This window comes from Camelina sativa, chromosome 20 (genome assembly GCF_030686135.1).
Source record: "Camelina sativa cultivar CO46 ecotype springtype chromosome 20, ASM3068613v1".
In the NCBI taxonomy this organism is placed as follows: domain Eukaryota; kingdom Viridiplantae; phylum Streptophyta; class Magnoliopsida; order Brassicales; family Brassicaceae; genus Camelina; species Camelina sativa.
Window position 1 is genome coordinate 20484410 of NC_141899.1, and position 70361 is coordinate 20554770.

The window sequence follows — 70361 nt, forward strand, 5'->3', positions numbered from 1 at the left end:
CAACTACCGCTTGACGCTGTTTCTAGGTAAGCTATGTTCCTCTTAATCCGGTCCTTTTGCCATTCAAGAGGTTAGACCATATGGAGCCATTGTGTTGCCGAACTCCAAAGGAGAGAAATTTATCGTTAATGGTCAGAGGGTGAAATATTATTGGGCGAAAGCCGAGATACCAGACGTACACATTGTGCATTTGGACGATCCACCCTCAGCCTAATCTGTTGCCAAGTCAAGCTAATGACTTAAAAGAAGCGTTTGGTGGGAGGCAACCCACCGGTAGGAACTAATTATTTTCTATTTTCTTATTTTTGTTAATATATTAACTTTTAGTTTTGAGTTTTATTTGTTTCAGAAAAATAATATAAAAAACAATAAAAACGTTCGGACAGCATTGATTAGAGCATAGCATCGACCGACACCACTTGGGAGTCGTTCGACACCGGTGTTGGACCGCATAACAGATAAAAGGCTATCCGGCTACATACTTTTGGATTTGTTTAATGGGCTTTGAATTTTTAGTGGGCTGGGTTTAACTGATGAGCATCGACCGACACCACTAATTGGGTGTCGGTCGACATCGAGAACAGACGCGAAAAACCTTTATAACCCTAGCCGTCTTCTTCATTATTCACCTTCCTCCAAAACCCGACCAAACACTTCAAAACTTCATAACTTCTTCAATTTTGTTCCGTCTTGAGTGATTTTTGGTGCTAACCCACTCAATTTTCCCTCTTTTTTTTCAGATCCAGTGTCAATTTCCTGGTTTGGAGCGATGTCACTCCTGAAAAAACAGAAAATGACTGGCGGCAAAGCTTCTTCTTCTCGCCAGTCCGGCCACCGTCAGCCACCGCGAGCTCCGGCGAGACCCTCCACCACCTTGCCTGACCTCTCTCTTCCTTCTCCCATTCCATCTCTCCCTCCATGGCCAAAGGAGGAACATGCCAAGATTAGCACTGAAAAGAAATGGGATGATGAACCTCTTGTTGAGCTTGGGAAGCCTGTATTCATCAACAGGCCATTGCTGAATCAGTGGGGGGAGAGTATGAGACAATGGTGTACAATGCTTGGTTAGAAGTTACTATCAAACCCACCAGGTTTGTTGATCCTGCTATTATTCATAGGATGGTAATTTATGCTGAGGTTTTAGGTTTGTTAGAGAAGATGCGCTTGGGAACTGTATGCACTAAGCAATATGATTGTTATCCGGATTTAGCGCGTAAGTTTATGGCTTTTATTAGTATTACTTATGAGGATAAGCAGGATCCGCAGTCTTATGGCATAAGATTTTATGAGATTTGTGATATCTACGAGTGGCCCCGTTTCTTTCAGCACACTTCTCTGCCAAAGCAGCATTTGGGTGTTTCTACTCTTTGGTATTTCATAGGCATTGGAGAGTATAACTCCAAGGAGTCTCTTCAGTCAGATGTCAGACATCCAGCGCTCAGGTATGTTCATCGTGCCATTGGCAACACTTTCTTTTGTAAGATGGAACCAGGAAAGATGAGAGCTTGAGAGCTTCAGAGCTGTACTTGTTAGGCCTCAGAGTTGGTGACTTGATTCACCCTTTTACTGAGCGTACTGATCCTGGAGCTATTAACTTTGGGAGTGTTTTTGCACATCGCATGGTCTCTCTGCAGGCCAAGCCGTTTATGGGTATTGGTATTAAGACTGAGTCTGTGGGGAGCCTTCTTACCACGATTTTTCAGTTCAAGAACATATCTGCCAATGGTTTCAGTGTCATCACCAAGAGGAATCTCATGGATGAAGGTTACTTGAAGAGTGCTACTTGGCTGAAACAGGATTTGATGTGGAGGTTTTCTGATGACACTGGAGAGCATTTGATTCGGCCGCCGCGACCTGATCTTACCACCATTGGTGATGAGGCAGAGCAGTTACGTTTTACTCCTACTGCTGATGACTTTGTTGCTTGTCCTCCTACTCGTCTCCATCGAGTACCGCGGACTACTCCTGCTGTTGCACCTGCGGTTGACCCTGATGGGGGTTTTGAGGTTGGTTCTTCTTCTGGGACCGCGGCATTTGAGTTTCCAGAGCCTCCACAACCTTTTGCTACCATGGAATAGGGAGCTTATCAGGAGTACCAGACCTCCACTATGCGTGCCATCTGAAACGCTATTGCTGAATTTTCTAGGTGTCGCTGCATTTTTCCTACTAGGCGCAGATCACCATCCCCTCCTGCCAGTCGAGGTGCTGATAATGCCTAGCTTCTAATCATGGTTTTCTTTATCTTTTTCCTTTTTAGGTTGAGTCATTTTTCTTCTTGCATTGAGTCAGTTTGAGTTTGGATTTGTATGAAACTAATGAAATATCTATCTATCATGTTGCTTTTAACTTGTGTTTGAATGCTTCTTAACAGAGTAATCATCCAAGGATTACTTACCAACACAATCTAACTGCAACTAACAAAGGATTTTCGATCATGTTTTGTCCGCAGAGGGTGTCAATCAACACCTTCATGGTGTCGGTCGACACTGTGAACTTCACAGAATAACATTGGTTGACCCATGGGTAACCTTTAACCAGTTCATCTTTTCATTACAATTTTCAATACATTTTTGTTTAACTTTGCTTCTCTCTTTCTTGATAACACTGGAGACAATGTTGTTTAAGTCTGGGGGAGGTGTCTACTAACTACTAACTATGTTTTTGTTTCTATTGTGTCAGTCAAAACCGTATTTTGTTTTTATTGAGTCAAATTTTTCAAATTTTTCTTCTGGGTATGATCTTTAACTAACAGTTTCTATTCTTTTGCTAACACTCTAATGACTCTTGATTAAGTTTGACCTCAGAACCGAAGTGTGGAAAAGACTATGAGTTGTATGAACAATCCCGAAAGCCTTATTCAATGGATATCTGGTTAAATTAAAGTTTTCTCAATTTTTATCAAGATTTTAACTGGACTTAATCTCTTACTTTGGGAGTTGGAAATCAATGGACTAGACTTCTTCTTTGAGCCATACAAGACAGTGCAAGTTTTCAAAATATGTCTCCCCTCTCTCTTCCCTTCAGTACTCTAAAAAAAAAAGAGAAAGATCAGAAAAAAATGGAGAAACAAAAAAAGAAGAAGGATATAAGTGAGCTGAGGGATGTCGCGTAAACCTGTGCATACTTCTATAAAAAATTGTTTGATAAAAAATGTAAAATGATACTCTAGAAAATTAGAGAAAAATCAACCCCTTGTAAGTGAGAAAAGAGAGAGGAAAAGAGATGTATGAAGAATGTCTTGGCAAGAAGATAGATCATATGCCACTGATCGATATTCCCAAGGTAAGAACTCGCTTTTATTTGCTTTAATTTATTTAATGAGATTACAATGGCGAAACTAGAGACTCCAGAGGATTGTGGGATTTGAGTAAGGAATGTTGATGCTTTTTATTGACAAGTTGTATGAAGTAAATTCTTGAGAGTCAAGGCGATGAAGTGCGAAGATCAATTGCTTGCAGTTGAGTGAGTTCATATGTTTTCAAACGTCTTTAACAGGTCTAAGTTTCTGTTTTGCTTGAAGGCAGGCAAAAGCTAAGCCTGGGGGAGTTGATATATCATGGTTTTTACGGTTTTTAACCATGATATAAGTGTGCCCATAGAGCATCATCCAACTTCTTTGTCCAATCCTTCCTTGTGATACCTACTGTTTTCAAAAGAATTGCCTTGATTTCCCTGTTGGAAACTTCAAATCGACCACTAGTTTGAGGATGGTAAGGAGTAGCAACCTTATGCTTCACTCCATGCTTCTTGAGAAGAATCTCAAAGACCTTGTTGATCAAGTGTCTTCCTCCATCACTTATGACCACTCTTGGAATACCAAACCTTGGAAAGATGATTGTCTTAAACAACTTCAACACCACCTTTGCATCATTAGTAGGACTAGCTATGGCTTCTACCTATTTAGAGACATAATCAACAGCCACAAGTATGTAGTTATTACCATATGAAGAAGGGAATGGTCCCATGATGTCTATATCCCATACATCAAACACTTCAACTTAGTTTGAGGCATTTCATCGCTCATGCTGATGTTTCCCTTTCTTTGACATAAATCACACTTGGAGATAATCTCTTTAGTGTCCTTGAACATTTTTGGCCACCACAAACCAGCTTGAAGGATTTTTGTAACTGTCTTGAATGTGGTGAAGTGACCCCCATAGGCTGCTCCATGACAAAGTTCTACTACCCTTCTATCTCTTCTTTAGAAACACATCTTCTATAAATTTTGTCCTACAAAAAGCGAAGAGATAAGGTGCATCCTAGTAGTAGTTATTGATGTCCTTAAATAACTTTTTTCTAGCATATCCCACCAAGTTTGGTGGCTAAAGACCACAAGCTAGGTAGTTAACATAATCTGCATACGAAGGACTATTCTCTTCTAAACTTATGACCTCTACAAGCTTTTTCCAAGTCTCATGGCTCTTATCTAGAAGTTGAATTGCCATTAGCCGCTATTCCAGAAGTGAATCATTGATTGGAATCTCATTGTCAATCCTCAATCTAGATAGATGAAAAGCTACTCAATTCTCAATGCCTTTCTTATCTTTAATCTCCAAATCAAACTCTTGAAGCAACAATATCCAACTCTTGAGCTTGAACTCCAATCTAGAGCTTGAACTATTGGAGCACTAACCAACTCCAGATTTGGAGATTTGGAGATTAAAGACAAGAAAGGCATTGATATTCAAATGGTAAACTAGATTTGGAGAGTGTTCCATATAAAGAAAGAGTTGGTTAGTGCTCCAATAGTTCAATATCAATTTGGAGCTTGAACTATTAGAGCACTAACCAACTCTTCATTTATCTTCTTGAAAGCTTGTAGACACTCCTCATCAAACTCAAATGCAACATATTTACACAACAACCTTGTAAGAGGCCTAGCAATCTTTGAGAAGTCTTTTATAAACCTTCTATAAAACCCAGCATGGTCCAAGAAGCTTCTCATTTCCTTGCTGAATTTGGTGGTGCTAGATTGGTCATCACATCAATCTTAGCTCTATCAACCTCAATGCCCTTCTCTGAAATCTTGTGTCCCAACAAAATCCCTTCTTTCACCATGAAGTGACACTTCTCCCAATTCGAAACCAAATTGGTTTCTTCACATCTCTTTAAAACCCTGCAAAGATTAGAAAGGCAAGAAAAAAAGAATCTTCATATACAAAGAAGTCATCCATGAATACTTCAACAACATTTTCAATGAGATCCGAGAAAATGGACATCATACACCGTTGGAAAGTAGCGGGTGCATTACATAGTCCAAACAGCATTCTATATATATATGAAGGTACCGAGACATGTAAATATTGATATACGAAATAATCCTGAGTAACCGTCTAAAAAGCAATAATGACTATGGTTTGCTAACCGTTCTAACATTTGATCGATAAACAGTAAAGGGAAGTGATATTCTAGAGGCGGCATTAACTTTTCTGTAATCAATACACATGCAATGTCCAATTATAATCCTTGAAGGAATTAACTCATCTTTATCATTCTTAACAACAGTGACTCCTCCTTTATAGGGTACCACATGTACCGGTGAAACCCATGTACTATCCGATATAGGATATATGATACCCGTATCATGGAGCTTTAGAATCTCTTTCCTCACTAGATCTCTTAGGTTAGGATTTGACAATCTTTGTGGTTCAATGGAAGTCATTGATTCATCATCTAAATGTATCCTATGCATGCAAAGAGATTCAAAGATTCCTTTAATATCATCTAGTGAAAAACCAATAGCTCTCCTTTAGTTCTTTAATTTACCTAGGAGAGTAACAGTTTATAGTTCACTAAGTTCTTCATTGATAATAACAGGATAAGTAGAGTTTTGTTCCAAGAAAATCATACCTTAGCCCTTTAGGAAATGGTTTAAAATCAATCTTGGGTGCTTTAAGCTCACTCAAATCATCATTTGAGTCCCATTCAACTGAGTTCACCACCTGCTCTTTCAACTCAAGGAAGCTTCCATTATCACTAGAAGGCTTGCGAGAGTCAAGAATCTTCTCATACCCTTCACTATCTTCCTTTAGTAACCCAAACTCTCCTTGTTTAACAGTCAAAGTGTTTTGGGGCTCATCTTCTATGGCTAACTCTTCCAAAAGCTTATCAGCCAAAACATCCATTTCTTCAATGTAGAAAGCTTGTCTTTTAATTTTAGGCTTCCTCATCACCTTGTTGATGTCAAAACACAAGGCTTCCTTTCCTAAATTCAAATGAATCTTTCCTCTTTTCACATCAATCATAGCTCCTGCGGTTCTTAGAAATGGGCGTCCCAAGATGAGTGGGTCCTTTGGTTCGTCATACATTTCTAATTCAACAAAGTTAGTTGGAATCTCAAAATTCCCTACCATGACGGGTAAGTCTTCAAGCAGTCCTACCGGGGTTCTAACTGACCTATCCGACCTATCCGCAAGAACAAGGGAGATTCTACACTCTTTGTAGCGAGTGAAACCTAATCTTTTGGCAACCGAGAGAGGCATCAAGCTCACACTATCCCCAAGATCACATAAACAATGGCTAAAAGATAAAGGTCCCAATGAACAAGAGTGAAACTACCAGGATCATCAAGCTTCTTTGCTACTATCTTGTTTTGAATGATAGCACTACACTCATGGGTTAATATTATCATTCCTTGAGGAACTTGTCGTATGATGGGTTCAGCAAGTATGCATCAATGAGTGGCATTGTAATAGCAACATCTGTTATTTGTGCATCAAACATAGCTCTATACTTGTCCACTTGTTGTTTCTTAAACCGACCAGGAAATGACAATCTTGGCTCATAAGGTGGAGGCACAAATAGAGTCTCTTTGGCAGCCACTTGACTCTTCTTGGAAACTCCATCAATGATCTTGTCCTGCTTAGGATCCTCCACCACTTTACTCTTCCCTTTGTCAACCACAACCTCTTCAGATTCTATGTCTTTACCATAATCTTGCTCTATCAACTCATCTTCAACTTCAATCTCAACCACTACCTCCCCTTCTTTAGGCTCAATGTCCCTATTGAGCTATTGAGTAGACAACTTCTTATCACTTCTCAGTGTTATTGAAACGACCTAACCCTTTTTTCTAATATTAATAACTAATAATCTAGTGATCTCATAGTCACTAACATCCTAACCCCAATCAAACAACAGCGGATAACATAAACGATACCATTAAACCAATGAATTAACCAATAACCAAATATCCAACATTAATTCCATAACAAATAAACCAACAAACCAATCCAACATAAAACAAAGAACCAACAATCTTAGACAACATTCTAAGGATTCAACTCTAGCAACCTACATAAGCCAAACAACAACCAATCGAGCCACTAGAACACCCTCCTCTTTATTGCCTTGATTCCAGGATCACACTTTGCCTTTACCTGCACCACAAACACAAATTGAGATGCCAGAGTATTGTCATAAACACTCAGTGATGCAATCCTCCCATCAATTGGGCTACACACACAAGCAACTGAGATTCCAATGTCAAACAATTATCAAACAAACATAACTAAAAAGGGAAACAAGTATCATCTGCTCGCTGAAAAGGGAGGTGTCGACCGACACCAGCCAAGTGTCGATTGACACAGGCTATTGGTGTCGACCGACACTACCCCTCAGTGTCGATCAATACTGCTCCATGGTGTCGATCGACACTAACTCCGCAGATGCGATCTGATCAAAGCCAAGAGTCGAATCTCGCTCCTCTTCACCTCCTATCTGTCCATAACTTGACCAAAAGTCATATGAAACCGTAAGAACCCTATAGCAATCATAACAAGCAAGAAAAACACCACAACATCACATAAAAAGCAAGACAAAGGTAATCTCAGGCTTAGATCAGCCATGGTCATGCACTCACCTTTTTTGTAGAAAGTTTCTGACCCAAACTGACGAATCCAACACCCAAGCAACCTCGTATTACGTCTCAACCCCTGGATCTTCACTCCCATAGAAAGATCTCCAAGGAAAAGCACCAAAACTCCAAAATCTCCCAAGAACGCTCTCTTTCTCTCTGTTTCTCTCTGAAAAACGGAAACAACACTGAAACCACGACCTAGGTCGACTTTCCACTTAAATAACCCCATTTTAAGGTTTCACTTAAATCAAACCAAACAAAATAAACAATTTAAATCAATATGGTCGAACCAAAAATTGATGGTGTCGATCGACACTTCCTTTGGTGTCGATCGACACCCATCCCCAAAACCAACAAATAGATAAGATTTTAAAATTAAACAGAATTATTCTACTGAACAAAACCAGGGCCGACCCATAAATTACCTCTTAATCGATGAATCCCAAAAAAAATTTCAAAAAATCCGAAACTTTGCTGTCCACCAACAAACTTCGCAGTCGACCCAGGAAATTTCAAGTGGACTCTTCCTTTTCTTCCCCACTTCCGTTGTTTATTACATCCTTTTACTCTTCGCCAACATCTTTTAGAATTCGCCTCGCTCCATTGTTATTGTCGATTTGATACCTATCAACAAGTTCGTTCTTTAGTTCCCAAATCATACCACAACATAATCGTCATAATTTATTGAACATAACATCTTCTTAAATTAATTCTACCAGAATTGTTGACAAAAGCCACTTGAATCACTACTCCGGTTCAAACGACACAAACGACTCCTTGGTTTCTATTGTTGTTTAGGGTTTAATGTTTCATTGTGTTTTTATTATTCATTTTTTCCATTTTATAAATGAAAATGACACTTTTGTAGTTACGAAATTAATACATGGTTTAAAGTCTTTTTACAACAAATTAGTACTATTCTAGTAAGTAACACTTTATATGTGTTAGTCTAGTAATAAACCAAAATATATGCGCTACTTTAGTAATTCTTTCAAAATGAAATATTTTCAAACCTGCTATATTACTTCTAATAATTAGCTAATAAAAAGTATTTTTAAATAAAAATAGCTGGTCATAACGCCCCTAAAGGTATTATATCTAATATATTTTTTTCTATATTTCAAATTTTATTCACAAAAGTATTCTTATATTACTAACCGCACGTTCTAGATATGTTCTTCCTTTTTTTTTTGGACAAAATTCTTCCAAATTTAACAATCTATGAACAAATTAAGCTAGATAAAATTAGTTTTAATAATAAAAATAACTTATATATATATATATATATATATATATTATATTATATTAAGTAATAAGCTAATGATAATGCACCAACTACACACAGAAATATAAGGATCTATATATAGATAAACACAGTAAATTGATAAAAGATTTATTGCCTCTAATTTGGACTTAGTGATAAGAAACCTAATGAATAGGGAAACCCTTTGTGGTGTCCAAGCTTGTGGGGTCATATACAGTCCGTATATGTCGGTACCAGAGGTTTGGCCGTCAAAGGAAGGTGCACAAGAGGTGGCAATGAAGTTTATGGAGATGCCGATGGCAACAAACAACAAAAAGATGATGGATCAAGAAACATATTTGCGGGAGCAGATTACCAAAATCAAAGAGCAAGTATACAAGCTGGCTGTTGAGAATCGGGAGTTACAAGTTAAACGATTTATGTTTGATTGTCTTGAAGGAAAGATATCGGAGTATCATTATGGTGCAAATGACCTTCATGATTTGCATCGCTATATTGATCAATATATCAATCAGCTTACTCAAAGGATGCAAATTCATTTAGAAAATGGTGAGTCTTCTTCTTTCTCTCCTCTTCCTATTGGAGTTGCGGATATAGATCCTCCTGCTCTTGCAGATTTTGCTGTTGGTGTGAATACAGCCGCGGTAAGTGCTACTAGAGAGTTTTGTGCTCATATTCCATACCAAAATATGAATATGAATCAAAATCTGCAAGAACCGGTTCAATATCATACTTTGCATGATTTTTATGGTCATATTCAAGGAGTCTACAATAACATGACTTGGAATCATGATTTGAATTTTGATTTAAATCATAACATGAATTTGAATGTAGATGTGAATTCCAATCAGTAATTGAATCAAGAAAACTCATTTAATGATATGATGCTGGCACAAAATGTGGGTTATGCTGGAGGACATGCTAGAATTCCTTTGATAGATGGAAACCACTACAACTATCACCAACAACCAACTGTTGATCTTGCCATCACCAATCACATGCCTTCCATCACCTCCTCTACCACCTCTACTACTAGTGTTTATGCTTCATACAGTAACAATAATCTTTAATTAAAAGAAGCATATTTTTACTGTAGTTTTCAGTTGTCTGAATTTATGAGTTTTATTTTCTTCATTTCAGAAAAAAATATTTAATGTTGTCTTTATTTTTATTCTTTTTTCAATTAATTGTTGTTGGTTCTACCTGAATGCATTTATCTCGTTTTGATTATTAAGAAATGTATTTGTGCATCATAGCGTATCAATTTTAGTTTTATTGAAGAAGTTTAGTTTTTCGAAATAAAATAATTAGGTTTTTTGAAATATAATAAAACAATTAAGCAGGTACAACCAAAGATGTGGGCAAATTAACTAGAGTTTGTTGTTTCACAAAATATCTTATTCTTATCATCATATTTGCCACCCAAAAATGTGGGCAAGTTTTTTTTTTTTTTTTTTTTTTTTTTTGTGAAGTAGTATGTTTAATCACCATCAATATTAGTTTGACTTTTCAGAAAACGATGATATTTAGTGCTAAAATTCGAAAAATAAAGAGCATGTTAAGTACCCACATTCGTAGACACATTTCAGTGACCAAAATATTTATTACATTTTTGTGGTTTATTCATTATAATTCCTTTAAGTCTGGTACTAAATTCAGGACAATGATTCAATGAAACTACCGGACGTGTTTTTAAAAATAATAGAATTAAATACTCTATTATATTTAATTACACCCAAAAATAAACCAACAACAAACCAATATGCATAGCGGAAGAAATATATACCAAACCAATTCTAATTTATTATGAATATAATATCCATTATAACCAATAAAAATCAGTAAACTAAGACCATCTCCACTAAATAACTTGTATTCACTTGCTTATAATTAAAATAATCATATAATTAATATTACACTAATCAAACCAATCCACTTACAAGTTTAAAAATCCAATCCACTAGAGAACTCCTATCAAAATTTCCTAATCATTAAAATAATAATTTTTAAAAAATTTGTTTATTATTTATCAAATTTTCATAAATTATTAAATAATCCAAGATAACAAAACAATTATTTCAATTACTTAATTACATTAAAAAGAAAACAATTATTTTTACATAATTGGGAAGTATTAGCATCCTCTAGGACCGGAGAGACGACCAACAAAATTGTACTGCAAATTATCAAATTATATAGTTTATACTTTGGCAAGATAGTTTAGGCTCTCAGCATGGAAAGTAAAGATTCATACGTTTGGGTATGTGTCGACTGGAATATCCACCCTGATTGGCTGCTTGACGATGAGACCGGACGAGCTACCGGGAGAGTTTAGCCAATTTGGTGCTGGAGGGTGATGAAACAGATCTCTGCAAAGTAAAAGATAAACCAACAACCTGTTAAAAGTCATTTAAACCTTAACGCATAAGAACCTGTCAAAGATATATATGATTGCAGCATCAAAACCAAGAAGAAAATGAAATACATTTTATCAAATACTTCTTCCACGGAATAAGGGGCAATGTATTACATTGTCGCAACTTAGCAACCAGTAATTTCTTATCCTAATTCATAATATTCATGGAATAATGATAGTGGAATGGAGAGATATCATAGTCTCAACTAAGTTAGTGAATAATAAAAACGTTCACACTAGTTAAAATAGATTGTAACAGACTGCAAACAAAGACTATGCACTAACCTTTGCTATGATCTCTACGAAGGTCACACTTGTGATCTGTATGATATCAAAAAGGTTTTGTATGCATGGATTCCTGTGAGACAACTCAGAATAAGAATTCCAAGAAATTAGTTCTTCATAATAAGATCAACATCTTTTTTTTTTTGCTAACATCTAACTAAACATTTGTTTTTTGTATAAAAGTCCTAGTTCTGACGCAAGAAACAAAGTAGATCTTACGAAGAAGAAAAGAAACTCTAACTATAACAGTATGGCGTAAGCTTGTGACGTTCTGCAAGTATCTCAGAAAGATACTTGCCAACGGAAAAATTGCAAATGATCCAAATCAGTATGACCTTGAGCATACAAGAATACATGAAGTTCCACTCCTTTTCACTTAGCAATCACGTTGATAAGCGTATGTAAGAAAATGTCAGATCTTAAGCAGAGTGGAGTATTTATAGCTTCACGAAGTCAACCATCACAAAACGAAGAAAAAAGCTGATTCTATAAGATATTGAGGCACTAACAATCCATTACCCAATCGAGGCTAGACAAACAGGGTTCCTAGATTTAGATAAATGTTTTAAAATTATAAGCATAAGAATTTTTATAGAATCCAGTACACAATTGCAGTAGTTTGAGCTAAAATAAAGAGCTTAATTTGCAGTGGTGGGTAGATAGCAACTCATATTTGAAGATCCAAATCAGTAGAACAGAGATAGAACAAAAAAAAGAAAACAAGTCAACAACAACACGAAGAAGAATAAGAAAAAAAAAAATATTTAGGTGACTGAGAAGGGTGCAGAGTGAGATGGTGATTGATTTAAATTACTTATCTTGCTCAACGGGGAAAGAAGGCTGTGATCGGAGACCACCACCATAGAAGTTAGGTGACTGAGAAGCCGACGGAGACACAGTAAAAGGCGTCGATACGTAACGAATCTCCCTCCACCAGTAACACCAACACCTCTGCCTCCACCACCACCACCACCAAGTGAAGTCATCATCATCAGCACCACCACGACGGTTGTTACCAGGAGAATTAAACAACTGAATAGAGATAGAAAAGAACAGAGCTGGGCGTAGATTGAGGAAGTGCAGTGGCGGCGGAAAGCCGGAAAAATCAATCATTCAAGGTGAACTAATTGATTTTTATGGAATTTAGGTGTGAATCGCCGGTTACGTCGAGAGGGAATCGCGAAAAAGGAAAGAAGAAAATGAAAAAAAAAAGTTGTATTTTTTATTTATTTATTATCTAACTAAATATGGGTTGCTTCCGTTGCTATCTTCAGAAACGATTCTACGAGAAATAGGTTATATTTTAAGGTTTTTGATTTATTTTTGAACAACAAAAGTATAAAGTAACTTCCAAACTAGGTTCCAATAATAATAACAATCCAACAACATACAAATTAGACCCTAGATAATTCTGCTCTTTATCCCTATGATTTCACGGCACACATTATCTGCACCATATAGACAATGAGATGCGTGAGTATTACCAGAAAAATTTTATGAGGTGATCCTTCCATCTACAAACTATACACACAATCAATCGGAATAACAACCATAAATAAAACATAAACAAATAAGCCAATAAGCAGAACATCTAAAAACAAATTCATCATCTGTAACGCCCGAACCATGCTATGGTTGGACAAGCCAACAAACAGCTACGAGCCACTACGATTGAAACTTTATCAAGTTGGTCTGGTCAAGGTTTGGAAGTGTAACGCCTGCAAACCGGAATCCCGGTTTTGGGTGTGCATTGGTCGATGCAAGGTACTTTTTTGTGGGACAGCTTGGATGGTTTATTACTATTTATAATGAATTGATTATTGGTTTATTGGTTATTGGGTTAATGGTATCGTTTTATATTATTGGTTCAATGAGATTTCATGGTAAGTTGTGTTTCTGTGTATGGTTTTGGATTTTTTTTCTTAGCCTTCTGTTCATGGTAGTGCAATAGTTAGAGGTGGTGCTGTCACGGGTCGTGGACGCGGACGTGGTCGTGGACAAGATCGTGGACTCGGACGTGTTCATGGTAGGGGCAGAGGCCTAGTTGTTAGTGTCACCGTGGACCAGAGTGTGATAGTCGAGGGCGTCGGCGAGTCGCAGAAATTCCAGGAGGGGTCCACCACTTGGCAGATGATGCTCACTTGTGGTGGAGGTCGGTGGCTGCCAGGAGGGTGCAGAGTGAGATGGCTTGGGTTGATTTTGTGGAGGAGTTCAACCGCTAGTATTTCCCTTGAGAAGCACTAGACCATATGGAGTTGAAGCTTCTGCAGTTGTCTTAGGGGACTCGGTTGGTTCGTGAGCTTAATGTGAAATTCAGTCCACTTGTGGTATATGGGGCCGAGAAATGGAGTATGAGGAGTGTCAGGTCAGGAGGTTCATGCCGGTGATTTGAGGGTACATTGTGGAGGGCGGAGTTATACCAGAAGAGCGGAGTTGGTTAAGACCGCAGCTGAGATCGAGGAGAACATTTGGGCACATGTCGTGACGGTTAGTCCAGCGGTTCAGCCGAGAAGGGCTCATCATCATGGAGGTTCTGGCAAGGGCTGCAAGATTGCGCAGGGAACCAAGAGCAAGTGGGAGGCTATGCAGAGACCGAGGGGTGTGGGATACTTTAGGTGCAGTAGCTTGGATCACAAGATGGCGATCTGTCCATAAAGGAGTGGCCCAACGGCAGCTTGAGTGTGTTTTCACTGCAGGGAGTCTGGGCACATCAAGCCCAAGTATCCCAAGTTGCACTAGATGGCGGTGGCAACAGCGCAGCATGGAAAGATTAGGATTAGTTTGTTTATCTAAGACTCGGACTAAGAAACACGAAAGAAACATTAACTTATAGGTCACAAGCAAACCGTCTAAGATCCCTATACTCCATTACTCAACTATCGCAGGCAACGACGCATAGATCAAATCATTTAAAACAGGTTTGATTCTAATCCATGAAGTTCCATAGGTACGTGGTATGTGCTTCCTATGACACGACACACATCTCAGCTAGGTCAAGCACATATGCAAGTTTTAGTGACGCACACACACTTTAGATCATAATTAGTTCATGACGCTAAATTAAAGTATTAAGCAAAGACTTAGAATTAAAGTATATAATAAACAGCATATAAATCTAACAAACCCTAAGAATTGTCACCTAAACTAAGATCATTTTCCCCCTTTGATTATCCCTTTAAACCCAACTAGAAAACTACTCTAGCATGTTTAAGGGAATCATAAAAGCAAGGTTGAATAAACTCATAAACATAAAAGAATAAATAGTAATAATAAGGTTTAGAGATTAATTCTTAAAATCGAGTACAAGATGTAAAGACTTCTCCTTATGAACACTAGTGTATCAAACGAACAAAAGAAAGAGAAAGAGTTGGTGAACTTCAAAGGCTTCAAGGAGAGGAACGAGAGAGAGCTTCTGGTCGTCGGCTGCTCCTCTGGTCGTCTCTTGGCTGCTCCAATGATTACACACTCTAAATCCTAGGGCTTAGATGAGTATTTATAAGGTTTTGAAGGCTTAGGGTTTTGTACGAGTAAAAACATATTTTCTTGTTGAGTGCAGGACAAGGAGCGGCTGAGGAAGATTCTGGACCGTCGTGACTCCTCTGGACCGGGCCGCCGTGAAGGTTGCTAATCGGACCGTCATCAAAGTCCACTTGCTTCAAACTTATCTTCTCGTCGGTTTAATACACTTTCTGGTAACTCTGGCATATCTTCCAACTGACTGAACGAAACAAGTTGATTTCATTTGGAGGAGAACGATGACTCTTCCATCTTTCCATAGACACCAATATCCTCAAAATGTGGGTTCTGGAAGTCCTTTAAAAGTATCCCGTACTGTAAACTCTGAATCTATCCTGAAACGTATTTTCCTTGTCTTTTAGTCTTTTTTGCTATAAAACCTGTAAAACCTTCTTGAAACCTAAATAATGTCATTAAAGCCTTGAAATCATGTAAAACTCTTCCTAAATGCATACTATAACTATAGCTAAAATAGGTAAATTAATGATGTTATCAGTGAGTTTCTGAGAGTCCTTGGACGGGCGAGGGATGTGGATATTCATATAGCGGGGGAGTTGAGGCCAGCGGATTTGATTATCAGTACTGTAGAGTTGTATGATGTTATCATGGGGATGGATTTATTGGGTCGTCATAGGCTACATCAGGATTTTCATCAGGGTAGAGTGGTGTTTGAGCGTCCAGAAGGGAAGTTGGTATTTGAGGGAGTGAGACCGACTTCAGGGAGTCTTGTGATCTCGGACATGTAGGCCGGGAAGATGATCGAGAAGGGGTGTGCGGCCTATCTGGTTACAATTTGGATGTCGGAGTCAGTGGGGCAGTCTACAATTGGCGATATTAGGGTTGTTGAGGAGTTTGAGGATATGTTCCAGTCATTGCAGGAGTTACCACCATCTCAGTTTGATCCCTTAACGATTGAGCTGGAACCGGGGACTATGCCGGTATCCAAGGCGCCTTACAAGAAGGCTCCAGCAAAGAAGCAGTTGGAGGATCTTTTGAGGAAGGGATTGATTCATCCTAGCATTGCACCGTGGGGAGAGCTGATTTTGTTCGTTAAGAAGAAAAACAGGAGTTTCCGCTTGTGCATTGATTATCGGGGTTTGAACTGGGTCACTTTGAAGAATGAGTACCTTTTTCCCATGATCGATGAGTTGTTGGATCAGCTGAGAGGTGCTACTTGGTTCTCCAAGATTGATCCGTCGATATATCATCAGATTACGATAGATGAAGCAAATGTGAGGAAGACTGCTATTAGGATGAGATATGGGCATTATGACTATGTGGTGATGTTTTTGGGTTGCTAACGCATCAGCAGCGTTCATGAGGTTGATGAACAATGTGTTCCAAGAGTTTTTGGATGTGTCTGTTATCATCTTCATTGATGATATTTTGGTGTACTCTAAGAGTTCTGAGGAGCATGTAGTACACTTGAGAGTAATGTTGGAGAAGCTGCTGGAGCAAAAGTTGTATGCCAAGTTGAGCAAGTGCAGTTTCTAGCAGAGGGAGATGGGTTTTTTGGATCACATTGTCTGCAAAGGGAGTTTTTGTGGATCCAAAGAAGATTCACACCATCATGGATTGGCCTAGACTGCCGAATGCCACGGAGATCAGGAGTTTTCTTGGTTTGGCGGGTTACAACAGGAGATTCGTGAAGGGTTTGGCGAGCAAGGAACGACCGATGACTAATTTACAGGGAAGGATGTTCCGTTTGTTTGGTCACGGGAGTGTGAAAAGGGCTTTACAAGCCTGAAGGAGATGTTGACTAATACGCCAGTGTTTACACAAGCATTCAATCCAACATCCACCACACAAAGCATACAGCGAACCCGTACCTAGAACCGTATGGGCTCTGATACCCAACTGAAATAACCCGACCCATTATTTTTTTTTTTAATATCCTAATATCTAGTGATCTCATACTCACTAGCAACCTACCCCAAACAATAACAGCGGATAACCAATAAATAATCCAATAAACCAATAACGAATAAATGAATGACATAATACCAATTCAGCAATAATCCAAAACATAAAAACAAAGTCATAGTACCAGCAATTCTAACATTCGTTATAGACCACTAAGTTCCACTCTAGAATCCTAACAAAGACAGAGAGCAAAAAAACGAATCTCTAGAACATCCTGCTCTTCATAGCCTTGACTCCACGATCACATTTTGCCTTTACCTGCGCCACAACACAAAACAGAGGCGTAAGTATTACTAGAAATATTTAGTGAGGAAATCATTCAATCTACTTGGCTATTATACACACAAGCAATTGAGATATCTCTAACCAAAAAACAACAAACAAGAAACAAACCAGGACAACTGCATCGATCGACACTGATTGGGGTTGCATCAACCGATGCAACCCTCCATCGACCGATGCAATACTCGCCTACATCGACCGACACCAACACTGCATTGATCGATGCATGTTTGACATTTCACGAAATCCCTAATTGCATCGACCGACACCACTACATGGCATCGACCGATGCTCTTAGGTCAAATTGCACCGTCCTCACATTAAATCGATCGATGCACATGCCGAGCATTGTCTTCCCCGAAGCTCCTCACCAGATCTCCGTACCTAAACCACCAACACACGATCCAATGCCACAAAAGAGCCTCTCAAAGCCCCAAGTGACCCATAAATATTCTAACAAGCCAAGGAATCAACCACATAACACATAAACAAGAAAATCAGAGAAATCTCAAGCTTAGATAAGCCATGTTCTTGTACTCACCTTTGCCAAAGAAGAATCTGACCCTACACCAATGACTCTGCGCTCCTAACAAGCTCCTACAACAATCCCAGCTACAGATCTCCCAAAGAACAGCCAAAAATCACTAAACTCTCAGGAACGCTTAATAACTTCTTTCTCTCTTTCTTTTTCCTCTCAAAAACGGCTAATTTCCACTAATGACGACACCAACTCGACTTAAGGGTTTCCTAATCCCAAAACACAGCTAAACACGTGTGTAACTTAAGTCGTCCCGCACAAAACCGACCTTGCATCGACTGATGCAACTCCTTCATCGATCGATGAACATCCCAAACTAGGAATCCGGTTCGCGGATGTTACAATGCGTCGGTTATAGAAGTGATACAAAGTATGAGCTTTTGACTCTTGCGTCAAAAATTAAAATCATCGTAAACTCAATAAAACCGATGAAATTATATTGACGTATAAGTTAACGTCAATTGATCAACCGAAGCCAATATAATTTGCATCGGACATTGTTAAGTCAGTTTGAAAACCGACGTCAATACTTTTGTGCCATTTAGTAACCGACGTTATCATAAATATAAAACGTCGTTAAAAGCCGGTTATCTTATAGTGAGGGGTGCGTCAGTCAATGCAAGGGGGTCTGCTTCGATCGACACAAGGAGTTTGTCGGTCGATGTAACCTTCGCCAGGTGTCTGTGTCGATCGAGGGTGTCAGTCGACATAAACCTGTCAGCAGGCGGCTGACTTTTGCTGTTCCTAGTTTGATTGTTATTTATTTCTTGTTGATTGGAGATTCTCAATTGCTTGTGTGCATAGCCTAGTAGATGGGAGGATTGCCTCACTGAATATTTATGATAATACGCACGCGTCTTAATTGTTGTTTCTGATGCAGGTTAAGGCAAAGTGTTATCGTGTAATCAAAGCAGTAAAGAGGAGAATGTTCTAGAGGCTTGATTATTTGTTCTATGTTGCTGTTAGGTTGCTAGAATGAAACATAGTGGTCTTGAATGGTTGTTTAGGTTGCTGGTTCATTGTTCTATGACTTGGTTATGCTATTTGGTATTGATGGTTAGATGTTATGGAATTAATAATGGTTATTTGGTTTAATGTTTGGTTATTTCCGCTGTTTGGTTTGAATGTGGTTAGGAGGATAGTGAGTATGGGATCACTAGTTTAATATTATATTTAAAAAAAACGGGTTGGGTCGTTTCACTCCGACATCAGCCAAACCATGCCCCAAACATCAAAAATAACAGGCACACAAGAGAAAAATCAACCACACAATTACATAAAGAGAGATTTAATCGCTTATATTAGTTATAGTAGTGCACTCACCTCTAAAACACAAAGTGTCTAACAAAGAGAACGACACATACAGCCACATCAGCCTCCTAACCGTCACCACACACTCAAATCTCCTTCTCCACAAATCTCTCAAGAACATGCACATAAAACTCTCTTTTCGATCAAATAAAATCTCAGGAAACTTTCTCTCTTCTCTTTCACAAAGGAGAAATAAAAAGAGACTCCTAAAACCCTAAATGTTGAGACTCCCCTCTTAAACTGAGTCCTAAAGTTTTCTTTCAACCACACCAAACCGGAGAAACATAAATCAAACAACAATCCAAATCAGCTTATGGTGGCAAGCAATACCACCTACCACCTATGGTGTCGATTGATACCCCCAACCAAAAACCAGTTCGCGGACGCTACATTTTTTCTTTGTTAACTAGTCACTTTTAATATCGTCGGTTTTTATTTGAACAAATTAGCAACAAAAACACAAGTGAATATTATTGACAACAAAATAGAAACTGATAGTAAAAATATAATGTAAGTGTATGTGGGCAAGCTCAAGTTGAAGATGAAGTTTAGGAAGCTGTACAAAATATGTTTGCACAAGCTTCTGTCTTGGCACATGCATCTGATGTATGCTCAAGCCTCTGTCCTACAAAAGAGCATCAAAGACCTGTTGATCTTGTCTGTATGTCTCGGTTTTGAAGATTTATGAAGATATATTTAAGGCACGTTTTGGGATATTACTTGGAGTTAAAACACGAAGAAAAATAAAGCTTGAAGATATTTAGAAGATTTAATGGGATTAGAAAATATTCGTTTAACAAAGAATAAAGTTAAATGAAATATTTCCTCTTGATTTTAGGAAAGTTGTTAACCTTGGGAGAGACACGAAATCCCTTAAATATAGAGAGTCTAGGACTTAGAAACTTATCTCTCTAGAACGTGAAAAAAAGAGGAAAAATCTTGTAAGCCTTTTGACAAAATGGAAACTGATAGTAAAAATATAATACAAGTACTCGATCTAGGTAAATTTTTGTTATAAAAATCATATACTTTATAAATTGTGCAAACTTTTAAAAAAAATAATAATAAAGAAATCAGGTAAACATTTTAAAATATATAACCACATTATATAAAATATGCTTTAGACCTCATACATTCTAGGACTGGCCCAGTGTACGAACCTTGAATCTACTAATGTGTAAATAAACTGTTCTATAGATTGACGCAAGTATTTATTGTTATATTGGAATGTGATAAATTCAGAAGGTTTTCTAAAATACAAAAGGTTGAATTTGTGGGTAAATCTTATTTTTTATTATAGATTTCTAAACAATATTTAATGTTCTGTTTGGAAGATTTACATACTATTTATTGGCATATTTGATTTTTAAAGTTTTGGAAAGATATCCAAGTCTAAATAGAAAAGGTTGAATTGGTGGGAAAATCTTATTATTTTGAATAGATTTATATTTTCTAAATACTAATTAACTTTTTCTGTTACTTATTCTAAATATTTACATAAGTATTTATTGTCACATTGAATTTTAATGGATTTCTAAATATTAGTTTATATCAACAGGTTGAAATTTAAAATCATTATGAATTATCAAGTTTTTATAAATCTTATATACATTTCCAAATTAATTAACATATACAAAAAAATGCCCTCTTAAGATAATTTAATTTTTAATTTATTTTTGAACAACTTTTTAAAAATATATTTAAAGATATGTAAGGTATGTGTGTCTTAGTAGTGAAATTAACCCCGAAATAATATATTTCCCTCTGTTTGATTGGATTTTTAAGGCATCCAATTAAGAATAATGATTGGATAAGAAAAAAAATTATTAAAATCAGCCCTATTACCCACGTTTTCTATACAACTAGATGAGGACCCGCTCGATGTGCGGGTTTAAAATTTTATAAATTATATTAAAATTTGTTGTACGTTATTTATAAATTTTATTTTTGTTATAATACACTAATTTATATCCATTTACAAATCAGTTATGTATGTTACCATTTAAAGTATATTTTTTTATATCTAAATATACTCTGAATTACAAATATATTCACCCACCTAGGAAATGTCTGTATGAACTGAACACATTAAGCCAACTATTTTACTTTCACTTCTGCATAGTTTTTAAATTACTAAAATTGTTGTCTAAAAAAACATTTCGAATAAAAAATGCATTACATAATATACTGATCAATGATGTATCATCATAATAGTGTATGATCACATAGAAAAAACCGCAGATCCATCCTCATCTCTTATGGAGAGAACCTTACGTCCAACCTCCTCCACCATAGAGAGAACCTTGGCTCTGCCTTCCTCACTTGGGGAGATAACCTTGCGTCAAAAACCTTGTGTCCAACCTTTTACACCATTGAGAGAATCTCGGCTCTGCCCTCCTCCTGTTTGGAGAAAATATGTTCACGTCTTTTTTTTATCTCAAAATGGCTTGCTCCGACAACCACTAAAAGTAAAAACTTTTTTCTAACGTCACAAATTTTTTTTGATAGTAACTAATGTTAAATTTCCCAGTATATTCGTGGAAATTTCTTTGACACACCATGATATAGCCCCTGTCTCTGTAACGCCTCAACCGCCACCTTGCTTAGTGAGCCCATGTCCACTCTCAGTCTATAGACTCACCTTCCTAAGTGGGCCCTACATCTATTTCGATGGCCGGTTTGTTACGTGGGAAGCTTTAAAAACTTGTTTGCCGATCCTACAAATTAACAAATGATCCTTTTCTGTGTTTTGTTCTCACTCGCACAGTTCCGACAATCACTTCCAGGAAGATCACCCATCATGAAATTCTCTCAGGACCCTTGACCGGAAAAATAAGTGCATTTTGGTGATATGTAGCTAAAATCAATTCTTTTAAACCTTTCCGCAAACCAGGGTGTCACAGTCTTTGAGCTCATATGGATCTATCAACAACAATATATGTTTTCCAATATATCTATCTATGTTTGTTGTAAGCTTGTGTTTGATTAGCCTATTTTATCCATTCATTATGTTGATAAGCTTCTACTCGTTATCTCCCTTTGGAATTGAATGAATAATGGTAATAATTATGTTTGCAAAATAAAGAAGAGTTTATGACCAACCAATCAAGGTTGAAAAATTAGAAGAAAATTAATTCGACATAATTAAAAAAACAATATAAAATTATAAGCAAGGTATACATGAATCCCAAGTAATTCAAAGATGAAAATATAAATTAAATAAAATAATCTAAAAATACTACAATAAATGTTTAAAAATACAGTATTAAGAAAAGTAGACGCATATATTATTATTTTTTTGGGTCAACATATTAATCTTACATATTCCCAACTGAAAAAGGAGAAAGTAGAAGAAAATTTTGGTTTAAATAAATAAGAAAAATTTAACTTCCCATTAAAAAAAATTCTCAATTAAAAAAAGTTGAAAGTAGTGTTCTTGAATAACTTAAAATTAAAAATAATTAAATAATATTGTAATTTCGAATTTAATATATATATATATATATATAATCTTCTTATAACTATTTTAAAAACTTTGTATTTTTTATAAATTCTGTAACTTTTGATAATTATCTACTTACATTATTAATATTTTTTTAAAACAAAATATTTTATTTTTGTTGTAATGAAATTCATCCTATTAAATATTAATTTTTACACATGTCAAAATCTAAGATTGATAACTTGACACATGTCAAAATCTTGTTAATGGCTAACTTTCAAAACCCAACTTTATATAATAAGATTGTCAGTTCTTGTTAATACCCACACTTTTGCATATCAAGGAAAATTAATAGTTGATAAAGTGGGTAGTAATAAATATATTTTAACAGGAAAAAAAAATCTATTCAGACTCCTTGATAGTAAACTAGAAAAGAAAAAAATTAGTAAATAAAAGTAAAAACAATTACCCATAGTTGAATAGTAAATTTACTTCTATAAATATAAATATTTCTTTCCATTCAGTTATTACCAATTATGATATCTTTTACAAGGTATGATATAGATTTGTATATGTTTGAATTGTGATAAATTTTCTTTTCTTTTTTTAATTGTGATAAAATTTCCTTATCTCAAACAATCAGATTATATATATATAAGGAGCACTAGTCCCTTCATAAAATATAACAAATATCAAAAACAAAAGCAAAATAAAAAAATAAAAAAAAAATAATGACGAGAAAGAAAGTGAAAATGGCTTTCATTGAAAATGAGACAGCAAGAAAATCAACATTCAAGAAAAGAAAAAGAGGTGTTCTGAAGAAAGCTCATGAGTTGGCAACTCTATGTGACGTCCCCATCTGTGTTATCGTCAACAGTGCGTACGAGTCGAACCCGGAGGTGTGGCCATCGAGAGAGGCGGCTGACAAGGTTGTGTCCCAGTGGATGATGATGTCGGTGATGGACAAGACCAAGAAGATGGTGAACCAGGAGACCTTTCTCAAACAAAGGATCACCAAAGCCACAGAGTCTTGGAGGAAGGCATGGAGAGAGAATAAAGAGCTGGAGATGAAAAACATCATGTTTGATTGTCTTAGTGCCAGAACTTTGGTTTCTCATCTCCCGAAAAGTGATCTTCGAGATTTTAGTTCTGTCATTGAACAATATCTCAAAGATGTTAATCGTAGGATGGAGATTCTGAAGAGGAACGATGATGAATCATCTTCGTCCCTAGTTCCTATTGATGTCGCTACAACATCAAGTGTCATGCCTATGATTGAGATGGGATCTTCATCTGTTGGATTTCATGAAAAGATTCAGAACACCAATATGGATTTGGATCTGAATAAGAAACAGTGGTGATCAGAATTTGATTGTATCTTAAGTTTTTGTTACTTAAATTTTCAATAAACCTTTATATTTGAGTTATGTTTGTTTTAGTTACATGTTTGGGTTGATCTTGACATGTTGTTGTATTTTGTCATGAATGAAATTTCATTTTCTCTATTTAATAAATGTTTTGCCCATGATGTTATCTTGCTAACGAAGTTATTTATTAAACTTTACCCATAAAAACGATCGAAGTTGGATAAACTCTTACATCAAATAAGTACTTAAAACATGTTTATCAGTGAATCTAAAAATCAAGAGCTAGGATTATGAGAGACAATTTTATTAATCCCCAACTTTTGGTTGTTTTCTTCAATGTTTCATTAATTTAATTAAGGATATATAATCTTCAAAACTATAAAATAATTTTTAAAACTGTCAGTATCTTCGGGTTGAATATGATTTTGTAAACCAGAGAAAATGAAAGTCAAATTTAAAACTTTTATAAAGGTTTACTAACACTAAACTAAAACTAATTTAGCTAAGTTAACGTAAATAGGAACTAATCTCGCCAAAAAACAAAGAAATTACAAATTCTCTTGGCAATTTAAAAAGTAAGATTGACCAAAACATGTAAATCGAGATTTTTACAATTCTTTACTATGTTTTTTTATAAAAAAAAAATATTTATTCTATAATTTTTTTGGGCTAAGTTAACGTAAATAGGAACTAATCTCGCCAAAAAATAAAAAAATTACATATTCTCTTGGCAATTTAAAAAGTAAAATTGACCAAAACACGTAAATCAAGATTTTTACAATTTTAAACCATTTTGAATATAGAAAAATTATTATATTTTAATTACTATAAAAATCAAGATTTGTTAGTTTCTACAATAATTTCTTTATTTTTGAATTATAATAACACACGATCGTATATTCACAAAATACACACATTTTTAAATATTTTTATATAGGGAAAATCCCACAAAAAAACCTCAAAGTGACACCAGCTTCCAGTTTAAACATTGAAGGTTTTGTACTTCCACTTTTATACCTTAAAATGATAATATTGCTAATATAATACCCTAAATTAGCTTATATGTTCGTGACATCACAAAATTTAACAGAATTTCAGCATCTGTTAACAGAACTGTTAACAAAAGTTATCTCAGTTTAATTATTCGATTTATTGGCCACGTGCATCTGTTTTTTTTTTTTTTTAATACTACTACATAAAACAAAATTTTAAATAAACTACAATTATTAAAAATGCTAAAATCCCCAAATCGTTTTGGGGGAGTTCATAAAAAAAAAAAAGACTCGACGAAAGAGAGAGACGTAGAGTAGAGAAAAGGAGAATCAAAGAATATAGCATTCCACTGATCGAAATGGGGTAAGAATTGTTTCAGCCTATCAGTTTTAGTTGATTATTACTGTTTATGATCTTCCCAATTGATTAGAAAGATTTCTGGGTTTCTGATTTTGACTTTTGCGATGTAATGTATCGATTGAATTCGTGTTTCTGGGTTTGAGTGGGTGGTTTCGTATGAAAATTGCAAGTGTTTTCATTTTTTTTTCCTTTTTACGAGACTAGAGATTGATGTTCTGCTTTTTTTTTTTCATTTTGTTATTATACAGTGAGGAGATGATTAAACTAACAATCCACTATGGTGGAGAAATGAAGAAAGTAGAAGATGATTACAACTATCTTCATGAATTAGGTTGTAAAATTGTCTTCTGGAAATTGGCAGAGGTTGGATGGATGAAGTTTGAAGACTGCTGTAGGTCTGAATGTGTTAAGGCCCCAATAAGTATCATTTGGTTCAAAGATGCAAGAGAGGAGATGAAGATGTTGCAGTATGTGTTTGATAGCTCAAATTTTGACATGCCCGAGCTACATTCTTCTGCAAAATCAACAGGTGAGATTGATGTATTTATTGAGCATGGTTGTCCAGATCATTTGATTGGTTCTGTTGATGGAACAAGTATAATGGCTGAGGGGATGGGAGAAAAAGGATATGAAGCTGATGAAGATGAGAGGATGGAAGAAGAAATGGATTATGAATCAGGTAATGATGATGACAGGCCGCCAAAGGAAGAAGATGACCCTGAGGAATCTGAAGATGAAACACATGTAGTTGAGAAAGAGGTTGATAACAATGAAAAAGAAGTAGTTAGTGGAACTGATATGTTGAATGAGAATCAGAATGAAGGTAAGGGTCAAACAGAGATCGATGATGGAGATGACGTTGTGATAGATGCAGGAAATGGGGCTAATGATGATAGGTTTCAGACAGTGTTTGACGAAGGTACAAAGACAACTGCAGAGTTTGATGAAGCTATGCGTAAATTGGCTGAAGAAGATGCAAAAAAAAAAAGACGAAGAAGAAGAAGAAACAGATCCAGAGTTTGGCTTAGAGGATGTAAATTATCCAGATACTCCAATAGAGTCAGAAGAGGAGTGGGAGCAATGGAAGAATCCACAACGAGAAAAAAGAAATCAGAAGTATCATGGAGATTTAAATACGAAGCCCTATATCTGGTTGTTTCAAACATTCAACAGTGGATTAGAGTTTAAAGATCAATTATTACGTTATTCTTTGAATACTCAATATGATATAAAGATGGCCAGGTCAGAAGCAAGTAGGATAGCTGCCATTTGTCGCACAAAGAAGTGCAATTGGAGAGTGTATTGTTCAGTGGAGCCTAGATTGAATAAGTGGATGGTGAAGGTATGTCACTACAAGCACAATCATGGAAAATCAAGTTGGGTATCAATGTTGAAACAAGGTGTGATTGGAGGGTTGTTTAGAGAAGAGATAAGAAGGAATGTTAACTTACCAGCTGCAGCGATAAAAGACATTATCAAGGAACGCTATGACATTGTTGTTAACATATCAAAGTGCTACAAAGGAAGACGAATTGCTCTAGATTCAGTCCTTGAAGCTCAATCAATACAATTTGGCAAACTATGGGATTATGAGAAAGAGCTTAGAAGGTCTAACAAGGACATCACTACTGAGATATTAACAGTTGACATCAATGGTAGACAACAATTTAATGGTTTCTACATTTGTTTTAAAGAGTTTCGGGAGAGTTGGTAGAAGTGTTGTAGACCTGTGATTGGCTTGGATGGTTGCTTTTTGAAGTGGGATTTAGAGGGTGATTTACTTGCAGCTATTGGTAGAGATGCAGATAACAAGATGTATCCAATAGCTTGGGCAGTTGTAACAGGGGAAAATAAAGATACCTGGGGCTGGTTTTTGCAGAAGCTTAAGTTGGATTTAAACTTGGGAATTGGCAAAAATCTTACCATCATTTCTGATAAACAGAAGGTAACATTTTGTTTTACTTTGGAAATTTATTTAAGAAAATTATTTTGATTGACAATTCCTAAACCTTAATGTCCTGACAACTATTTCAGGGTCTTGTTATTGCGGTTGCTGCTGAACTTCCTCAAGCAGAGCATCGTATGTGTGCAAGACATATTTATGCTAATTGGAAGAAGTCTTTCAACAGGTCAGAGTATAAAAACTTGTTTTGGGGTGTTGCTTACAGTTACCATGAAGGAGAATATGAAAAAAATATGCAGATGGTACATGCATATGATCCTGCTGCATATGAGGCGTTGCTTGTGATAGAGCCAAGAAGGTGGTGTAGAGCATTTTTCAACCCGGAATCTCATTGTGCTGATGTCCACAACAATCTCTCAGAAGCTTTCAATAGGACTATTAAAATGGCCAGAACAAAGCCTGTTATAACAATGTTGGAGGATATACGAAGACAAGCTATGACAAGGATATCTCGCAGGTGGTTAAAAGCATACAAGTTAGACTCTCATCTCACACCTATCACACTTGCTATATTGGAGAAAGCAAGAAAGGATAAGAAGTATTGTAATGTATTGCAAGACATTACGCAGCAGCAAATACTTGTATGAAGTTACAGAGTTCAACATTGGTTATTCAGTTGATTTGGCAACACATCAATGTGCATGTCGCCGATGGGATTTGACAGGTATTTTCTGTGAACCTGAATTTGAGTTTAATTTTTTGATGATATTAATATAAGTCTCATTAACTATGTTTGTTAGGCATACCATGCAAACATGCTGTATGTGTTTTAGACGACAATCAAGATAATCCAGAGAAGTATGTGGCTGATTATTACCAATCCTCTTACTTGAAGAACACATATGTGGATAATATAAAACCTGTCAATGGTGAGCAACTGTGGACGAAAACATGGAAACCTCCCCATTGGGATCCCTAATATTCGCAAGCCAAGAGGTAGACCAAAGAATCGTGACAGAAAAAAAAGAACCTTTTGAATCACTCCAAAATGCAGGAAAATCAACTAGACATGGGAGGATACCACATTGTAGCCAATGTGGTCAAGCTGGTCATATTAAAAGTGGTTGTAAAAATGAAACTGTTGTTGTGGAGGGACCAAAAAACAGACGTGGTAGACCTCGGAAACTTCCATTAGTTGAGGTACTTTCTCTCTCTTTTTTATTTGACCAATGCTTGATAATTGGTTTTAAATTTTCTCTGTTTTATTTGTGTGAATTAGGTTCAGCCACTACGTCAACCAAAGACAAGGAAACCTAGAGCCAATTCAGCTGTTAGCTCTCATCCATTACCAACCACTGAATCCACCACAATCGATCAAACTTCTTCTGCAATTAGCTCTCAACCGTTTCAACCGAATCAATTATCTTCTGCAGTTCATGCTTCTTCAAGTACACCACAGCCTTCAGTCTCCTCCAACAAACCAAAAAACAAGAAGCGTGGACGACCTTTAAAGACAAGAAAAGTGGAAAATGTTTCAAGAGGAGTTGGAACATTTTATAGTCCATTCACAGGTCGGCCATTTCAAGTGTTTGGAGACAAGGTGTATGATATGTCTAACAATGACCATCAACCTCCTCTTTGAATGTTCATGTCTTTCAGTTTCAGTTTTGGGATGAAAACTTTATGGTTTTTGTGTTGTCAATTTTAGATTTTGGGACAAAATATGTTTTTTTAAACAAGTTCTGGGAATTTTTTACTATGAATTATGTGTGTTTTATATTTATTTATTGTTTTTTTTTCCCTAAAGTTTTCCAGATTATCTATTCTAATTTATATAAAATAACATTTTATTAACACAAACAACGTTAACTACTGTTAACTGTTCTGTTAACAAATTAAAATTTCCGTAAAACTTCTGTTAACTTTTGTGATGCCACGAACGTGTAAGCCAATATGGGGTATTATAGTAGCAATATTATTACTTTGAGGTATAAAAGTGGAAGTGCAAAACTTCTAAGGTTTAAACTGGGAGCTGGTGTCACATTGAGGTTTTTTTGTGGGATTTTCCCTTTTTATATATCAACATTGAATAATTAAATATTATTATCACTCTATTTTATATAAGATTTCTGTTTTACAGTACACGTCTTAATAAATTTTATGAAATTATATCTAAATAATATCAGTCACATATAATATAATAAATAACGTAAATAATATATCAAGGCAATGAGTAATTCTTGGATCACAAACAAGGTTTGAGGAAGACAACTTAATTAACAGCAATTTTGGTAATTTTTCTTTTGTTCAACATTTCTTTAATTTAATTATAGGAATTAAATCGTCAAAAAATTAATATGTACTAATTTAAAAAATCGTCATCTTATTATTTTTGACCAAATAAATCATCTATTTTGCATAGATTTTGCTGAACTACAGCTAGTGAAAAGCAAATTGAAAAATCTATTAATTTTGACTAACATTGAAGCTATATTTGGTTAAGTTTAACGTGAACAAGAACTTCTCTCGCCAAAAACAAAATTACAAATTACCTTGGAAAATAAAACTCTTAGAATTTTAATGGCCAAATCACTGAAGTTTCATTTTTTTAGTTTGATATTTTTTGTGAATTGAAACAGCAGACAGAATTTGTATTCACAAAAACATAAATTTTTTAAGTTTCTCATTAATCTTCTATAAACCTTGTTAGTATCAAAACCGAATAACTACGTACATTCATTATATTTTTATAATTTAATAGTTTCTACAATAAATGTCTTAATTTACACAAAACATAAATATGTATTTTGATAAATGTCTTAAATTACAGAAACATAAAATTGTATGTCGTTTATAATCTATTAAAATATGATAAAATATCCTCCCTCCATTTTTTATAGAATGATTTCCTGAGTTTATCACACATATTAATAAGAAACATTTAATGTTAACTTTTTTTAATTCATTTGATTTACAAATAACACCACATTCAAGAAACTTATATTAACTCTATTCTATATTATAATTATTATTTAATAATAGACCAATTAAATGTAGTTATCTAATTGTAATTAATTATCAAGTAAAAAGAAATGTAATAATTAGGGTCTAAAATCAACGATCGGTAGTGTATACAAACATATATAAACGATCGAAAAGTTTTTATTAGTAAAACTTAAAATCACATATTAGGTTTCCAAGAGAAAATTTTCATTAATGAACGGGGAGCCCGTTGCACGTTTTTTTTGTTTGGCCGGCCTATCTTCATAAGTATCCCCTATTGTCAAAGTAAGTGATGCTAGTTCTAGAGCCATTGATAGTCCAATTTAATACTATGTTAAACTGATTAACATTATAATAAAATTAAGTCAAATTTAACATAAATACGATTTTACCTCATCAAAAAAAAAGATACAAATTCTATTGAGAAATAACATTTTAAGATTTTTATTGTCCTAAATGCTTAAAATAAGTGTTTTAAAAGTTTTCTATTTAATTTATGTTTGAAATTATATTAATGAACAATATGTTCATATAATAGACATGTTATAAAGTTTTTCCTCTTATAAATATTTTATAAACCATATTACATATCAATATTAAATAAATTAATAAAAATTTACAAAAAATAGAATTAATAAAATAAATATATATATCAATATTAATGGCTTTTTCAGAAAACATAAAATTGTATTAAAATAAAATCCTTATAACAGTTAAATAAACAAAATAATATTTTCTCTATATATTTAAAAAGAGACATCAATTCTTACATGTCAAACTAATAACTATTCTCAGTTTTTTATTTTTCTTTGCTAAGTTAGACTATATCGATTTTTAAACACTTTTATTCCATAATATTTATCTTTATTATTCGAAAATAATTGCAAACATGTATAAATATTAACTAGAACTTATGAAAATTACATATTTTAAGTTTTTAAATAGTAAAAGCTTCCCTTATAACCCTTATAACACTTTTATTTAACAATTAAATGCATTTCAACACCATGCAATTTTTTCACATGTATAACTTCTGAGACTAATTTCAGTACTTCTGATTTATGAATTGCCTGTGATAAATGTTAGGTTCTTAGCACATGAGTTTTGTGTACGGACCTTATTGGTGGGCAGGTTGAAGTCCCACTCTCACATTTTTTTGATTCTGGAGCAACTCATTGCTTCATTACCCTGGAGTGCGCCGAAAGCGCCAATATCAAAGGAGATCCTAGAAAGCAGTTGGGAGTTGTTAGATTCGCGGGAGGCCAGTTTCTAAGGGTGTTTGGATGGGCGAGAGGTGTTGATATTCAGATTGCAGGAGAGTTGATGCTAGCAGATTTGGCTATCAGCCCCGTGGAGTTGTTTGATGTCATCCTTGGTATGGATTGGTTGCATTGATACTGAGTACATATGGATTGTCATCAGGGTAGAGTAGCATTTGAGTGTCGAAGAGAGAAGTTTGTATATCAGGGAGTGAGGCCGACTTCGGGGAGTCTGGTTATGTCGGCTGTGCAGGCAGAGAAGATGATCGAGAAGGGGCTATAGGCCTATCTAGTTACAATTCCAATGTTGGAGTCAGTTGGGCAGTCTATGGTTTGAGGTATTTGGGTTGTTGAGGAGTTTGAGGACGTGTTCCAGTCGTTGCTGGGGTTACCATCATCTTGGTCTGATCCCTTCACGATTGAGATGGATCCAGGGATTTACGGCATTATCCGAGATGCCTTACAGGATGGCTCCAGCAGAGATGGCATAGTTGAAGAAGCAGCTGGAGGATTTGTTGAGCAAGGGATTCATTCGTCCTATCATTTCAGCGTGGGGAGCACCGGTATTGTTCATCAGGAAGAAGGACAGGAGTTTCTGCTTGTGCATTGATTATCGGGGTATGAACCGGGTCAGTGTGAAGAACAAGTACCTTTTCTCAGGAACGATGAGTTGCTGGATCAGTTGAGAGGTGCTACTTGGTTCTCTAAGAATTATATGGCGTTGAGTTACCATCATATTCCGATAGATGAGGCAGATGTGAGGAAGACGGGTTTCAGGACAAGTTATAGGCATTATGAGTTCATGGTGATGCCTTTCGGCTTGACTAATGCACCAGCAGCTTTTATGAGGTTGATGAACTGCGTATTTCAGAAGTGTTTGAATTTTTTTATCATTATTTTCATCGACGATATTCTGATGTACTCCAAGAGTCATGAGGAGCATGCGGTGCATTTGAAAGCATTCTGGAGAAGCAGCGGGAGCATAACTATTTGCTAAGTAGAGTAAGTGCATTTTCTTGCAGAGAGATATGGGATTTCTGGATCATACTGTTTCTGCAGAATGATTTTCTGTGGATCCGAAGAAGATTTATCATAGATTGGCCTAACCACAAAATGTCACGGAGATCAGGAGTTTTCTTGGTTTGGCAGGGTACTACAGAAGGTTTGTTAGGGATTTTGCGAGCAAGGCACGACGGATGACTAGGTTGACTAGGAAGGATGTTTCTTTTGTGTGTTCACTGGAGTGTGAAGACGGTTTTGCAAGCCTGAAGGAGATTCTGACTACTACACCAGTGTTAGCATTGCAAGAGCAGACTAAGCCTTATGTGGTTTATGCAACCTATAGCATTATAAACAAAGAGGCATTACTCAACAAACAACACAAGGTTTGAAAGAAAAGGCCGGGGTTTAAAGGTATGGCAAGGGATTGGGTCAAATAAATAGAGAGAGAGATTCTTAACCCAAAATTAAGTTCCATGAGCTAGCATTCATAGCCCATAAGCAATATATTTTAAAGATCAAATTAAATTCCAAATAATATAGAGATGCAGCAATGATCATACAAGCTTCACACAAGAAGAAGATGCTTTCAAGTGACACAATGCTTTAAGCTTAGATTCTTCATTTTTTACCAATGATTAAACAAGCACCAATGAACTATAAATGAGGGCTGTGGGTTCAATCCTAAGACTCTACTTCAAACATGGCAAATTCATCAACATTCCAAATGCAAAATGCATACTATATGCTTCTAGACTCAATCCTGAAGACAATAATAAATATGCAAAACTACATGCATTTGTTTTTGATTTTTTGAAAATTTTCATTTTTTTTTATTTTTCTCAACACATAGCTATTAACAATGCATCATACACAAAATAAAAATCAAAACAAAACACAATGTTAGATGGTTAGTCTCTCCCACCAAACTTATTTCACAACGTCTCGTTGTAAAAAAAAGTCGGGAAAAAGACTAACAGAAAAATAAAAACGAAAATAAGAAAAGACTCTATGTACAATGACTTGGAGTGTACCTCTAGTTCATGGAGGAGTAAAGGGAGTAGGAAGAGTTGCTATTGCATGGTGTTGGAGACTTCTATGCTCTCCTCTTCCTCCTTTGTCACCTTTCATAGGCTGAAGCTCTTGGTGGGTCATGAAAGCCAATAGCATTGCTAGCTTCCCCATGGAATGAGTGCCTCTCCATCTCATCTTCAACCATGTCTGCTGGCCCCTCACTTGAGTCCACAACCACCTGCTTCAACTTTTTGTTCAAACCCTTCATTCCCTTTACAAGCTTCTTGATGGTCTTCCCTTTCCATTTGACAAATAGCTGGAGAAGGTGGATGTGGGTGTGCGCTTCTCTAAGAGCCTTGTTAGTAACAGCTTCTTTAAATGGTAGGAAGTCGTAGCACGCACTACCATAGACTGGACTTGGAGGAGCAGTTTGTCAAGGGTCTTTGGTTGGATCCTCCCTACATACTTCTTCTTTCTATGAAGCTTTGAATGGCATGCAGACCCATCATCCTTGAGTTTATAGAAGTAATCATCTGCAATGTGGCAGCTTGTTACAAACTGGTGATAAAGAGATGTGACATCTTTTTGAGGGAGTAGGAGCCTCTTCTTTTGCATGCTGCGCCAAATGAAACCTATGTATGCATAGAAGCCTCTCTCAGTCTATCTATCCAAATATGTAGTCTTCTTGAGATAAACTAGATCAAGCCTTGCAATTCCATGGTCAAATGTACCAAGCTCAATGCCCTTCGCTTCTAAAATGGGAGTGACAAGCCCGCCCATACTTAGAACTGGAATACTATCTGTTGTTGTTCATACCCAGCTTTGGTAATGAACCATTTTGTGTAGGAACACTGCCGCAACACAAGTGTCTTCGGCATTGGTCATTGGCGGATGCGCGATGTTGTAACCTCTTATGAATGTTTGCAGCCCTGCTATAAGACAGCCAATCTCATTGGCTTGAACTGTTCAAGTCTCTCTTCGGGGAAAGGGTATATGAGAGAGAACCTTGTGGGCATATCTCACTGTAGGATGCATGATGCTTGTGCTATTCACATGACCAGCTGTGTAGTTGCCTATGCCAATGCTTCCCCAAAAGTCATCATACTCCTCTGGGTCAGTGTAATACTCAAGCCTTGTACATGGTTGGAAAACATAAACAGTCCCCAACTCTCCAAAGGTCATCTTGTTTTGCTTCCCTTGAACCTTAAACTCAAAATGCCCAAGACCTTAGTCTCCTCCACCATCTCCTCATCATAGTAAGTGTAACGCCCGTGAACTGGAATCCCAGTTTAGGGGGTGCATTGTTATATATCATGGTTTTTTTACGGTTTTTAACCATGATATAAGTATACTTTTTGAGTCTTTTGATTTGTGTTGTAGGATGTTTTTGAGTTCTTTTAGGTTTTCTAGGATTTTGGCATAGATGGAGCAAAGTGGAGCAATTTGGATCATTTTGAAGCATTGAACCAAAGAAATCAACTTGGAGTCGATCAAGAGTGATGGTGTCGATCGACGCCACCCTAGGTGTCAGTCGACACCCAAGTAAGCCGACACACAAAGCCTAAGTTTTGGAAGATTTACAAAATATCCCGAAGTTTTCCATAATTGCAAGACTAGTCCCTGACGTGTTTTAGGACATATCTTATTATATAAAGTTTGGTTCTCAAAGTTAGTAACTTACCAGATCGTGACACGTGTTAGTTTTAACGATCAGAGATTAAAATTAAAAACTCACGAGATCGTGACACGTGTCAGTTTTAACGATTATATATCCAAGTTAATAACTCATCAGATCGTGACACATGTCAATTTTAACGATCAAAAATCACATATCAAAGGTAGTAACTCATTAGATCGAGAAATCACAGTTTTCAAGCTTGGTAAAACGATGCATAAGATAATTGTAATTTTATTATATTAAAAAAAAACTTTATTAATCCTAAAAGGAAAAAAAATTGTAAATACACCCCTCTACATAACCAAATAGATGATGATATATTTTTCACCAAACAAAATAATTTTGACTAGCTTTGTTTTTCTTGGTAAAATTTTCATTCTTTGTTTTTTATTAACCTTTTGTTTGACACATCATCGTTCTTGAACAAGTCTCGAAGGCAATTTGTTTGTTGTCTAATCGAAGCAACTATATAAAAAGATTCCTAGATATTACCATGTGTTTTCGTCGTCGTTTCATTGAATTTTGTTTCGTTTCTCAGTTTCATTCATACTACGCAATCTTTGACTTTGAAATGTTAAAAAAGTTTCTTATGCATAATAACTAAGGTCTTTGGGATTACAAATTTCTCACAGTGTTATTATGATTTCTATTAACTTGCAGGACAGGTAGCATAAAAAAAAGATGAATACACAAATGCAATATAACAACAGATATTAAATAACACTAGATCAACTAAACAGAAAGTGTTCTTATCGTCGAACGATAGTACGTCTTACAAGAAAGTGGGAAGCAAGAAATTTTTTTATAGGCTCATTGGAATAAATTTGCTCATAAAATAGAAAATGGATTAAGGAAAATATACTGAAAATTATTAATTCTAAAAAATGTAAATACTCACTAGATCGTCTCATATTATTTATCTAACAAAATAATTTATCAAAAAAATTGCTTTCAACTTTGTTCTATTGGTAAAAGTTTTTTTTTTCTATTGATCAAAGTTTTTTAATAGGAAAACAAATTTTCCTTAAATTTTAAACCAATATATACTCTTACTTTCTACCTTTTGAGTTTGGAATAGGTAAGATTAGTATGTTGACCCAAAAAAATGGGAGATTGATATATGCATCTTTTTTTTATAATAATGTATTTTAAATTATTGTAGTAGTTTTAGACTGTTTTATTTAATTTATATTTTCATCTTTGAATTATCTGAGATTCATATATTACCGTGCTTTTAATTTTCTATTATTTCATCAATTATGTCAAATTAATTTTCTTCTAATTTCTCAATCTTGATTGGTTTGTCATAGACCTTTTTTTTTTATGCAAACATATTTGTTACCATTCGTTCAATCTCAAAAGGAGATAAAGAGGAGAAGGTTATCAACTTAATGGTTGGATAAAATAGCTAATCAAACACAAGCCTACAACAAACATAGATAGATTGGAAAAACAGAAATTATTGTTGATAGATCCATAGGAGTTTGGAGACATATGCTACATCATGGGGTGTCAAAGAAACTTCCATGAAATACATTGGGAAATTTAACATTAGTTACTGTCAAAAGATTTTGTGACGTTGGAAAAGGGTCTTTAGTTTCATTGGTTGATGGAGCAAGCCACTTTGAGATAGCTAAAAGACGTGAACATGTTCTCTCCACACAGGAGGAGGGCAGAGCCAAGGTTCTCTCTATGGTGGAGGAGGTTGGACGCAAAATTATCCCCCAAGGGAGGAAGGTAGGGGAGGTTGGACGCAAGGTTATATTCTCTCAAGGGAGGAAGGCCCCTTACAACCAACACAAGATAGATAGAGACACAAAGAGAGAGAAACATTAATCCCTAGAGTGAAAGCGACCTGACTTGGTCTCCCAAGAAGATACCAAACCCGTGACTCTCTTCTTCCTTCTCGCCTAACGGCTACAAGGAGGTTCCCGATCCTTCTCTTGGGCCTTAGATCATTGTGGCCTCTTTCTTCACTCCATGGGACATGGTAAGACTCGGCCTCTTATGTAAGACACGGCCCATTAACCTACTTGTACGGACGACGGTACGAACACCTCCTAGCTTACTCGATCTTGATCAATACTAAACTCCCTTCTAACTTTTTAATATCTATTGCTTATTATTCAGAAAGATGTTTTGTGTTTCATTGAACATGTCTGAGTAGTTTGCTTGTTAGGTTCAGGGTTTTTCACAAAGTTTTTATTGATTATTAGATCTGTTTATTTAGGATTCATTATCTTCTTAGATCTTCATCATAGGTTGTTCTTCATATTAATTCTTGATTGATCACCTAGAATTAATAACCTAAGAAAATATATTAATATGAGAGTATAATTAATTTTTCTGATAAAATCTTTGATGAGCAAAATTACTTTTTACAAAGAGATTTGAATTAGTAAATTTGTGAATAATCTAAACTTGTTTTCAAAGCTGGTTTTTAACCTGAACTTTACAAGGAGATTTGGATTTTCGGGTTTTAAACTTAGATAATATTTGCAGTGAGAACTGATTTATTTTACAAAAGAGTTTAGAGTTCTAGATATAATTTTAATTGCTTGGATCCTAATTAATTGATTGATTTAATATTCTGTAATTTCCTAAGAAATTCCCTAGACCTAGCTATATAATCCTTTGAATTTACGCAACTTATTTTAGTATTTTGCATTGCATTTATTTTAATACAAATCATTATGTTTAGCGTAATTATAACACTCTGTAATCTATTGTGTGATCTGAGTCGTTGTGGAATTCGACACCTAAGTACTATAGCGATCTCTTAATTTGAGAGAGTATGTCAGGGTTAAATTTGAGCATATCAAATTTTGGCGCCGTTGCCGAGGACTCTTTTGATCTACCATAAGATTTGAGTTTTTAGTTTTGTCTAAATTTTTCTTTTTATTTGCAACTAACACGCTTTTGTTTCTCTTTTCTTGTGTGTTTCAGATTTATGCCTCCTAAGCCTAACACTAAGAACAATAAGACTGGTCCAACTGTGAAGCATTCAAACCAATATTTGGGAAAGTTAGAGCGTGAAAACCGAAAAGCAACCAAATTTTTGGAAATGGTTAACACAATCATTCTGAGACCTGATGAGGTTGGTGTTTTGAGGGATCAAGATGGCCACTTGCGCAATGAGCAGGGCCAAAAGATTGATGCAGAAGGCAACATGATTGCTGACATTATTGACGCTGAGGAGCAGGCCGATGGTGTCGACCGACGCCAACAAGGTGTCGATCGACACCCTCCTTCAGCAGACACACGTGGAGCTGCCAACCACGTTAAAAACCTGGTTCTTGATTGTTCTTTTTTCACTGACCGATTTGCTAGATCTTTGTGTGATCTTGGTTCTAGTTTCAACTTGATGCCAAGATCAGTTGCCTTCAGCCTGGGAATGACAGACTTCAAGCCTACCAAGATCACTTTTATCCTTGCGGATCGATCAGTTCGTATTCCTGATGGTGTTCTTGAAGTTGTTCCAGTTAAGATTGGCGATTGCTTGATACCTACTGAATTTGTGGTATTAAAATATGAAGAAGAGCCTAAGGACCCCCTTATCCTAGGAAGATCATTCTTAGCCACTACTGGAGCTATAATTGATGTCAAGAAAGGGCAGATTGGACTTAATGTTGGTGATCTACAGATGCATTTTGACATGGACAAGCTGGTCAAGAGGCCAACTATTGATGGTCAGACTTTATATGTGGACACATTGTCTAATCTTGCTGAAGAAATATTCAAGGATCTGCATCCTGAGGATCCACTAGAGAGGGCATTGGTTGCTTAGCTGAAGAAGCTGAGAATTTAGATGACATTATTGTTGGGTATTTCAAGCTTCTAGAAGCTCATGAGCAAGTGAAAAAGTTGGTTGGTCAAGAGGAGTTCCAAAGCTTGATCTCAAGCCAATTCTCTATATCATGTTATTGTTAATGCTTCCTTAAAAAATGCAGAGCTCACTTTATTGCTAAGCAAGCTGCACAAGTTTTGCAAGGCTCTTGGTTATTCTCTTGATGACATTGCAGGGATTTATCAGACTTTATGCATAGGATTCATCTTGAGGAGGGAGCTAAGACATCTATTGAGCATTAGAGGAGGCTGAATCAAAATTTGCAAGATGTTGTTTAGAAAGCAATCATGAAATTGCTAAATACTGGGATCATCTATCCGGTTTCTGACAGCAATTGGATTAGTCCAGTACATGTTGTTCCTAAGAAGGGAGGAGTCACAGTGGTAAAGAATGACGAGAATGAGCTAATCCCATAAGGACAATTACTGGCCATCGGATGTGCATAGACTACAGAAAACTGAATGCCACAACCTGGAAGGATCACTTCTCGCTTCCCTTCATTAATCAGATGGTTGAGAGGTTAGCCAATCATCCATACTACTGCTTTTTGGATAGTTACTCAGGATTCTTCCAGATTCTGATTCATCCCGATGACCAAGGGATCACCACCTTCACTTATCCCTATGGCATTTTTGCTTACCGCAGAATGCCTTTTGGTCTCTGCAATGCTCCTGCGACATTTTAGAGATGCATGATATCTATCTTCACTAATATGATTGAAGATTATATGGAGATATTCATGGATGATCTTTCAGTTTATGGATCTTCATTCAAGAGCTGTTTGGATAATCTTTGAAAGGTACTAGCAAGATGTGAAGAGGAGCATTTAGTGCTTAACTGGGAGAACTGCCACTTCATGGTTACAGATGGTATTGTGCTTGGCCACCGGTTTTCAGAAGCTAGAATAGAGGTTGACCGCGCTAAGATAGAGGTGTTGATAGGTCTTCAACCACCAGAAAATGTGAAGTCAGAAAGGAGCTTTCTTGGGCATGAAGGGTTCTACAGTTGTTTTATTAAGGATTCAGCATGATAGCTAGGCCACTTTCTGCTTTGCTGTGTAAAGATGTCAAGCTTGAATTCATGAACGCCGCATAGATTTTGAGAGGATCAAGCAAGAGTTTGTGAGTGCTCCAATTGTTCAGCCACCAGATTGAGATTTACCATTTGAGGTAATGTGTGATGCTAGTGATTTTGCAGTTAGAGCAGTGCTGGGACAGAGGAAAGATAAGAAACTTTATGTTATCTACTATGCAAGCAGAACACTTGATGATGTACAAAGAAACTATGCAACAACAGAAAAGGAGTTGTTGGCGGTGGTGTTTGCTTTTGAGAAGTTCCGGTCTTATTTAATCGATTCCAAAGTTATTGTTCATACTGATCATGTTGCATTAAAGTATTTGATGCAGAAGAAGGATGCTAAGCCTAGACTTTTGAGATGGATTCTTCTTCTCCAAGAGTTTGACATTGAAATCAGGGATAAGAAAGAAGTTGAGAATGGTGTTGTTGATCACTTGTCAAGGATTATGATTGATGATGATGTTCCAATCCATGATTTTTTACCTGAAGAACATGTTTACTTTGTTGATACAGGTTTTCAGACTGACAACGTGATGAATACACCTTCGGCTAAACCAGCATCGACCGACACCACCTGGGTGTCGGTCGACAGCACCTACGAGACCAAAGTATATATTCGAGACAATATTTCAGCATCGACCAAAACCACCATAAGTTTCAGTCGACACCTCTCTTTTACCGAGACAAATTGGCCACTTGATGGAGATGTAGTTGCTGTGGCTAGCTCCAACCAACCTTGGTATGCTGATATAGCCAATTATCTTGCTGCAGAAGTAGAACCAGAAAAATTCAGAGGCTATCACAAGAAGAGGTTCTTGAGGGAACTTAGAAGATACTATTGGGATGAGCCATACTTGTATAAGCATTGTAGTGATGGAGTTTACAGAAGATGTCTAGCTGAGACTGAAGTTCCTGATGTTCTGTTTCATTTTCATGGATCAGATTATGGTGGACTCTTTGCTACCTTTAAGACAGTGTCCAAGGTTCTACAAGCAGGGTTTTGGTGGCAACAATGTTCGAAGACGCTCATGAGTTTGTCTCTCGATGTGATGCTTGTTAGAGAAGGGGACATATTAGTAAGAGATATGAGATGCCACAAAATTTCATCCTTGAGGTTGAAGTTTTTGATTGTTGGGGCATAGACTTTATGGGACCATTCCCTTCCTCTTACAAGAATCACTACCTCCTAGTAGTTGTTGACTATGGCTCCAAGTGGGTTGAAGCAATTACAAGTCCTAAGAACGATTATGCTATGGTTCTTAAGCTGTTTAAGACCATTATCTTTTCTCGGTTTGGAGTGCCTCGAATTGTTATCAGTGAGGGAGGTAAGCATTTTATCAATAAAGTGTTTGACAAGCTGTTGAAGAAGTATGGAGTTCAACATAGAGTCACTACTCCATGTCACCCACACACTAGTCGACAAGTTGAGGTTTCCAACCGTCAGATTAAGGAGATTCTTGAGAAAACAGTAGGTGGTACAAGGAAAGATTGGGCTATGAAGTTAGATGATGCATTTTGGGATTATCGGACCGCTTATTAAACACCACTTGGCACTACTCTTTTCCATCTACTTTATGGGAAAGCATGTCATCTTCCAGTGGAATTAGAGCACAAAGCAGCCTGGGCTGTTAAATTGATGAATTTTGATGCCAAGACAACTTCAGAGAGAAGGCTAGTACAGCTAAATGAGTTGGATGAGTTGTGTTTTCATGCATTTGAGAATTCTACGCTGTACAAGGAGAGGACAAAGGATTATCATGATAAAAAGATCATCTCACGACACTTTGAACCTAATGACCAGGTACTTCTATACAACTACTGCTTGACGCTGTTTCTAGGTAAGCTATGTTCCTCTTAATCCGGTCCTTTTACCATTCAAGAGGTTAGACCATATGGAGCCATTGTGTTGCTAAACTCTAAAGGAGAGAAATTTACTGTTGAAACGACCGACCTTTTTTTTTTTTAATAAATAATAAATAATATATATATATATATATATATATATATATATATATATATAAATAAACTACAACTAGTGGTTCCATACCCACTAGCCACCTAACCACATTCACAATCAACAGCGGAATAACAAAAAAACCAATATCCAATAATAACCAATAATAATTCAATAACAATCCAATATCATAGCATAAGCAATAACCAAATACCAAACAACAAGAAACAATGAACCATCAACCTAGCAATGTTTCTAATGACTCAACTCTAGCAACCTAGCAATGCCAGACAACATCCAATCGAGTCCCTAGAACATCCTCCTCCTCATTGCCTTGTTTCCACGATCACACTTTGCCTTTACCTGCACCACAAACACAAATTGAGATGCATGAGTATTTGATAAACACTCAGTGAGGCAATCCTCCGATCTACTGGGCTATACACACAAGCAATAATGATTCCAAAGTTCCAAACAAGCATCAAACAAAACACACAAGCCAGGAAATCAAACATCGTCTCGCTGGAAGGGAGGTGTCGAAGGCTTAGATTAGCCATGGTCATGTACTCACCTCTTTGCAGGAAGTTTCTGACCAACAATGGACGAATCCACACTCCCAGCAAGCTTCCCACATGTTCCTAGCCTTGAATCCTCACTCCCACAGCAAGATCTCACCCACAAAGCCTCCTAAAAACTCAAGAACGATGTTTTCTCCTCTTTCTCTTTGTTTTCAGCGGCTGGACAACCACAAAACACGACCTAGGTCGTTCTCCCACTTAAATATCATGGTTTAATGGTTCTCCTCAAACCAAACCGACCAAAAATCGATAATTAAATCGAACCGGTTGAACCGGAAAACAATCGGTGTCGATCGACACCTCCTGTGGTGTGGATCGACACCCTCACCAATTTACCAAAAATTGGTTTGCGGGTGTTACAACCGTTAATGGGAGTCGTTCGACACCGATGTTGGACCGCATTACAGATAAAAGGCTATCCGGCAACATACTTTTGGATTCGTTAATGGGCTTTGAATTTTGAGTGGGCTGGGTTTAACTGATGAGCATCGACCGACACCACTAATTGGGTGTCGGTCGACATCGAGAACAGACGCGAAAACCCTTTATAACCCTAGCCGTCTTCTTCATTCTTCATCTTCCTCCAAAACCCGACCAAACACTTCAAAACTTCATAACTTCTTCGATTTTGTTCCGTCTTGAGTGATTTTTGGTGCTAACCCACTCAATTTTCCCTCTTTTTTTTTCCAGATCCAGTGTCAATTTCCTGGTTTGGAGTGATGTCACTCCAGAAAAAAACAGAAAATGACCGGCGGCAAAGCTTCTTCTTCTCGCCAGTCCGTCCACCGTCAGCCACCGCGAGCTCCGGCGAGACCCTCCACCACCTTGCCTGACCTCTCTCTTCCTTCTCCCATTCCATCTCTCCCTCCATGGCAAAAGGAGGAACATGCCAAGATTAGCACTGAAAAGGAATGGGATGATGAACCTCTTGTTGAGGTTGGGAAGCCTGTATTTATCAACAGGCCAATGCTGAATCAGTGGGGGGAGAGTATGAGACAATGTTGTACAATGCTTTGTTAGAAGTTACTATCAAACCCACCAGGTTTGTTGATCCTGCTATTATTCATAGGATGGTAATTTATGCTGAGGTTTTAGGTTTGTTAGAGAAGATACGCTTGGGAACTGTATGCACTAAGCAATATGATTGTTATCCGGATTTAGCGCGTCAGTTTATGGCTTTTATTAGTATTACTTATGAGGATGAGCAGGATCCGCAATCTTATGGCATAAGATTTTCTGAGATTTGTGATATCTACGAGTGGCCCCGTTTCTTTCAGCACACTTCTCTGTCCAAGCAGTATTTGGATGTTTCTACTCTTTGGTCTTTCATAGGCATTGGAGAGTATAACTCCAAGGAGTCTCTTCAGTCAGATGTCAGACATCCAGCGCTCAGGTATATTCATCGTGCCATTGGCAACAGTTTCTTTTGTAAGATGGAACCAGGAAAGATGAGAGCTTCAGAGCTTCAGAGTTGTACTTGTTAGGCCTCGGAGTTGGTGACTTGATTCACCCTTTTACTGAGCGTAGTGATCCTGTAGCTATTAATTTTGGGGGTGTTTTTGCACATCACATGGTCTCTCTGCAGGCCAAGCCGTTTATGGGTATTGGTATTAAGACTGAGTCGTTGGGGAGCCTTCTTACCGTGATTTTTCAGTTCAAGAACATATCTACCAACGGTTTCAGTGTTATCACCAAGAGGAATCTCATGGATGAAGGTTACTTGAAGAGTGCTACTTGGCTGAAACAGGATTTGATGTGGAGGTTTTCTGATGACACTGGAGAGCATTTGATTCGGCTGCCGCGACCTGATCTTACCACCATTGGTGATGATGCGGAGCAGTTACGTTTTACTCCTACTGCTGATGACTTTGTTTCTTGTCCTCCTACTCATCTCCATCGAGTACCGCGGACTACTCCTGTTGTTGCACCTGCGGTTGACCCTGATGGGGGTTTTGAGGTTGGTTCTTCTTCTGGGACCACGGCATTTGAGTTTCCAGAGCCTCCACAACCTTTTGCTACCATGGAATAGGAGCTTATCAGGAGTACCAGACCTCCACTATGCCTGCCATCTGGAACGCTATTGCTGAATTTTCTAGGTGTGGATGTGATGTTCATATATTTTACCCTATTTTCCCTTAGTATATTCACATCTTTTGCATCTTTTGCTATCTATTTTGACCATTATTGCATAACTTTAGGACTGTTCATGCATTAGAGTATAGTTGCATTGCATTTGCATCTTTTCTTGCATAAACAGGTGATTTTGGAGCCTAAGGAGCATGGAAGCAATGCTGAAGAGGAGTGAAGCTATCAAGAGGAGAAAGCAAGGAAGTTAGAGCTGAAGAACCAAGGTCCAGAGTTCCACTCGACCGCCCACTGGACCAGACACTCGACCGTGTGCAGAGAAGGACTCGACCGAGTGGAAGGAGCTGAAGAAAAGCCAACTCGACCGGTCACTCGGACCGAAGCACCTGGTCGAGCTGACCGAGCCGCCTAGCTATTTTGTCTTTTAGCATTTTTAGGGCTTCCACTTCTTTTTCTATATATGGCCTTGTACCCTTCAGCCACCAAAGAGTCCAGCTTTTTAGATATTCTAAAACCTAGTATTTACCCCTTTGGGAATTATTGCTTTTTGCACTTTTATTTTCTTAGTTCTTTTACCTCCTTGAAGGACAAAAACAAGAGATTCCTCATATTTGATGGTTTCATAACTTTCAAAATATTGAGAATTCAGTTTGATTCCTTCTTCAATATGGTAGATCTTTGCTTTATCTTTATATTGATGCAAGTTTCGGTATTTTTTTGGGTTTATGACTTTGTTGTTCATCATGTGTGATTGTGAGTAGTTTCCTTAGCTCTTAGGGATGGTTTAGGCTGGATGGATGTTGTGGTTGTTTGATTTGGTCAAGCTTGATTGTTGTAGATCTCTTCTAGGCTAGATATTCCTAATGCTGATCCTATCACTGAGAGGGTAGGGTTTGATCTCAAGCCTCTTAGCATCACACCAATGTCTAAGGTGCAAAGATAAGGCTAGATCTAGAGATTTTCATTAGGCATGCTAAGAGATTAGATGTCTTGTTTGATTATTGACTATAAATTATCTGTTGCTTAATGCTTGCTTGTATAAGTTCTTTGCTTTGTGAGAACAAGCCTAGAAATATATGAGCTTGATTGTTTCTGTCATGAGAGTGGATTAACATGTTCTTGGAGATCTTTGTCTAGAGATTAGCTCATATTGGTTGTGGTTTGTTGATTAAGTTAGATAACCACAATCTAAAGTCCAGCCCATGAATCCATCCCTAAGACCTTCCTTGTTTATTGATTTCTTAGCTTAATTCCTGTTGTTTGATCGTTGTTTGATTCGCTTTTGTATTGCTCTGTTTTGCTTGCATTGCTCTGTTTCTCGCGTTTGTCCAGCTCGACCCTGTACTCGATCTACACTCGATCGAGTCCTCGAGCTCATCCCCAGAATTCTTGTTTATGCTTTGTATTTGTCCTGTTTCATTTTAGTTGCATTTTTGTTGCATTCACTTAGTATCCTTTTCATTACTTGCCTTGAATTAGTTCATTACTTGCATCACCATAGCTTCTATTTCTGTTCTTGTTTCATCATAGCTTTGATTAGTCTGTTTTTTTTACATTTAGCATCTATCTTAGTATTTTACTTTCTGCATTTTACATTTCATCAATAGGTTGTTAGTGACAAACATCCTTCATATTTGGCTTGACTTAGACATTTATGCATATCCTGATTGCTTGCAAACACTCATTTAGGATTGACATATCTTATACTACAACAGCATAAGGGTAATTGAAACACCTTACACCCACCTGTTCATCATTCATATCTCATCATCATTCCATCATTCACCAAAACATCCATATCCACCACCATAAAAAGATCCTTTGGCTCGACCACCAACTCGACCACCACTCGACCGAGTGAGTGATCGAGCACTTGATCGAGTCAAAAGCCGGATACAAATAGACATCACTTTCCCAGTCGACTCGACCACCCACTCGAGCCTGTGCTCGTGAAACATGTTATTTGTTGGTTGTGGTGAATGATGGTGTATGCAATGATGATATATGAATGGAATGATGGGTGTTTCAATTCCCCTTATACAGTTGCAGTATAAGAGGTGTCAATCCAGTCTGAGTGCTTGTGAACAATCAAGATATGCATATGAATCTAAGTTAAGACAAATATGAAAGGATGTTTGTCACTAACAATCCTATGATGATAATGATAAAATGCAGAAAATAAACTACAAGAGCTAAGAACTAGATGCAAATAAAACAGAATGATTATGAACTAAGAATAAAACAGAAACTGTAAACTCTAGATATGAACTAATGCAAGACAAGTAATGAACTAGATGCTAAGTAAATGCAATGGAAATTAAACAGGAATGAAACAAGACAATCACAAATCATAAACAAGAGTTCTGGGGATGAACTCGAGCAGCACTCGACCGAGTGTAGGTCGAGTGAGTGGTCGAGCTAGACAAATCCGGGGAAACAGGAGCAATGCAATAAAAACAGAGTAAAGCAAACACAGATCAAATAGCAAGCAAATAACAAGATTGAGACTTTAAAATCAATAAACAAAGTAGGATTCTGAGGATGGATTCATGGGATAAACTAATCATTGTGGTAATCTAACTTGATCAACAAATCTCAAGCAATGCTATGAGCTAACCTCTAGACATATTAATCCAAGACAAGTCTCTCCCACTCTCATGGTCAAGAGACAATCAAACCCATGCAATCCTAGACTTGCTCTCACAATGAAAAGAATCTACACAAGCATGCATTAAGCAATACATCTCAAACCAAACATGACCTCTAATCTCTTAGCAAGCCTAATGGTAAGCTCTAGATCTAGCCTTATCTATGCTTCTTAAACATTGGTGTGATGCTAAAAAGCTTGAGATCAGATCCTACCCTCTCAGATATAGGATCAGCATTAAGAACATCTATCCTAGAAGAGATCTACAACAATCAAGCTTGATCAAATCAGATATACCACAAGATCAATCCATCCTAACCCATCCTCAAGATCCTAAGAAGACTACTCACAACAAGACATGATGAACAAAGTCAAAAACCCAGAAAATATTGAAACTTGCATGATTAGATAGATAAGATAAAGATCTACAACTTTAAAGAAGAAATCAAACTCAGAATCTCAATACTTAGAAAGTTATTCAACCAACAAGTATGAGGAAATTCTTCTTTCTAAGTACAAAATCCAAAAAAAGAAATAAAAATGCAAAAGGAATAATATTCCTAAAAAGGTAAAAACTAGGTTTAGAATATCTGAAAAGCTGGACTAAAAAATCTAGATTGTTTGGTGGCTGCAGGTACAAGGCCTTATATAGGAAGGGGAGTGGAAGCCTAAAAATGGGAAAAGTCAAAGTGGTCCACGAATCGGTCAACTCGACCAGTGCTCGGTCGAGTGCCAGGTCGGGCTGGCTTCTTCTGTGTAACTCCACTCGGTCGAGTCCATCTCCCACTCGGTCGAGTGCTTGGTCAAGCTGGACTCCGGATCTTGGTTCTTCAGCCTTGACTCCCTTGTTTCCTCCTCATGATTGCTTCACATCTCTTCTCCATTGCTTCCATGCTCCTTAAGCTCCAACATCACCTGTTATGCATGAAAAGATGCAAATGCAATGCAACTACACTCTAATGCATGATTAGTCCTAAAGCTACACAATAATGGTGAAAATGGATAGAAAAAGATGCAAAAGATGTGAATAAACTAAGGGAAAACATGGTAAAATATATGAACATCAACACCCCCAAACTTAGTCTTTGCTTGCCCTCAAGCAAATAAACAAGACATAAGAAGGTAGATGAGGTTTAAAAGTGGGATCTCAGCTCCTTAAGCTTGCAAATAGACCATCTAGTATCAATGTCCAAGTTACGAATACTATGATGCAAGTTGAATGAGCTGGAATTTAAAGACTTTAGACAAGCATATCACAACCTTTACTGATTTGAGCCTAAGACATCCACATGCATTCAAATCAACCATTTCCTTTAACATTCATTAAACAAGAACATGAATCAACTCTATGCAATGCTTAAACTCATTTGGCTTGGTAATAAAGGGTTTTGAGACAATGATGGTCTCTTTTTTTAGAGTGGGGCATATCAATATCAAGGTTCTCTCATGAAAATGGATTGAGCTTTAGAAGAATGCTAAAGTAAGAACACCTAAACTCATACAAGAATAAAACCTTGTCTACCCAAAGGTACCCAAAGTGTTTATCCTAGCAATCTAAACCCTTATGATCCTAGTGCTACCCTTTGCTTCTTCTTTTCTCTTTAACCCTTTTCTCTTTTGGTTTTCAAGTCTTAGGAGATGTTTCTTATTTATCTTTCTAGTGGAATGGGGGATTCTTTCTTATTGCTATGGTTCTCTTTTCTTCTTATTCTTAAGACATAAAAGCATTTTGCAAGACTTTTCTTTTCTTTCTTTTCTTTTTTCTTAACTAGAACCATCTTAATCAACACTTTACTTCCCATCCTTTCACTAGACTTTACTTAAACACAATCTCCTCTTAAAGACTCTACCCTTTTTCTTTCTCTTTTCTTTCTTTTCTTTTCAAAACTACCAAGTCCCAAACCCAACAAGTGAACCACCTAGTCCTATCTAGTTTGAAAAATGCAAACTAGAACTACACAAGTCTTACTCTTGTCAGTTCAAACCTAACACTTTCTACCAAGCTCAATCCCAAAAATAGGCCTCACACACTCAAGAATAAATTTGGCTTGAAAGAAGGATAGGTTAAGGGTAAGGGAAACTGATTCTTAATGAGGAAATCAGCTACTTGGATCAACAAGAGTGGTAAAAGGAAAAAGATGATCCAAGTATGTATATGGTATCCATGAGTTTAAAGCAATGCACATATTGATAATTAAAAGTCAATATTAGGTTCTTATAAAATAGGAAATGGTTTCAAATCACAACATGCTTCAATTTAGATCAAATGCAATACAAGCTTCAAGCTTGGTTCAATCTTATGCCTCCTACTACTCAACTAGCATCAAAGTACTAATAACTTGGGCATTGATCCTAGTCTAGTGATAGGCTAGCCTACAAGGAAATACTCATCATAGATCCCTAATGCAAATATTATACAATTCTACATGAAACATGCTAAACAAGATCCTAATATGCAATGCAAACTACATGAACACTCTTTTTTTATGAAGATTTTTTCAAAATTTTTCAAATTTTTATGGTTTTTCTATGCCTTAGATGCTAATGCAAGTGCTCAACATGATAATGATAAAAATTTGAAATAAGAACACAAAACACAACATCAAATGCTATCTCAAACCCTCCCCAAACTTAAATCACACAGTCCCCTGTGTGAAAAAGTTGTGAGAGGATTCAGGATTTAAACACAACACAAAACACAATATGAAATGCAATGGTATAAACAATGGTAAGGTGATAGTGGTACCTTAGGGATTGTGGAAGAAGTTGTCCACATCCATCTGCATGCTATCATAGGAGTAGTTGGGGTCAGGCTGGTGGCTTGGAGAAGGACTTTGGGGCAGCTCGACAATCCCAATCGACCTTGACTCGGTCGAGTATGTGTCCGAGTGGGTAGGTCGAGCTAGACTGCGAGTGTCCAAATGATGGGCTTGCTGCTGGCAGAACTGCTGGTAGAGAGCTGGATCCATGTAGTATTGAGGTGGGATGGGAGGGTATGATGGATAACCTGGATAAGCAGCTGGAGGTGGGAAGCCATAGGGTGATCTGGGAAGGTGCTCGGCCGAGTGCATCGGAGGTGCTCGGTCGAGTGGCTGCTCGAGTGACCCGGTCGAGTGCCTTGAAAACTGATGTTCGCGGGTACTTGAGCTCCTCTTCCTCATATTTGGCTCATACATTGAAGCCCTAGCTGGTTCCACAAGATTCGCAACCCTTGAAAGTGCTCTAGTTGAGCTACTTCTCCTCAAAGGGCTTGAATGTTGGCTAGGAGATGAGTTTCCACTCTTCAGCTCAGCAATCTCCTTCTTCAAGCCTTTGATAGACTTAGCCATGTTGGTCACCTTCTTCTTCAGCTTATCAAATCTCTTTCCATGCCACTTACCCCATTTTTGCAAAAGAGTTAACCTCTTGGCATTCTCCCTCACTCCTCTACTATCTCTTGGGTTGGGCTCATAATCTTCAAAGTAGAACTGCTCCTCTCCATCAGCTACTTGTGCATTCCCAGCTTCCTCAACTCTATGTTGAATCACTCCATCAAACCAATGCTCCTCAGCTGGCCAAAAATCAATGTTGGCCCCTTCTTGAATAGTGGTGAGCTCTTGGTTAGGCAATATGAATTGCTTTTTCCCAAGTGTTGGAAGCTCAAAGTTGAATATGTGGTTCCCTTGATGCTTCTCCTTGGCTAGGATGAGAGTGGAGGTAAGGTAGTTTGAGTCAATCCATCTTGGTAAGACTCTTTCTCCTCTAGGTTGGATGTTAGCAGCTTGAAGGATTGGAGTGATGATGCCTCCAATGGTAAGTGCTCCTCTTGAACCCTTGCTCTCAAGCTTGCCTACCCAACTCCTGAAATAAATTATGTGGTCTATCAGTACCATTGCAAGATCAGTCTCCACAGTGCTACCAAGGATGATGGTTCCATTCCTTGCTTGAAGAAGAACTCCATTGAGAGCCAAGTCAATCATCTTCAGCTCTCCCTCATTGATGTTTCCAGTTTCCTTTCTTGCAAAGAAAGTATTGGCAAGAGCCTTATGGTAATACCTCAAGACTGGGCTCCTAATACTTGAGCTCTTGGAGTTGGAGGATGAGTAATACTTGTTATCCCCAATGGTCTCCCATACAGCAAACAATTCTTCTCTTGGAACCATCATGCTCCTATGGCTCCCAACCTCAAAACCAAACACATCAGCCAGCTTCTTCAATGAAAGCTCATGCTTCCTCCCTTTGATGGTGAAGGAGATATGACCAGCTCCTGCTTCAGCATCTTTCCTCAAGTATTGGTGCAGCTTGACAGTGGCTAGGAACTCACAGCTTTCCTCTCTATACCCTTCCATGCAAAGCCCCATGAACTTGGTAAGGCTGCTCTTCTCAAAAAGACATTCCACATCTTCATCAATAGCAAGCTTCTCCATAGTCTCCTTGTGTGGATACCTAGTTCCCAGGAACTCCATCCTCATGAAAGCATCATAAAGCTGCTTCTTAGACAACCCACAAGACTCAGCCTCTCCATCTTCCATCAATTCCTCTTCTTCACTCTCCTCCTCACTTTCACTTTCACTCTCTTCTTGCTCCACTTCAACTGTTGGTCTCTTCCCTTTGGCTCTATATCCCCTTATCATCTCATCAATGGTAGGCTCCCTTTCCTCCTCACTCTCAGTCCTCTCAGGATCCTCCTCAACTGGCTTTTTCCTGAGACTCGGCACTTGGCTCGACCGACTGCTCGAACCAGCACTCGGTCGAGTGGTCGATCGAGTGGACCTTCGAGTGGCTCTCCTAGCTTCACCTCTTGGTTCAAGGTCAGCATCACGACGTTCCATGGAGCTTGCAGCGGCTTTGTGAGACTTCTTGGTGATCTTAGAAGACATTTTCAAAAAGAAACTGAAGGGAAATAGACTCAAAGCTCAAAGTTAATAGGTTAGTGACCCAAAACTTGAAAGAACAAAGCTAGAGCAAGAGATGAACTTTGAGAGAGATCTTAAAGCTTGAATTTAAATATTTTGAGCAAATGAGAGAGTGTGAGAGGTTTAGGATCGATCAAGTGCTATTTAAAGAAGCCTAGGAGACAAGAAGACAAGGGTGGAGCGTCCTTACATTTCAAATTTGAATTGGGAATCTTTGACTTGCTTTTTGGCTGCCACTCGACCCCACACTCGACCAGCACGTGGTCGAGCTCCTTGACCAATTTTGAAATTTCAAAATTTTTCTCCTTGTTCTTCCCTCCACTCGATCATTCTAGAAGAATGGGAATCGAATGGGCCTCAATTAGTATCCAGCTCGGCCGAGTACCTCTTGTTTTGTGGTCGAGTGGGCCTACGAGCCTTCTTCTTCAGCTCCACATCTCCCCTTACCCAACTATATTCTTATTAAAAAGCCTGTCCAACAAAAACATAAAACAAAACACATCAAAACTACTAAGAAATTAAACCATATGTACAAAGGATACCTTAGGGACTTCCTCCCTAGTGAGCTTGTTTATAGTCACTAAGCTTGACTTTAGTTTCCTTCTTAACTTTGGTTTAGATACCAAGGAGGTGATGAAATCCTCCCCGGAACCTCTTGGTCACTGTGAAGTTGATCCTTGATCACCTCACCCTTAGCACTCAAACCATATTTCTTCTTAAATTTGAGCCTAGGTCTTGCTTTCCTCAAAGACCTCTTGTTCAGTTTGACCTTGAGATCCTCAACCATACTAGACAGCTCTTGAACTGACCTTTTCAGCTCCTCAACAGAATCCTCTTGAAGTGGGAGCTCAGCCTTAGGGTCTCCTTCATCCTTGAAAACCTCATGATCAACTTTCTCCTTGATAGTGAAGGGTTGATCATCAATGGTAGGCAGGTTGGTTGGGTTATAGATGTTGAACTTCATGACTGTATCCTCAGCAATGTTCAAGGTCACAAGACCCTCCTTCACATCAATAACTGCTCCAACAGTAGCTAAGAATGGCCTCCCTAGCAAGATTGGATCCTCAGGCTCCTTGTCCATCTCTATTACCACAAAATCAGTGTGAATCCTTGCTTTCCCTATCTTGAGTGGGACATTCTCCAACCTTCCAACCTTCCAACTACCTCTCTATTTGTCCCATCAGCTAGAAGCACATGGAGATTGGTAGATTTGAAATCAGTTCTCCCAAGCTTTTGAGCTAAGGAGTATGGCATCACACTTGTTGAAGCTCCCAAATCACAAAGGCATTGATTATAGTGGAGGTAACTGATTGTGCAAGGCAAGTAGAATGGCCCTGGGTCCTTAAGCTTAAGTGAGATGATCACTCCTCCAAGGTTTTCAAGATCCTTCTCATCTTGAGCTTGAGCCTTCTTCACTGATAAATCAAGCAAGAAATCTCTATAGAGAGGGTATGGTTTATACTGTTCCAAAGCAGGTCCTCTCTCCTCTTCTTGATAGGCAATGATGATCTCCTGAATAGCCATCACTTCTTCCTTTTTCCCAACCAAAGCTTCTTCCCTCAAAACCCTTTCTTCCTCATGTTGCTTAGCCAACATCTCCTTTTTCTCAATGATTTCCCTTAACTCCTTGATCCTCTGTGCTTTGAAACGCCCAGGGAATGGCAATGGGGGCTTGTAAGCAGCAGGAATGTACTTAGCAGGCTTGACAGCTTCGGAGTCCCCAGCTCGATCGACCACTCGAGCATGCACTCGGTCGAGTGGCTGCTCGAGCTCCTGGTCGAGTTCTCCTGCGAGTTCCTGTTGCTTTGCACAGATGTCACTTGGGGCTTCAGTAACTAATGAATTCCCCCAAACTTGGACTGCACTGTCCTCAGTGACTTCTTCCTCTTGAAGTAGGATGGCTTTGGCTGTGAACTCCCTTGGATTTTGAACAGCTTTTCCAGGGAGTTGGTTGGGTTTTGGAGCTGAAGTAGATGCTATGTTACTCTCCATGTACTTCACTCTAGAGTTAAGACCTTCAAACTTCATGTTCAGGTCATTATACTGGGATGTAAGCCTTTGGTTTAGCTCAGCAAACTGCTTGGCTTCCTCAATCTTCCCTTGTGTTTGACCAATCAACAGCTGCTGTATCATAGCTCTAAGGTCTTGTTCTTGGCCTTGGTTAGTTTGAAACCCTGGTGGGGGACACAACTGGGGCTGGAACACCTGCTGTTGTTGTTTGGGAATATAGTTTTGGAACCCTTGAGGCTGTTGAGGCTGTTGAGGAGGGTAGACTTGATCTTGTGGATTAGCCACATTGGTGCTCCTATAAGATAGGTTGTTGTTCTTGAAACCACCTTGATTGTAGCCCTTGAATCCACCTTGGTTTTGCATATAGCAAAGCTCAGCAAACTCATTCTCCCCCTCTTGAACTGGAGCTTCTTCTTCACCAATGAAGTGAATGGATTTGGACTGGCTGAGGAGTATCTTGTCAAGTTTCTCATTGACCATCTTCAAATCCTTCTTGTACTTGTCCTCTTGATCAGTTGAGGAACTCCGTATGGTCCTTTCATAATCTTCATTATAATTGCCATCTGACTGAGCAAGATTCTCTACTAACTCCCAGCCTTCATCTACATGCTTGTTGAGGAAGTTTCCATTGGAGGCTGTGTCAAGAAGCATTCTGAACTTGGGAAGCACTCCTCTATACAATGTGCTCAACAATGACTCCATACTGAAACCATGATGAGGGCATTGAGTCTGGTAGCCCTTGAATCTCTCCCAAGCTTCACAAAAGCTCTTATAGTTCCTTTGAGCAAATCCAGAGATCTCATTTCTCAATCTAGCAGTCCTAGCATTGGAGAAGAATTTGGCCAAGAAAGCCTTCTTACATTGGTCCCAAGTAGTGATAGCACCAGTGGGCAGAGTCTTCTCCCATAAATGAGCCTTGTCCCAAAGAGAGAAAGGGAACAACCTCAGCTTGAAACCATCTTCACTTACTCCATTGATCTTGGTAAGACCACATATTCTGTCAAACTCATCAAGATGATCAAGTGGATCCTCCATAGGCAATCCATGAAACTTATTGGCCTGAATCATTGAGATCAATCCACTCTTGATCTCAAAGTTGTTGTTGGCAACAGTTGGTGGCACAATGCCAGCTCTTTGGTTGTGTGTGTTGGGTGCATCTCCAGCACCAATATGTCTTGGTCTCTGAACTTGATCCTGATGATCCATAGCTACTTGAACCTCTTGTTGTTGCTGAACAACCCTCTTCTTCTTGGATCCCAAACCCTTGTTCAACTTGTTGATACTGTCACTATGCCTTAGAAGAGTGTCTGGTCGAGTGGTACCTGAAATGGAACTTCAACCCCAAACACAAGATTCAAGTGCAGAAACTTCACAAATGTATAAAAGAACTTAATCTTAGACTAATATGGATCCTAAATGTCACAAAAACTAACTCAAACCGGCAACGGCGCCAAATTGAAACATGTTATTTGTTGGTTGTGGTGAATGATGGTGTATGCAATGATGATATATGAATGGAATGATGGGTGTTTCAATTCCCCTTATGCAGTTGCAGTATAAGAGGTGTCAATCCAGTCTGAGTGCTTGTGAACAATCAAGATATGCATATGAATCTAAGTTAAGACAAATATGAAAGGATGTTTGTCACTAACAATCCTATGATGATAATGATAAAATGCAGAAAATAAACTACAAGAGCTAAGAACTAGATGCAAATAAAACAGAATGATTATGAACTAAGAATAGAAACAGAAACTGTAAACTCTAGATATGAACTAATGCAAGACAAGTAATGAACTAGATGCTAAGTAAATGCAATGGAAATTAAACAGGAATGAAACAAGACAATCACAAATCATAAACAAGAGTTCTGGGGATGAACTCGAGCAGCACTCGACCGAGTGTAGGTCGAGTGAGTGGTCGAGCTAGACAAATCCGGGAAAACAGAGCAATGCAATAAAAACAGAGTAAAGCAAACACAGATCAAATAGCAAGCAAATAACAAGATTGAGACTTTAAAATCAATAAACAAAGTAGGATTCTGAGGATGGATTCATGGGATAAACTAATCATTGTGGTAATCTAACTTGATCAACAAATCTCAAGCAATGCTATGAGCTAACCTCTAGACATATTAATCCAAGACAAGTCTCTCCCACTCTCATGGTCAAGAGACAATCAAACCCATGCAATCCTAGACTTGCTCTCACAATGAAAAGAATCTACACAAGCATGCATTAAGCAATACATCTCAAACCAAACATGACCTCTAATCTCTTAGCAAGCCTAATGGTAAGCTCTAGATCTAGCCTTATCTATGCTTCTTAAACATTGGTGTGATGCTAAAAAGCTTGAGATCAGATCCTACCCTCTCAGATATAGGATCAGCATTAAGAACATCTATCCTAGAAGAGATCTACAACAATCAAGCTTGATCAAATCAGATATACCACAAGATCAATCCATCCTAACCCATCCTCAAGATCCTAAGAAGACTACTCACAACAAGACATGATGAACAAAGTCAAAAACCCAGAAAATATTGAAACTTGCATGATTAGATAGATAAGATAAAGATCTACAACTTTAAAGAAGAAATCAAACTCAGAATCTCAATACTTAGAAAGTTATTCAACCAACAAGTATGAGGAAATTCTTCTTTTCTAAGTACAAAATCCAAAAAAAGAAATAAAAATGCAAAAGGAATAATATTCCTAAAAAGGTAAAAACTAGGTTTAGAATATCTGAAAAGCTGGACTAGAAAATCTAGATTGTTTGGTGGCTGCAGGTACAAGGCCTTATATAGGAAGGGGAGTGGAAGCCCTAAAAATGGGAAAAGTCAAAGTGGTCCACGAATCGGTCAACTCGACCAGTGCTCGGTCGAGTGACAGGTCGGGCTGGCTTTTTCTGTGTAACTCCACTCGGTCGAGTCCATCTCCCACTCGGTCGAGTGCTTGGTCGAGCTGGACTCCGGATCTTGGTTCTTCAGCCTTAACTCCCTTGTTTCCTCCTCATGATTGCTTCACATCTCTTCTCCATTGCTTCCATGCTCCTTAAGCTCCAAAATCACCTGTTTATGCATGAAAGATGCAAATGCAATGCAACTACACTCTAATGCATGATTAGTCCTAAAGCTACACAATAATGGTGAAAATGGATAGAAAAAGATGCAAAAGATGTGAATAAACTAAGGGAAAACATGGTAAAATATATGAACATCAGCTCGACCGAGTGCCTGTTCGAGTCTGTACTCGCGCCTGTTGATGCAAACAAGGTCAAAGGGTCATCACAATCTTCAGAGACTCCTAGATCACATCAACCGACCACCAAGGGACCTAAGACAGCAGAGAACAAGGATCTATCAGGAACAAGAACAACAAGTGCTAATGGAGCAACAAGATCAACAAGCTCCAAGGGCAAGAAACATTGGTGCTGGAGATGCACCAAACACACATAACCAGAGAGCTGGTATTGTGCCTCCTACAGTAGCAAACAACAATTATGAGATCAAGAGTGGATTGATCTCCATGATTCAAGCCAACAAGTTCTATGGGTTGCCAATGGAAAATCCCCTAGACCACCTTGATGAGTTTGATAGGATATGTGGTCTCACCAAGATCAATGGTGTGAGTGAAGATGACTTCAAGCTTAGGCTGTTCCCTTTCTCACTTGGAGACAAAGCTCATCTCTGGAAGAAGACACTTCCAACTGGAGCAATCACCACATGGGATGCTTGCAAGAAGGCTTTCTTGGCCAAGTTCTTCTCCAATGCTAGGACTGCTAGATTGAGGAATGAAATTTATGGGTTTGCTCAAAGGAATAATGAGAGCTTTTGTGAAGCTTGGGAGAGGTTTAAAGGATTCCAGACTCAGTGTCCTCACCATGGCTTCAGCAATGAGTCCCTCCTAAGTACTTTGTATAGAGGAGTGCTTCCCAAGATAAGAATGCTTCTTGATACAGCCTCAACTGGCAACTTCCTCAACAAGAATGTGGAAGAAGGATAGGAATTGGTTGAAAATCTTGCTCAGTCAGATGGCAATTACAATGAGGACTTTGACAGAACAATAAGGTCCACCTCCACTGATCAAGAGGACAAGTACAAGAAGGATTTGAAGATGGTCAATGAGAAGCTTGACAAGATCCTCCTTAGCCAACAAAAGTCCATTCACTTCATTGGTGAAGAAGAGGTTCCAGTTCAAGAAGGAGATAGGAAATTTGCTGAGCTCCGTTATATGCAAAACCAGGGTGGATTCAAAGGCTACAACCAAGGAGGAGGGTTCAAGAACAACAACCTCTCCTATAGAAGCACCAATGTGGCCAATCCACAAGACCAAGTCTATCCACCTCAACAGCCTCAACAGCAAAACAACTATGCACCCAAGCAACAACATCAAGTGTTCCAGCCCCAATTGTGTCCCCCACCAGGGTTTCAGACTAACCAAGGCCAGGCAAAAGACTTAAGAGCAATGATGCAGCAAATGTTGATTGGACAAGCCAATGGCAAGATTGAGGAGGCCAAACAGTTTGCTGAGTTGAACCAAAGGCTCACATCCCAGTACAATGATCTGAACATGAAGTTTGAGGGTCTCAACTCTAGAGTGAAGTTTGTGGAGAGCAACCTTGCCTCTACTTCAGCTCCTAAGCCCAACCAACTCCCTGGAAAAGCAGTTCAAAACCCAAGGGAGTTCACTGCCAAAGCCATTCATATCTTTGATGAAGCAGTCACTGAGGACAGTGATGTTCAAGATGGGGAGGATTGGTCATTTCTTGAAGTTCAGACTGAAGTTTGTGCAAAGCAGACTGAATCCAGTATTGCACTCGACCAGGTGCTCGAGCCAGCACTCGATCGAGTGCCTAATCGAGTGGTCGATCGAGCCAAAGGATCAGAAGCTGTCAAGCCTGCTAAGTACATTCCTCCTGCTTACAAACCGCCTCTACCATTCCCAGGACGTTTCAAGGCACAGAAGCTTAAGGAATTAAGGGAAATCATTGAGAGAAAAGAAATGATGGCTTTGCAACAAGAGGAAGTGAAAGCTTTGAAGGAAGAGGTTGTGATTGAGAAACAAGAGGAAGTGATGGCCATAAAAGAGGTTATCATTGCTTACCAAGAAGAAGAGAGAGGACCTGCCTTGGAACAGTATGATCCATATCCTCTCTATAAGGATTTTTTGCTTGAATTGTCAAAGAAGAAGGCTCATGCTCAAGATGAGAAGGATCTTGAAGACCTTGGAGGAGTTATCATCCCAATTAAGCTTAAGGATCCAGGTCCATTCTATCTGCCTTGCTCACTTAGCTATCTTCACTACAACCAGTGCTTATGTGACTTGGGAGCATCTATCAGTGTGATGCCTTACTCTATAGCACAAAAGCTTGGGCACACTGAGTTCAAGTCCACCAACCTTCATATATGTCTAGCTGATGGATCAAACAGAGATGTGGTTGCAAGTTGGAGAATATTCCAGTCAAGATAGGAAAAGCAAGGACTCATACAGACTTTGTGGTTCTAGAGATGGATAAGGAGCCTGAAGATCCTATCATTCTAGGGAGGCCATTCTTAGCCACTGTTGGAGCTGTTATAGATGTTAAGGAAGGTCTTGTGACCTTGAACATTGCTAAGGGGATAACCATGAAGTTTAACATCTATAACCCAACCAACCTTCCTACCATTGATGATCAACCTTTTACTATCATGGACAAAGGTAGTCATGAAGGCTTAAGTGATGAGGCAACTCCAAAGGCTAAGCTCTCACTTCAAGAGGATTCAGTGGAAAATCTTAAGGGTTCAGTTCAAGAGTTGACTGGTATGGTGAAGGATCTCCAAGTTAAGCTGAGCAAGAGGTCTTTGAAGAAGGCAAGACCAAGACTCAAAATCAAGAAGAAATATGGTTTGTGTGTTAAGGGTGAAGTGATCAAGGGTCAACTTCACAGTGATCAAGAGGTGCCAGGGAGGATTTCATCACCTCCTTGGTATCCAAACCAAGCCTGAAAAGGCAACCAAAGTCAAGCTTAGTGACTCTAAACAAGCTCACTAGGGAGGAAGTCCCTAAGGTATCCTTTGTAAATATGCTTTATTTTCCTTGTAGTTTTGATGTGTTTTATTTTATGTTTGTGTTGGACAGGCCTTTCAATGAAAGTGTAGATGGGTATGGAGAGATTTGGACTTGGGGAAGTAGATTCGCAAGCCCACTCGACCGGACCACGAGAGATACTCGACCGAGCTGAAAAGAAACCAAGGCCCACTCGATTCCCATTTCTCTAGAATGATCGAGTGGAGGGAAGAAAAAGAAGAAAATTTTGAATTTTCAAACTTTAGTCAAGGAGCTCGACCACGTGCGGTCGAGTGTGGGGTCGAGTGGCAGCAAAAAGCAGGTCAAAGATTCCCATTTCAAATTTGAATGGTATGGACGCTCCACTCTTGTCTCCTTGTCCCCTTAGCTTCTTTAAATAGAGCTTGATTCGATCATATAGCTCTCACACTCTCTCATTTGCTTAAAAACAAGTTAAAATCAAGTTCAAAATCTCTCTCAAAGTTCATCTTTTTGCTCAAGCTTAGCTCTTTTAGTTTTTGGGTCACTAACCTATTAACTTTAAGCTTTGAGTCTATTCCTCTCAGTTCTATTCGAAAATATCTTCAAGGATTACTAGGAAGTCTCAACAAGCGGCTGAAAGCTCCCTAGATCGTTGTGATGCTCGTCTTGAATCAAAAGGAGAAACTGGAAGAACCACTCGACCACCCACTCGAGCATGCATTCGACCGAGTGGTAGTCCGAGTAGCCGATCGAGTCGGATTCCAAGTTCAAGAAATCAGTCAGCTGAGGAAGATCCTGAGAGAGCTGAAAGTGAAGAAGAAAGGGAGCCAACTCTTAGGGAGATCATGAGGAGAAACAAAGCCAAAGGCAAGAGGCCAGCAGTTGAAACTCCACAAGAGGAGGATGAAAGTGAGAGTGAGGAAGAAGATGAAGAAGAAGAAGGAGAGGATGATGGAGAAGCAGAATCTTGTGGTTTGACTAAGAGGGAACTTTATTAAGCCTTCATGATAATGCAGTTCTTGGGGACTAGATACCCACACAAAGAAACCATGGAGAAGCTAGGCATTGATGAAGATGTGGAATATCTTTTTGAGAAGAGCAGCCTAACCAAGTTCATGGGGCTTTGCATGGAGGGTTATAAGGAAGAAAGCTGTGAGTTTCTAGCCACAGTCAAGTTGCACACCTACATAAGGAAGGATGATGAGTTGGGAGCTGGTCATATTGCCTTTACTATCAAGGGGAAGAACTATGAGCTTCCAATGAAGAAGATAGCCAAAATCTTTGGCTTTGAAGTTGGGAGTAATAGGAGCTTGAGGATACCAAGAGAAGAGCTCTTTGCTGTTTGGGAAACCATTGGAGACAACATCACTTACTCATCCTCCAAGACCAAGAGTTCCAAGATAAGAAGCCCAGTCCTAAGGTACTTCCACAAGGCCTTAGCAAACACCTTCTTTGCTAGGAAGGAAACTGGAAATCTCAATGAGGGTGAGCTCAAGATGATTGATATGGCTCTCAATGGAATCATCCTTAAGGCAAGAGATGGAACCATCATTCTTGGGAGCACTGTGGAGACTGATCTTGCAATGGTGCTCATTGACCACATGATATATTTGAGAAGTTGGGTAGGCAAGCTACAAAAACAAAGGTTCAAGAGGAGCCCTAACCATTGGAGGGATCATCACTCCAATACTACAAGCTGCTAAGGTCCCACTTAGAGGAGAGAAGGTCTTGCCAAGATGGATTGATTCAAGCTATCTCACCTCTACTCTCATACTAGCCAAGGAGATACATCAAGGAAATCACATTTTCAACTTTGAGCTTCCAACAGTTGGGAAAAAATAGTTTATCCTACCTAACCAAGACCTCACCACCATTCAAGAAGGAGCAAATTTTTAGCATAATCATGTTAGTATTGGCATAGCATCTAAGGCATAGAAAAACCCTAAAAATTTGATATTAGGATCTTGTTTAGCATGTTTCATGTAGGACTGTCAATTATTTGCATTAGATATCTATGATGAGTTTTGCCTTGTTAGCTTGCTAGATTCACCAAACTAGGATCAATGCCCAAGTTAATAGTACTTTGATGCTAGTTGAGTAGTTAGAAGCATAAGATTGAACCAAGCCTTGAATTCCTGCATTGTATTTTGTCTAAATTGAAGCATGTTGTGATTTGATGCCATTTCCTATCTATAAGAACCTAATATTGACTTTCAATTATCAACTTGTGCATTGCTTTAAACTCATGGATACCATATACATATTTGGATCATCTTTCTCCTTTTTACCACTCTTGTTGATCCAAGTAGCTGATTAAACCATTAAAATCAGTTTTCCTACCCATTAACCAACCCTTCTTTCAAGCCATGTTTATTCTTGTGTGTGTGAGGCCTAATTTTGGGATTGAGCTTGGTAGAAAGTGTTAGGTTTGAACTGACAAGAGTAAAGTCTTGTGTAGTTCTAGTTTGCATTTTTCAAACTAGATAGGACTAGGTGGTTCACTTGTTGGGTTTGGGACTTGGCTGTTTTGAAAAGAAAAGAGGAAAAAGAGAAAGAAAAAGGTAGAGTCTTTAAGACGAGAGTGTGTAAAATCAAAGTCTAGTGAAAGGATGGGAAGTATGAGATTGTTTAAATGTGGTTCTAGTTAAAGAAAAGAAAAGAAAGAAAAGAAGAGTCTAGCAAAATGCTTGTATGTCTTAAGAATAAGAAGAAAAGAGAACCATAGCAAATAAGTAAGAATCCCCCATTCCACTAGAAAGATCAAATAAGAAACCTCTCCTAAGACTTTTAAATCAAAAGAGAAAAGGGTGAAAGAGAAGTGAAGAAGTTAAAGGGTAACACTAGGATCATTTGGGTTTAGATTGATAGGATAAACACTTTGGGTGCCTTTTGGGTAGACAAGTTTTGTTCTTGTATGTGTCTAAGTGTTCTTACCTTTAGCATTTTTCTAAAGCTCAATCCATTTTTTATGAGAGAACCTTGATATTGATAAGCCCCACTCTAAAAAAGAGACCATCATTGTCTCAAAACCTTTATCTCCAAGCCAAATGAGTTTAAGCATAGCATCGAACTGATTCATATTCTTGATTAATGAATGTTAAAGGAAATGGTTGATTTGAATGCATGTGGACATCTGAGGCTCAAATCAGTAAAGGTTGTGATAGGCTTGTCTAAAATCTTTAAGTACAGCTCATTCAACTTGCATCATAGTATTAGTAACTTGGACATTGATTCTAGCTGGTTTATTGGCAAGCTTTAGGAGCTGAGATCCCACTTTTAAACCTCACCTACCTTCTATGTCTTGATTATTTGCTTGAGGGCAAGCAAAGACTAAGTTTGGGGGTGTTGATGTTCATATATTTTACCCTGTTTTCCCTTAGTATATTCACATCTTTTGCATCTTTTGCTATCCATTATTGCATAGCTTTAGGACTGTCATGCATTAGAGTATAGTTGCATTGCATTTGCATCTTTTCTTGCATAAACAGGTGATTTTGGAACCTAAGGAGCATGGAAGCAATGCTAAGAGGATTGAAGCTATCAAGAGGAGAAAGCAAGGAAGTTAGAACTGAAGAACCAAGGTCCGGAGTTCCACTTGACCGCCCACTCGACCAGACACTCGACCGTGTGCGGAGAAGGACTCGACCGAGTGGAAGGAGCTGAAGAAAAGCCAACTCGACCGAGCACCAGGTCGAGCTGACCAAGCCGCCTAGCTACTTTGTCTTTTAGCATTTTTAGGGCTTCCACTCCTTTTTCTATATAAGGCCTACAGCCACCAAAGAGTCCAGCTTTTTAGATATTCTAAAACCTAGTATTTACCCTTTTGGGAATTATTGCTTTTTGCACTTTTATTTTCTTAGATCTTGTACCTCCTTGAAGGAGAAAAACAAGAGATTCCTCAGATTTGTTGGTTTCATAACTTTCAAAATATTGAGAATTCGAGTTTGATTCCTTCTTCAATATTGTAGATCTTTGCTTTATCTTTATATTGATGCAAGTTTCGGTATTTTTTGGGTTTATGACTTTGTTGTTCATCATGTGTGATTGTGAGTAGTTTCCTTAGCTCTTAGGGATGGTTTAGGCTGGATGGATGTTGTGGTTGTTTGATTTGGTCAAGCTTGATTGTTGTAGATCTCTTCTAGGCTAGATATTCCTAATGATGATCCTATAACCGAGAGGGTAGGGTTTGATCTCAAGCCTCTTAGCATCACACCAATGTCTAAGGTGCAAAGATAAGGCTAGATCTAGAGATTTTCATTAGGCATGCTAAGAGATTAGATGTCTTGTTTGATTATTGACTATAAATCATCTGTTGCTTAATGCTTGCTTGTATAAGTTATTTGCTTTGTGAGAACAAGCCTAGAAATATATGAGCTTGATTGTTTCTATCATGAGAGTAGATTAACATGTTCTTGGAGATCATTGTCTAGAGATTAGCTCATATTGGTTGAGGTTTGTTGATTAAGTTAGATAACCACAATCTAAAGTCCAGCCCATGAATTCATCCCTAAGACCTTCCTTGTTTATTGATTTCCTAGCTTAAATCCTATTGTTGATCGTTGTTTGATTCGCTTTTGTATTGCTCTGTTTTGCTTGCATTGCTATGTTTCTCGCGTTTGTCCAGCTCGACCCTGTACTCGATCTACACTCGATCGAGTGCTTGCTCAAGCTCATCCCCAGAATTCTTGTTTATGCTTTGTATTTGTCTTGTCTCAACTCATGTTTCATTTTAGTTGCATTTCTGTTGCATTCACTTAGTATCCTTTTCATTACTTGCCTTGCATTAGTTCATTACTTGCATTACCATAGCTTCTATTTCTGTTCTTGTTTCATCATAGCTTTGATTAGTCTGTTTTCTTTACATTTAGCATCTATCTTAGTAGCTTTTACTTTCTGCATTTTACATTTCATCAATAGGTTGTTAGTGACAAACATCCTTCATATTTGGCTTGACTTAGACATTTATGCACATCTTGATTGCTTGCAAACACTCATTTAGGATTGACATCTCTTATACTACAACATCATAAGGGTAATTGAAACACCTTACACCCACCTGTTCATCATTCATATCTCATCATCATTCCATCACTCACCAAACATCCATATCCACCACCATAAAAAGATTGTTTCAGGCTGCATTTGTCCTACTAGGCGCATATCACCATCCCCTCCTGCCGGTCCAGGTGCTGATAATGCCTAGCTTCTAATCATGGTTTTCTTTATCTTTTTCCTTTTTAGGTTGAGTCATTTTTCTTCTTGCATTGAGTCAGTTTGAGTTTGGATTTGTATGAAACTAATGAAATATCTATCTATCATGTTGCTTTTAACTTGTGTTTGAGTGCTTCTTAATAGAGTAATCATCCAAGGATTACTTACCAACACAATCTAACTGCAACTAACAAAGGATTTTCGATCATGTTTCTGTCCGCAGAGGGTGTCAATCCACACCTTCATGGCGTCGGTCGACACTGTGAACTTCACAGAATAACATTGGTCGACCCATGGGTAACCTGTAACCAGTTCATCTTTTCATTACAATTTTCAATACTTTTTTTTTTTAACTTTGCTTCTCTCTTTCTTGATAACACTGGAGACAGTGTTGTTTAAGTCTGGGGGAGGTGTCTACTAACTACTAACTATGTTTTTGTTTCTATTGTGTCAGTCAAAACCGTATTTTGTTTTTATTGAGTCAAATTTTTCAAAATTTTCTTTTGGGAATTATGATATTTAACTAACAGTTTCTGTTCTTTGGCTAACACTCTAATGACTCTTGATTAAGTTTGACCTCAGAACCGAAGTGTGGAAAAGACTATGAGCTGTATGAACAATCCCGAAAGCCTTATTCAATGGATATCTGGTTAAATTAAAGTTTTCTCAATTTTTATCAAGATTTTAACTGGACTTAATCTCTTACTTTGGGAGTTGGAAATCAGTGGACTAGACTTCTTCTTTGGGCCATACAAGACAGTGCAAGTTTTCAAAATACGTCTCCCCTCTCTCTTCCCTTCAGTACTCTAAAACAAAAGAGAAAGATCAGAAAAAAATGGAGAAACAAAAAAAGAAGAAGGATATAAGTGAGCTGAGGGATGTAGCGTAAACCTGTGCATACTTCTATAAAAAATTGTTTGATAAAAAAAGTTAAATGATACTCTAGAAAATTAGAGAAAAATGAACCCCTTGTAAGTGAAAAAAGAGATAGGAAAAGAGATGTATGAAGAATGTCTTGGCAAGAAGATAGACCATATGCCGCTGATCGATATTCCCAAGGTAAGAACTCGCTTTTATTTGCTTTAATTTATTTAATGAGATTACAATGGCGAAACTAGAGACTCCAGAGGATTGTGGGATTTGAGTAAGGAATGTTGATGCTTTTTATTGACAAATAGTATGAAGTAAATTCTTGAGAGTCAAGGCGATGAAGAGTGTGAAGATCAGTTTCTTGCAGTTGAGTGAGTTCATATGTTTCCAAACGTCTTTCACAGGTCTAAGTTTCTGTTTTGCTTGAAGGCATGCAAAAGCTAAGCCTGGGGGAGTTGATATATCATGGCTTTTACGGTTTTTAACCATGATATAAGTGTGCCCGTAGAGCATCATCCAACTTCTTTGTCCAATCCTTCCTTGTGATACCTACTGTTTTCAAAAGAATTGCCTTGATTTCCCTGTTGGAAACTTCAAATCGACCACTAATTTGAGGATGGTAAGGAGTAGCAACCTTATGCTTCACTCCATGCTTCTTGAGAAGAATCTCAAAGACCTTCTTGATCAAGTGTCTTCCTCCATCACTTATGACCACTCTTGGAATACCAAACCTTGGAAAGATGATTGTCTTAAACAACTTCAACACCACATTTGCATCATTAGTAGGACTAGCTATGGCTTCTACCCATTTAGAGACATAATCAACAGCCACAAGTATGTAGTTATTACCATATGAAGAAGGGAATGGTCCCATGATGTCTATACCCCATACATCAAACACTTCAACTTCAAGATAATCTCTGATGTTTCCCTTTCTTTGACATAAATCACACTTGGAGATAATCTCTTTAGTGTCCTTGAACATTTTTGGCCACCACAAACCAGCTTGAAGGATTTTTGTAACTGTCTTGAATGTGGTGAAGTGACCCCCATAGGCTGCTCCATGACAAAGTTCTACTACCCTTCTATCTCTTCTTTAGAAACACATCTTCTATAAATTTTGTCCTACAAAAAGCGAAGAGATAAGGTGCATCCTAGTAGTAGTTATTGATGTCCTTAAATAACTTTTTTCTAGCATATCCCACTAAGTTTGGTGGCTAAAGACCACAAGCTAGGTAGTTAACATAATCTGCATACGAAGGACTATTCTCTTCTAAACTTATGACCTCTACAAGCTTTTTTCAAGTCTCATGGCTCTTATCTAGAAGTTGAATTGCCATTAGCTGCTATTCCAGAAGTGAATCATTGATTGGAATCTCATTGTCAATCCTCAATCTAGATAGATGAAAAGCTACTCAATTCTCAATGCCTTTCTTGTCTTTAATCTCCAAATCAAACTCTTCAAGCAACAATATCCAACTCTTGAGCTTGAACTCCAATCTAGAGCTTGAACTATTGGAGCACTAACCAACTCCAGATTTGGAGATTTGGAGATTAAAGACAAGAAAGGCATTGATATTCAAATGGTAAACTAGATTTGGAGAGTGTTCCATATAAAGAAAGAGTTGGTTAGTGCTCCAATAGTTCAATATCAATCTGGAGCTTGAACTATTGGAGCACTAACCAACTCTTCATTTATCTTCTTGAAAGCTTGTAGACACTCCTCATCAAACTCAAATGCAACATATTTACACAACAACCTTGTAAGAGGCCTAGCAATCTTTGAGAAGTCTTTTATAAACCTTCTATAAAACCCAGCATGGTCCAAGAAGCTTCTCATTTCCTTGCTGAATTTGGTGGTGCTAGATTGGTCATCACATCAATCTTAGCTCTATCAACCTCAATGCCCTTCTCTGAAATCTTGTGTCCCAACAAAATCCCTTCTTTCACCATGAAGTGACACTTCTCCAATTCGAAACCAAATTGGTTTCTTCACATCTCTTTAAAACCCTGCAAAGATTAGAGAGGCAAGAAAAAAAGAATCTTCATATACAAAGAAGTCATCCATGAATACTTCAACAACATTTTCAATGAGATCCGAGAAAATGGACATCATACACCGTTGGAAAGTAGCGGGTGCATTACATAGTCCAAACAGCATTCTTCGATATATGAAGGTACCGGGACATGTAAATATCGATATACGAAAGAATCCTGAGTAACCGTCTAAAAAGCAATAATGACTATGGTTTGCTAACCGTTCTAACATTTGATCGATAAACAGTAAAGGAAAGTGATATTCTAGAGGCGGCATTAACTTTTCTATAATCAATACACATGTGATGTCCAATTATAATCCTTGTAGGAATTAACTCATCTTTATCATTCTTAAGAACAGTGACTCCTCCTTTCTAGGGTACCACATGTACCGGTGAAACCCATGTACTATCCGATATAGGATATATGATACCCGTATCAAGGAGCTTTAGAATCTCTTTCCTCACTAGATCTCTTAGGTTAAGATTTAACAATCTTTGTGGTTCAATGGAAGTCATTGATTCATCATCTAAATGTATCCTATGCATGCAAAGAGATTCAAAGATTCCTTTAATATCATCTAGTGAAAAACCAATAGCTCTCCTTTAGTTCTTTAATTTACCTAGGAGAGTAACAGTTTATAGTTCACTAAGTTCTTCATTGATAATAACAGGATAAGTAGAGTTTTGTTCCAAGAAAATCATACCTTAGCCCTTTAGGAAGTGGTTTAAAATCAATCTTGGGTGCTTTAAGCTCACTCAAATCATCATTTGAGTCCCATTCAACTGAGTTCACCACTTGCCCTTTCAACTCAAGGAAGCTTCCATTATCACTAGAAGGCTTGCGAGAGTCAAGAATCTTCTCATACCCTTCACTATCTTCCTTTAGTAACCCAAACTCTCCTTGTTTAACAGTCAAAGTGTTTTGGGGCTCATCTTCTATGGCTAACTCTTCCAAAAGCTTATCAGCCAAAACATCCCTTTCTTCAATGTAGAAAGCTTGTCTTTTAATTTTAGGCTTCCTCATCACCTTGTTGATGTCAAAACACAGGGCTTCCTTTCCTAAATTCAAATGAATCTTTCCTCTTTTCACATCAATCATAGCTCCTACGGTTCTTAGAAATGGGCGTCCCAAGATGAGCGGGTCCTTTGGTTCTTCATACATTTCTAATTCAACAAAGTCAGTTGGAATCTCAAAATTCCCTACCATGACAGGTAAGTCTTCAAGCAGTCCTATCGGGGTTCTAACTGACCTATCCGCAAGAACAAGGGAGATTCTACACTCTTTGTAGCGAGTGAAACCTAATCTTTTGGCAACCGAGAGAGGCATCAAGCTCACACTAGCCCCAAGATCACATAAACAATGGCTAAAAGATAAAGGTCCCAATGAACAAGGAAGAGTGAAACTACCAGGATCATCAAGCTTCTTTGCTACTATCTTGTTTTGAATGATAGCACTACACTCATGGGTTAATATGAGGAACTTGTCGTATGATGGGTTCAGCAAGAATGCATCAATGAGTGGCATTGTAATAGCAACATCTTTCATTTGTGCATCAAACATAGCTCTATACTTGTCCACTTGTTGTTTCTTAAACCGACCAGGAAATGACAATCTTGGCTCATAAGGTGGAGGCACAAATAGAGTCTCTTTGGCAGCCATTTGACTCTTCTTGGAAACTCCATCAATGATCTTGTCCTGCTTAGGATC

General features: G+C 37.8%; 3 protein-coding genes, 2 non-coding genes and 4 pseudogenes across 7 annotated transcripts; 6 read left to right on the top strand and 3 right to left on the bottom strand.

The window, feature by feature from the left end:
* Positions 1 to 3572: 3572 nt before the first annotated feature.
* On the bottom strand, positions 3573 to 4170 carry LOC147919197 (uncharacterized). The gene is made up of 2 exons (XM_087503889.1): positions 4108 to 4170; positions 3573 to 3896 (listed from the first exon to the last, which is right to left on the bottom strand). Exons 1-2 carry the CDS (start codon positions 4168 to 4170, stop codon positions 3573 to 3575), a joined length of 387 nt encoding a protein of 128 aa, XP_087360015.1.
* Positions 4171 to 9289: 5119 nt separating this feature from the next.
* On the top strand, positions 9290 to 9976 carry LOC147919198 (agamous-like MADS-box protein AGL36 pseudogene; annotated as a pseudogene).
* A 4191-nt stretch (positions 9977 to 14167) lies between these two features.
* LOC109131211 (uncharacterized) lies at positions 14168 to 16833 on the top strand. Its single transcript, XM_087503890.1, has 5 exons — positions 14168 to 14196; positions 14247 to 14438; positions 15836 to 16031; positions 16086 to 16434; positions 16649 to 16833. Exons 1-5 carry the CDS (start codon positions 14168 to 14170, stop codon positions 16831 to 16833), a joined length of 951 nt encoding a protein of 316 aa, XP_087360016.1.
* A 6679-nt stretch (positions 16834 to 23512) lies between these two features.
* Positions 23513 to 24349, top strand: LOC147919199 (agamous-like MADS-box protein AGL80 pseudogene; annotated as a pseudogene). The gene has a single exon (XR_015592439.1). The product of XR_015592439.1 is annotated as an agamous-like MADS-box protein AGL80 pseudogene (transcript).
* Positions 24350 to 25814: 1465 nt separating this feature from the next.
* On the top strand, positions 25815 to 28235 carry LOC147919200 (uncharacterized; annotated as a pseudogene). Its single transcript, XR_015592268.1, has 2 exons — positions 25815 to 27500; positions 27590 to 28235. The product of XR_015592268.1 is annotated as an uncharacterized LOC147919200 (transcript).
* A 19-nt stretch (positions 28236 to 28254) lies between these two features.
* LOC147919201 (uncharacterized) lies at positions 28255 to 29197 on the top strand (annotated as a pseudogene).
* Positions 29198 to 55210: 26013 nt separating this feature from the next.
* Positions 55211 to 55317, top strand: LOC147919202 (small nucleolar RNA R71). The gene has a single exon (XR_015594366.1). It is a non-coding gene; the product is annotated as a small nucleolar RNA R71 (small nucleolar RNA).
* A 2969-nt stretch (positions 55318 to 58286) lies between these two features.
* Positions 58287 to 58393, bottom strand: LOC147919203 (small nucleolar RNA R71). Its single transcript, XR_015594255.1, has one exon. It is a non-coding gene; the product is annotated as a small nucleolar RNA R71 (small nucleolar RNA).
* Positions 58394 to 68450: 10057 nt separating this feature from the next.
* LOC147919204 (uncharacterized) lies at positions 68451 to 70313 on the bottom strand. Its single transcript, XM_087503891.1, has 3 exons — positions 69358 to 70313; positions 69044 to 69191; positions 68451 to 68576 (listed from the first exon to the last, which is right to left on the bottom strand). The coding sequence occupies exons 1-3, from the start codon at positions 70311 to 70313 to the stop codon at positions 68451 to 68453; spliced, it is 1230 nt and encodes a 409-aa protein (XP_087360017.1).
* Between the last annotated feature and the right edge of the window lie 48 nt (positions 70314 to 70361).

Coding starts and splice junctions, on each gene's coding strand:
- LOC147919197 (XM_087503889.1), bottom strand. CDS start 4,170: ATGGAGCAGCCTATGGGGGTCACTTCACCACATTCAAGACAGTTACAA. Junction 3,897..4,107: donor TACAAAAATCCTTCAAGCTG/GTTTGTGGTGGC, acceptor GTCTCTAAATAG/GTAGAAGCCATAGCTAGTCC.
- LOC109131211 (XM_087503890.1), top strand. CDS start 14,168: ATGGAGTATGAGGAGTGTCAGGTCAGGAG. Junction 14,197..14,246: donor GAGGAGTGTCAGGTCAGGAG/GTTCATGCCGGT, acceptor GAGTTATACCAG/AAGAGCGGAGTTGGTTAAGA. Junction 16,032..16,085: donor AGCGTCCAGAAGGGAAGTTG/GTATTTGAGGGA, acceptor TCGGACATGTAG/GCCGGGAAGATGATCGAGAA.
- LOC147919204 (XM_087503891.1), bottom strand. CDS start 70,313: ATGGCTGCCAAAGAGACTCTATTTGTGCCTCCACCTTATGAGCCAAGA. Junction 69,192..69,357: donor CCACTTCCTAAAGGGCTAAG/GTATGATTTTCT, acceptor TTGCATGCATAG/GATACATTTAGATGATGAAT. Junction 68,577..69,043: donor ATAGTACATGGGTTTCACCG/GTACATGTGGTA, acceptor GAATTGGAGAAG/TGTCACTTCATGGTGAAAGA.